Source organism: Rhinatrema bivittatum, chromosome 2 (assembly GCF_901001135.1).
Source record: "Rhinatrema bivittatum chromosome 2, aRhiBiv1.1, whole genome shotgun sequence".
In the NCBI taxonomy this organism is placed as follows: Eukaryota; Metazoa; Chordata; class Amphibia; order Gymnophiona; family Rhinatrematidae; genus Rhinatrema; species Rhinatrema bivittatum.
In genome coordinates, this window is record NC_042616.1 from 17,643,880 (window position 1) to 17,715,968 (window position 72,089).

Sequence of the window (72,089 nt, forward strand, 5' to 3'; positions counted from 1 at the left end):
CCAACTGAAAGAACAATCGGCGGCAGTGCAGTCACTCACAACACAACCAACCTACCAACCGGGTAGGAGGTACTTTCCACAATACAGAAGACAATCCTTCCAACGGAAGCCTTACAGGCAATACCAATCTTATCGAACACCATCTTATCAACCTTATAACAGGCCAAACAACCCACAAACTCAACCTCGTAGAGGACGAGGTCGTTCACAACGACCACAACAACAACAACAACAACAACAAACTTCAAATAAACCTTCACAGTCTTTTTAGCACTTCCTCAGCCACCACCACTCTCGCTGCAGGCGGGGAGAGTAGCCTTGCATTATCAACAATGGACAGCCATCACTACAGATTGTTGGGTCCTCAACATCATACAACAAGGGTACAAAATACCATTTCAGCATCTACCAACACTTCCCCACCCCCCTTCCCGAATATACCAAGACACCACGGGGGAAATGAGGGAGGAATTACAAAAGTTATTACTTCAACAAGCAGTGCAAGTCCTACCACGGAAAATCTGGCACACAGGATTTTATTCCCCATACTTCCTCATTCCAAAAAAATCAGGAGGTTTACGTCCTATCCTAGATCTTCGGCAACTCAACAAACTGATACCCAAGGAAAAATTCAAAATGATATCCCTCAAATCGATCTTACCCTTGATTCATCGCAATGCATGGATGTGCAGCATCGATCTAAAAGACGCTTATACTCATATTCCAATGCACCCCTCGTCCTGGAAGTACCTGTCTTTTCAAGCCCTGAATACCCACTATCAATACCGAGTGCTGCCATTCGGCCTCTCCACGGCACCCAGAGTATTCACCAAATGCATGGCAGTAGTGGTGGCACACCTTCGTCAACAGGGAATCATAATCTTTCCGTACCTGGACGATTGGCTACTGATAGCATCAGACCCCACAATATTACGCAACAATCTCTCACAAACAATCCTTTGCCTCCACAACCTCGGTCTCCTTATCAACTACCAAAAGTCCCGGTTGCAGGCAACCCAGACCATACAGTTTATAGGAGTCATCCTAGATACGGTCAAATACAGAGTCTTTCTTCCCCCAGAAAGAAGGACGGTGATGAAGAACATATTTCACAATCTACAGAAAACGCCAAGACCAACGGCCCGCCAAGTCTTGGTCGCACTGGGACACATGGCAGCGGCAATTCACGCTGTAAAGAATACACGTCTTCAAATGCGACACATCCAATGGCACCTTCGACGTCAATGGAAACAACACTCCCAACCATTATCGTGGAAAATTTTTATGACAACGACAATGATCAACCAACTCCAATGGTGGCTGGGGCGACACACCCTATCGAAGGGAGCGTCGTTCACCCTCCTTCCGCACAACGCGGTACTCACCACGGATGCCTCCAGAAAGGGTTGGGGAGCCCATATGGACACCTTCCAAACACAAGGGCTATGGTCACGAACAGAACAGTCCTTTCAGATCAACCTACTAGAACTGCGAGCGATAAGATACGCACTACGCACCTTCCTTCCATATCTCCAGGGCCGCAGACTCATGGTCTACACAGACAACCAAGTCGCAATGTTCTACATAAACAAACAAGGGGGCACGGGATCTTGGCCGTTATGCAGAGAGGCGATGTGGATCTGGACATGGGCGTGCAAACACTCCATCCACCTCCAGGCCACTTACATTCCAGGGATAGCCAATGTTCAAGCGGACAGGCTCAGCAGAATCTTCCATCCACACGAATGGGAACTTCACCAAGAAGTGGCGGACTCCATCTTTCACCAGTGGGGCCGACCTTCCATAGACCTCTTTGCGACCAAATACAATCGGAAAGTAGAGAAATTCTGCTCAGTTTGGCCCAGTCACCAACGTCAAACACAAGATGCCTTTCTACTTCCATGGTCACAACAGCTCATGTACGCATTTCCACCAATTCCGCTGATCACACGTACGCTGCAAAAATGCATCCTAGATTCAGCGCAACTAATTTTAATAGCACCAGCGTGGCCTCGCCAGCACTGGTACACGCATCTCCTACACATGTCCACGGAAACACCCATTCGCCTACCACTGCGAGTAGATCTGCTATCGCAGGACGAAGGCACACTTCTTCACCCACTTCAGCAATCCCTCCACCTCACAGCATGGAGACTGAACGGATCCTACTTGAAGAACAAGGCATATCATTAATAGTTCAGGATGTGATTCTGGCATCACGTCGACCATCGACAAGGAAGAACTATCATTTCAAATGGAAGAGATACGTTCTCTGGTGCACAGCTGAATGTTTGGAACCTTTGTCATGTCCTCCGGCCAGACTTTTGGACTACCTCCATACCTTGTATACCTCAGGTCTAGCACCTACTTCGGTACGAGTTCATCTAAGTGCCATTGCGGCGAGACACAGGCTCTACAAGGGGCATTCCATTTCCTTACATCCCGCAGTATCAAGATTCTTGAAGGGCCTGAATAATTTGAGGCCCCCGATTACTAAACCACCAATTCCATGGGATCTCAACATTGTATTGGAGCAACTGATGCACTTCCCATTTGAGCCTTTACAAACGGCTCACCCGAAGTACCTCACGTGGAAGGTAGTTTTTCTAGTAGCCATCACCTCGGCAAGACGAGTAAGCGAACTACAAGCCTTGGTGCATTACTCGCCGTACCTACAATTCTACCCACAGAAGGTAGTCCTTCGTCCCCACCCAACCTTTCTCCCTAAGGTGGTGACACCATTCCACCTGAACCAATCTATTGAACTACCTGTTTTCTTCCCTGAACCACATGTTTCAGAACAAGAAAAGAGATTACACACTCTGGACTGTAAACGAGCACTTGAGTTATACACCTTACAAACTCAATCTCCTAATCGTCCTTCCCAATTGTTTCTATCCTTTAATCCAACCGCCCCAGGGAAACCTGTGGCGAAGAGAACCATAGCGAGTTGGCTCGCGCAATGTATACAATTCTGTCACTCCAAGCAACATTACCCGTTACTTTCTAGACCAAGAGCACATCAGACTAGAGCGATGGCAGCGTCCACAGCTTACCTCTCTAACGTGCCTCTCTTAGACATTTGCAAATCAGCTACGTGGGCATCTCTCCACACTTTTGCAGCACATTACTGCCTAGACCAACTCACGTCTCAGGACACAAAACTGGGACAGGCAGTTTTAAACTCTCTACTGCAAAATACCAATTAGCTCGACTGACACACTGGGCATCACAAAAAAAAAAAAAAAAAAAAATTTTAATTACGTGATGCAGAGCTTTGTACTCCCATTACAGCATGGCTAATTCAGCCTGCTATCAACGGGAAAAAGCAAGTTTGCTTACCGTAAACGGTGTTTCCGTAGATAGCAGGATGAATTAGCCATGCTGACCCACCCACCTCCCTGTCAGTCGTCTCTATGTGCTCACGCTTGCTTTATTACAGACTGAGGAGAGTCGTTTTTCCAGCGCGGGAACCCACGCGCAGCCTCAGAGCAGAGCTCTGACTTCTCTTTGGAAGCTCCGCCTCCTGTGCCTGACGGACAGGTCCCATTACAGCATGGCTAATTCATCCTGCTATCTACGGAAACACCGTTTACGGTAAGCAAACTTGCTTTTGTGCAGCGGCTGCAGTTCCCACTTCCTCTTCCTTATGATGTCACTTCCTGCTGGAAGGGGGCGGGGCTCCTTGTACGGAACGTGGTGCTGAGACCGGAAGCTGAAAACCTTGACCGTGCAGGGAGGGAGCCGGGGCTGGAAATCCTGCTCTGGAGAAGGGGCAGGAGAATGGCTGCAGGGCTTTCTGCTCAGCAGGTAGGAGGGGGGCAGGGGATGCAGCCTGGGACTGATCCCATCCCCCACCCCAGGGACCGTGCAGGGAGGGAGCCGGGGCTGGAAATCCTGCTCTGGAGAAGGGGCAGGAGAATGGCTGCAGGGCTTTCTGCTCAGCAGGTAGGAGGGGGACAGGGGATGCAGCCTGGGACTGATCCCATCCCCCCACCCCAGGGACCGTGCAGGGAGGGAGCCGGGGCTGGAAATCCTGCTCTGGAGAAGGGGCAGGAGAATGGCTGCAGGGCTTTCTGCTCAGCAGGTAGGAGGGGGGCAGGGGATGCAGCCTGGGACTGTTCCCATCCCCCACCCCAGGGACCGTGCAGGGAGGGAGCCGGGGCTGGAAATCCTGCTCTGGAGAAGGGGCAGGAGAATGGCTGCAGGGCTTTCTGCTCAGCAGGTAGGAGGGGGGCAGGGGATGCAGCCTGGGACTGATCCCATCCCCCACCCCAGGGACCGTGCAGGGAGGGAGCCGGGGCTGGAAATCCTGCTCTGGAGAAGGGGCAGGAGAATGGCTGCAGGGCTTTCTGCTCAGCAGGTAGGAGACGGGCAGGGGATGCAGCCTGGGACTGTTCCCATCCCCCCAGCCTCTTACTGAATCCATTCTTTGGGCTCCTTATTCTCTGCATCCCTCAGGCTCTTCTTCCTGCTTCTCCCCCTCATACAGCAGCAGCAGCTCCTCCTGCTTAAGGACCCTCTCAGTTTCTGCTTCCTGTGCTTTCTTTACCTTCCCCCTCTGCCTCCTCCTCTCACCTTTGCCTTTTTACACTGAGAGTTTGATGCTCCCAAGGTCTTGTCTGGGTAACTTTTCTAGTTGCCTTTACAAAACTGGAGATAGGAATTTCTCCCCCTGCTCTCCTGTGAAACTTTGGGTTGCTCATAACTCATTATTTGTAGAAAATTTAGCTGGTGGAGGTGCTCTGGGTAGGGTAAATTTTAGCTGGAGAGACTTGATATTCAGTGCTGCCTGGGTAAAGTTAGTCTGATTGGAGAAATCCCTGTCCTGTAGTGACCCAGAATCTCGCAGCCCTCAGGTGCACCCGGATGAGTGAGTCAGACTTGCCCTGGGATGGAGATCTCCTGCAGTACCTATCAGCAGCACAGACAGACAGTACCATCATCCTACAGACGCATGATTTAAGCTGACGTTCTTTACAACCCAGCCTGTCCCCAAGCCCTTCCCCTGCTACCTCACATTCAATCCCCCACCACCAAGCTCCAGCAGCCTCTCTCAGTCAGACTCCATCCTCCACCAGGTTTGATGCTGATCATTTCTCCCCAGTGCCTCTAACCCAGGCTTAGGCTGCTGGCACTGCGCTGGGGATCTTCCTGCCACCACGCAGCCTCCTTCTTGCAAATTCTTTCAGAGCTTTCACCACTGCTGGAAGACGTCTTCCTACATTGTGAGGAGCTGCCGGCTGTTTCCAGTTGGCCCCAGTTGTGCAAATGCACAAAGAAAATTGGATGGATCTGATGGAAAAGTGGTTTGGCCATGGCCCACCAAGACCTGCCCTAGGCTCCACCTCTGTTACCACCAGTACTTTTGTGCACACCGTCTCCTGGGGCCACACTCTGCCCCTCTTCTTCCCACACACATCTGCCCCTCCCACAAGGTTCTCATGCACCCCCATACCCTGGCTCTCATCCCAACAATCCAGATGTGCATTGCTGATTTCAGGGAGAAGGGGGAGGATACTGGATTCCCCTCAACTTCTCATATTCCCCCAGCATTCAACCCCCTCATCTCCAAAACTATTTATCTTCTCCCATGTCCTCTTCTTGTTTCATCAGTATTCACCCCTTTCTTCACCTCATCCCTTTCAGTATTTTCCTCCTCTCCTGCCCCATCTATCTCTTAACAGCTCCCTGATTATGCTCTAGGATGTCTCCTTCCTCTTCCCCACTCTGCCCTCAGTTGAATCCTGAGTCCTGGGATCCCAGCCTGTGGCCTTATCTGTATCTGCTCCAGCTTCTCACTCCTGTTGAATAAGGGGACAGGGCGGGAGGGAGTGAGACTAAAGCACAGGACACAGCAGAGGAGAATTCACATTGCTCTGCTCCTGTGCTGCCTGCAGTGCCTGCTCAGTCTCACCCCTCTCCACTCCCGTGAGCATAGGAGGGGGGAGAAGTTGAGTTTGTATCAGAGTCTGCAGAAAAGAAAACACCTGCTCTGCTCCCTTTTCAGCCCCTCCTCCTTCTGCACTCGGGCCAATCCACACAAGTGGGTTATGCACCTCTACCAGCAGATGGAGATGGAGTAAAACTGACATCAAGGACATATAGCCCTGCCTCGACATCAGCTCTCCAGTATTCTGTCTCCAGCAGATGGTGGACATGCATTTCCCTACTGGGATTGCTTGTAGTAAAAAAGAAAAAGAAGGAAAATTTAAGAGTAAACGAATTTTGACAGCACTGCTTATTCTCATGAGGTGATATCGATAGGTTCCTCCCTCAGTTGAGCGCCTTTGGTCCTACAGCTTTGTCAGGTGTGGACTAAAAAAAAAAAAGGTGAAGCAGTTGAAGGATGTGGGAGACTCGGTGGAAAAGGCCTTTGCCCTCTCTCCTCAAATCTGGAGACCCAGTCGTTCTCTCAGCTAGGGAGGGCTGAGTTCAGGTAAAAACAAAAAAAAGAGCGTGGAAAGAAGGTAGGGAGGTTATATTTCTCTAACTCTTCCTTACCGGGTCTTCCTTTGACGTAGGTGGTTGGCGGCTTTTCCTTTCTTCTCTTTCACTTCTCTGGGGTGTTTAGTTAGATGCGGAGGTGGCGCAGGCATAGTGGGTTGCGCAGCCTTTGCCTAGGTCCCGCTCCCAGGCTTGGACACTATGAGTTAGGTCGTAGGCTATGGCAGTGTTTTTGCACACTTGAGTGTGCATTCTCGCCGCGCGATGATGGAGTAACATTGACGTGCACGTGTGAGCCTACTTGTGCGCACAAGGCCACAGCCTGTCTTTTCGTAACTGAGTCGCATAGTGAGCGTCCTTGAGTGTGTACGGAGCGCTGACTTGATGGCGTACCAAATGCCTGCTTGGGCATGTACTAGATTGCATACAGTGCATTTACTTGAGCGCATACTTCAGTGCGCATATTCTAGGGCGAGTATTTTATTTAGACGCACAAGAAAAACGTGGTGGTAGGTGCCGCTGACAAAGCAGTCTAAGTGCTTGGCGATCTGTGCTGCTTGCCATGTAAGGGCATTAAAGCCGGGGATTTCTGCTAATCTGTGCCTGCACTGTCTGGATGCTTGAGCTGATTTGCCTCCTACTGATTTTGCCAACTATGGTCCATCCCCTCAGACAGGGAGGACTGGAACTGAAGGCGAAACATGGGTGTCCCCTTCTTCAGTTAATCCTCGGACAGGGCATGCTCGGTCAGAGGTTTCAGATTAGGGCCTATGGGGCCTGGCATGGACCCATCCTCCTTTTCCTGGGTAGAAATGTTTTCCAGGGACTACAGACCTTTCTGCAGGGACGTCCAGCAGAGACTGTGATACCTTCGAAATCAGGTTCACGTACTCTAGGTCCCCATTTGTCTGCCACAGTGGTCCCTAGTCATGTTCAAGAGGATGTGGATAAGGATGACTCTGAGGATTGGTTTTCTCCCCTCTAGAGGAAGGGGAAATTCCCCCGGATTAGAGCCATATAAAACTCTCTTCTTCGTTTCTTTCATAGTGATGAGATGCTGAGTCTGTTTTCTCAGAATCTGAAGTCGTTGGTGTGGCTGGGGGTGATTCTTTTTGGTCAATCTATGCGGAATTTCATTTTTCTTCCCCTGCAGGATGCAAGTCAAGAGTTTGACCTTGAATGGAGTGTTCCAGAAGCGAATTTTGAAGGGGGGGCACACTTTGGTGGGTCTGTACCCTATGGTTCCAAGCGGATCACCATTCCGGTGGTAGGAAGGGCAACTCTAAAGGATGCTTAGGATAGTAGAATTAAAACTATCCTTAAGTAGACCTTTGAGGCTATTGTGATGAAATTGCAATTTGCCTCTTGTTCCCTGGTGGTTCGGGCTAGTCTACGTCTCTCTTGGGAGACTGATGTGGAGTCAAATAGCAAAGCGATGATGGAACCGGGAGCTGCTGCCTTAGTTGATGCGGGCTGGGACCTTGTTCGCATTACCGCCAGAAGGGTGGCTTCCATAATAGTAGCTAGGCATCAGCTGTGACTGTGAAATTTGTCGGCAGACACAATTTCTAAGTCTACTCTCATGAAGTTACCCTTTAAGGGTTCTCTTTTTTTGGCAGTGAGTTGGAGAAAATGGCATTTAGATCAGAAGAGTCCTAGGGCCCTCATTTGCCAGAGTATCAAGCAGGCAGCGTAGGTGTATTTCTCTTTATAGGGGAGCAACTTTTCAGAGGTCTCGACCTTTTGGCCCAGAAAGCCTGGGAAGAATGCGGGCTCTGGGAACGGTGCACCTTGATCTTCACAGTGAAGATCTGCAGCCTCACCTGCTGGCACAGAGATAGGTGGACATCTATCTCGCTTATTTCAGAGGTAGGTCCAGATCACGTCGGGCCATTGGGAAGTGATAAGAGAAGGCTATACTTTGGTGTTTCTTTCCTTTCCTCCAGAGGCCTTTATGGTTTCTCCCTGCAAATCCCTACGGAAGAGGGTGGCAGTGGAGACTAACTTAAGGAGGCTGCTGGGCTTGAAGGCTGTAATTCCTGTTCCCAAATTGCTAGAAAACACAAACCACTATCCCATTTATTTTGGGCGTACCACGAAAGGAGGGATCCTTTTGGCCCAAAGGAGTCAATCCACATTTTTTTTGTTCCTTTTTTACATAGTTATGGTTCCATGCAAAGGCAATGCCTAAAAGTTCAAAGTTATTTCTAAACCGATACGATGTGCAAACGGATGTCGGTATATAAAAAAAATTCTAAATAAATAAATAAACTCATTTCTGTATGGAAACTTTGTGCTCTGTATTACTGGCGGTGCAATTGGTAAAATGTTCGTGTCTCTAGATCTGCTGCAGGTATTTCTGCATATTCCCATTCGCAGGGAACATCAATGGTTCTTGAAGTTGCCATTATAGGACTTTATGATCAGTGACAGGCCTTGTTCTTTGGGCTGGCCTTGGCACCCAGATTCTCTAAGGTCACGGTGCTAGCAGCGTCCTTACGCAAAAACGGCATCCTGGTTCACCTCTATCTGGGTGATTGGTTGATTCAGGCCAGAAGCATGGAAGAGAGTCACCTGGCTTCTTGCAAGTTACTCTCTACTACAAAAAGGCTGGGTGGTGAACTTCGCTGAAAGCGGTTTACAGCCATCTCAGACATTACAGTAGCCCGATGTTTGTTGTGATATGAAGCCGGGCAGAGTATTTCTGCCAGAGAGTCGTATTAGAAGTCAATTGCTCGAGTTTAAACCCAGAAAAGGGCCTTTCGTCCAATAGAATGCTTTTTGTTTCTTCAGAATCTGGGTTTGATGGCAGCCACCTTCGAGGTTGTCCCCTGGGTGAGAGAGCACTTGAGGCCTCTTCAAAGCTCGTTGCTTTCTGGTGGAGTCCACAGTCTCAGGACTGCATGGTGAGGCTTCGCTTTCCATCTGAAGGAGGGATATTCCTGTGAAATGCTAGAAGGGTTACTGCTAATCACAGATGCAAGCCTTCAAGGTTGGGGGGCTCACAGTCAGGAGTTGCTGGTGCAAGGACGCTGGAGCGCCGAGGATCATCAGTGGAGCTTGAATAGTTTGCAAGCACGTGCAGTTTGACTGCCATGCTAAATGTCTGTCGAGAGTTTAGAGACTCAGGCGGGCCGGACAATGTGGCAACTGTGGATTTCATTCATTATCAGTCTAGAGCCAAACCTAACAATTGACAGAGGAGATAGATGTTGCTCTGCCATAGAATGAGCACATCTTTTAGATATATTAGCCTGCCACATTACTGGAAAGGGCAATGTAAGGGCCGTCTTGCTCAGGGTTCCAAAGTTCTTCAGTTGAGGAAGGAATCTGAAAGTTGTTGGATCGATGCGCTCATCCAGGCATGGCTGCCGGACAGTTTTCACATCATGGCCACTACTAGGCATGATTGTTTGAAAGATTGCAATAGAAACCCTGCTTCTGATGGAAACGGACTGGGCCCGATGGCTGTGGTGTGCTGATCTGCAGTAGCTGCTTGTGGGCAGGCCACTTAGGGCTACCTCCCGGGAAGGATGTATGGCTTTAGGGACCAGTTCTTCATGACAATCCGGGTCATTTTCTTTTATAGTTTGGCCCTTGAGAGGACTCAAGTTATTGAAGCATGGTTATTCTGCTGCACTGCTTAAACTTTGCATCGGGCTAAAATAAAATAATATGTTTTCCTAGCGTGTAGCAGATGGACTCAGGACCAATGGGTATAGTGTACTCGTGCTAGCAGTTGGAGACGGATCAGATTTCAATCTGACGTCAGCACCTAGTACATATACCCCTGCAGGAAGTGCAGATTCTCAGTATTTTTCCGTCTCCAAAGCAGTTAGGAGCTTTCTTCACGCTCACCGAGCGTTACAACAAAATTAAAGAACAAATCATCCTGAAGACGAGCCCCGCACTCCTGCGGTGATACCCTCGGGTTCCTCCCCCAGTTGAGTTTCCCGAGGTGATTTCCGTGGTCCCACAGAGGTGAGAGCCTCGGTCCGCTGGCCGAATCGCGGCAGGGACCTAGCCCCCGAGCGAGAAGGGCTCGGGCGCGGCACAGAGGCAGCCTCGGTCCGGAGCCGAATCGCGGCGAGGACTTATCCCTCGAGCGAGAGGAGTTCGGGCGCGGCTGAGAGGCAGCGGGTGCATCCCCTCGAGCGCGGCAGTGAAGGTACTTACCCTCTCCCCCCGCAGCCGGAGACCGCCCGGGTCGAAACCGGGAAGCGCCGAAGACAAGGTAAGGCGTACATTTTCCCTTTTTAAATGGTCTCCAAAGATTGAGGAGGAGCAGGGTCTGCCCATGTGGAGACCCTCTAAGGAGGTCATCATATTGCCCATGCGCTCGCCGTTACCATCTTGTATTTCTTCGCCGCCCAATCGAGCGCACAAATTAAGCTAGGCGCCCAGTAATTGGGCGCGTATTGTGGGCGCCGATTTCGGGCGCGTATTGTGGGCTCCGATTTTTGAGTAGGCGCTGATAGTTGGGCGCACATTGTAGGCGCACCTCCTTAGGCGCACACTGCAAGGCGCATACTTACGCCGCAGAGCAAAACCGGCGTGCATATACCAGACGCAATGGAGCACATAAGAGCTTACGTGTCCACAGAAGCGGCACCTCCAATAATAGCCATAAAAGCCCAAGGCCTCTGCCCTGCATGCCACCTCAGAGCCGCACAGAGCGAGGAAGCGGACGCCCTATGCGTGCCCTGGAAGACCCAGGCCAGGGCCAACCCCACCCGGGTCCCAGTACTAGCTCCTCGGGAGGCACCCCGGAGCTAGCTGGCCCTAGTGATTCCATCCCTCAGACGGGGAACCCTAGGGAACCGGCGACCCTCAACTTGGAACCAGCATTAATCTCCTGGGTGGAGTTATTTAAAGGGATTCATGCCTTTGTCAAGATGCAGACTGAACCCTGGGCCGGCTTTCCATATGCTCTGGAAGACCCTCATGCCCCAGGACCCTCGAGGCCTAGGCACAGGCTCCCAGCACCCAGAAGCCCCACCTAGGGGGACACTGATTTCTCCGAGGAAGAAGTCGAACAATGAGACGCTTCTTCTCGAAGGATGAGCTTCCGGACCTGGTATCTCAATGCTTGTAGGAGCTCGCCATCCCGGCCCAAAGCACCCCGGGGGAACCTAGAATGAACCCCCTGCTGGAGGGCCTTCGACAGACATCCGACCATTTTCCCCTCTTACAGGCAGCACAACAGCTAATTGACCTGGAGTGGAATACGCCGGAATCCTCATTCAAAGGGGGTCGAGCCTTATCGGCCATGTACCCCCTGGACCCAGCAACCAAGGAGCTTCTGGCGTGCCCCAAGGTGGACGCCATGGTTTGCGCGGTCACTAAGTGCACCACCATACCAGTGGAAGGAGGAGCGGCCCTCAAGGATGCACACGACAGACGCCTGGCAGCCATCGCAGTCGCTGGAATACCTAGGAGTCCGATTCGACACCAAGGAGGACAAGGTCAGTCTGACCCCCACAAGGAGATCAAAGCTGCGGGACCGACTCCAGACCCTGCTGAGCGCCACCCGGCCCACAGCATGGGATTACCTACAAGTCCTCGGTCTAAATGGCATCCACACTGGAAGTGGTACCATGGGCGCGAGCCCACATGACACCCTTGCAGCACTCTCTCCTATCACGGTGGAGTCCACGATCCCAGAACTACACCGTGCATCTTCCTCTACCGACCAGAGTTCGGATCCAGCTAAGATGGTGGCTGCAGTCCAACCACATTAGCCGGGGATCAACAATATCCTCCCCGACCTGGACCCTGCTCACCACAGATGCCAGCCTACGTGGTTGGGGAGCACACTGCGAAGAGCTAACCGCCCAAGGGCGGTGGAATGAAGTCGAGTTGGGGTGGAACATCAACCGATTAGAGACACGGGCAGTCCGGCTAGCCTGCCTGCGGCTTGCCCACAGACTTCGAAACAAAGCGGTCAGAGTGATGTCGGACAACGCCACCATGGTGGCCTACATCAACAGGCAGGGCGGAACCAGAAGCCAACAGGTATCCTTAGAAATAGCCCCACTGATGTCCTGGGCGGAAGCAAATCTCCAGGACATCTCCGCCGTCCACATCGCCGGGAAGGACAACACCAAGGCAGACTTCCTCAGCAGAGAAAGCCTAAACCCGGGAGAATGGAAGCTGTCAACCATAGCCTTCAAGATGATAGTGGATCGGTGGGGGGCCCCAGACATGGATCTTCTGGCAAACAGATCCAACGCACAAGTACCCAGATACTTCAGTCGCAGGCGAGATCCGCAGTCACAAGGGATCGACGCCCTGGTACAGACCTGGCCACCGGGGACCCTATACGCCTTTCCCCCATGGCCCCTGCTGGGCGCAATCATTCACAAGACTCAGCGACACAGAGGTCTAGTTCTTCTCAGGCCCCGGACTGGCCAAGAAGACCCTGGTACGCAGACTACTGGCAGGGGACCCTCTGCCCCTGCCCCCACACAGGAACCTACTACAACAAGGTCCCATCCTTAACGAGGATCCAGCTCAATTCTCTCTTTCGGTCTGGCCATTGAGAGGGCCCAACTGAGGAAGAGGGGATACTCGGGGGCAGTAATAGATACCCTCCTCTGAGCACGCAAGTTCTCCACATCTCTAACATATATAAGGATCTGGAGAGTTTTTTAGGCCTGGTGCGAAGACCACAACATCAAACCACTCGCCTCTAAAATCCCAATAATCTTAGAATTCCTACAGAATGGACTCCAGAAGGGCCTGTCCCTCAACTCAATCAAGGTACAGGTGGCAGCGCTGTCATGCTACGGCCCCAGGAACAAGGGCGACAGCATTGCCGCGCACCCGGACATATCTAGATTCCTGAAAGGGGTCAAACAGATTCGCCCACCACCAAAGTGGCCAGTGCCCCTGTGGAACCTCAACCTCGTTTTGGAATTCCTAGCGGGACCCGCCTTCAGACCCCTCCGAGGCCTGTCTCTCCGTCTACTAACCCTAGAAATGGTGTTCTTGCTGGCCGTATGCTCGGCCCGCCGCATTTCAGAGCTACAAGCACTGTCCTGCCGTGATCCATTCCTTAGAATCACCCCGGGGACCATCCATCTGCGCACGGTGCCATCCTTCCTACCCAAAGTGGTCTCACACTTCCACCTCAACCAAACCATTTCATTACCAACCATGGAAGGTGTGAAGAAGTCGGAAGAAAGCCGGTCTCTACGCCATCTCGACATCGGCAGACTACTATCCAGATACCTGGAAATGTCAGAAACGGTACGAAAGACGGACCATCTGTTCGTCCTGCACAGCGGGAAGAAGCAAGGGGAAGCGGCCTCACGGGCAACCATCGCCCGCTGGATCAAAGAAGTCATCAAGGCGGCCTACGTAGAAGCGGGAAAACCACCACCTCTACAGGTCAAGGCCCATTCCACCAGAGCCCAGGCGGTTTCCTGGGCAGAAACCAGAATGCTGTCACCTGCCGAGATCTGCAGGGCGGCAACGTGGTCCTCCATCCATACCTTCTCCAGATTCTACCGTCTGGATGTTCAGGCTCGGGAGGACACAGCATTTGCAAGGGCAATCCTTATTGGACCACTGGCAGCCTCCCACCCAGTTCGGGAGTAGCTTTTATACATCCCATTGGTCCTGAGTCCGTCTGCTACACGCTAGGAAATGGAGAAATTACTTACCTGATAATTTTGTTTTCCTTAGTGTAGACAGATGGACTCAGCAGCCAACCCTCGGCTGCCATTACACATGGTCGTTCATCATATCAAGGTAAGCCATGTTTTTACTCCTCATAGGGCATCCATCCTGCCGGGTTTCGACGCCTTCCGGTTGAGGACACTGGCGGTCTCCAGCTTTAGTCGATCAACCAATTCAATCCGATCAGAATAAACACATTAAATTAATCAATCAGTCAGTCACACATATATCCATAATGCTTTGCAAGAAAGAATACTGAGAATCTGCACTTCCTACAGGGGTATATGTACTAGGTGCTGACGTCATATTGAAATCTGATCCGTCTCCATCTGCTAGCACGAGTACACTATACCCATTGGTCCTGAGTCCATCTGTCTACACTAAGGAAAACGAAATTATCAGGTAAGTAATTTCTCCAATATTTCTATATCTCGGGCTTATGTGAGAGTTGGGCGAGTTTTTGAGGCCTTGTGTGAGGAGCGAGGTTCTCAGCCTCTCAAAGTGGAAATTTGATTAATTTTGGAATTTTTCAGGATAGATTGCTTAAAGGCTTATTTATTTATTTTATTTAAAAACTTTTCTATACCGTCGTTTAGTGATGCACCATCACAACGGTTTACATTTAGGCACAAAATAGGTTTGGTTTGCTTTCTAAGTTATCCATGGGGTGCCAATATTTTACGGTTACATAGTTCATAATATACTCTAAATGAGAAGTGTGTTTGAGATACTGTTTATATGATACTGTGGTAATCATATGTGATAACTGTTTTAATTTAAAATTTAATTATGATTAAATCAAAAAAGTAACATTCTGCTTTTTATAGGTGGCTTTCAGCTGGAGGAATTTGTTGTTATTCGGCGACCTCACTGTGAAATGCTTTTTTGAATAGCCAAGTTTTTAAGCTCTTTTTGAAGCGTTTTAGTTCTTTCATAAGTCTAAACTCGAATGGTAATGTTATCCATAATAACGGTCCTGCCAAGGATAGCGCTCTCTCTCTAACTTGGGTCAATTTTGCTGTTTTGACTGAGGGTATGGTTAGTAGTATTCGCTGATCTGAGATTTCTTTGAGGGACATGTAATCGTAGGGCAGTGTTTAGCCAGTCGGCCTTTTCGTCGTTTATTAGTTTATGAACAGTGCAAAGTGTTTTGAATTGGACTCTTTGTTCTTGGCTCTTAACTCCTTGAAGGTTCAAGTGGCAGCACTCACCTGATATAGGAGGTGAGTTCTTGGTGGGTTTTTATCTCCCTGTCTGATGTGTCTTGGTTCATGAAGGACATAAGAACATGCCATACTGGGTCAGACCAAGGGTCCATAAAGCCCAGCATCCTGTTTACAACAGTGGCCAATCCAGGCCATAACAACCTGGCAAGTACCCAAAAACTAAGTCTATTCCATGTTACCGTTGCTAGTAATAGCAGTGGCTATTTTCCAAGTCAACTTAATTAATAGCAGGTAATGGACTTCTCCTCCAAGAACTTATCCAATCCTTTTTTAAACACAGCTATACTAACTGCATTAACCACATCCTCTGGCAACAAATTCCAGAGTTTAATTGTGCGTTGAGTGAAAAAGAACTTTCTCCGATTAGTTTTAAATATGCCACATACTAACTTCATGGAGTGCCCCCTAGTCTTTCTATTATCCGAAAGAGTAAATAACCGATTCACATCTACCCGATCTAGACCTCTCATGATTTTAAACACCTCTATCATATCCCCCCTCAGCCATCTCTTCTCCAAGCTGAAAAGTCCTAACCTCTTTAGTCTTTCCTCATAGGAGAGCTGTTCCATTCCCCTTATCATTTTGGTAGCCCTTCTCTGTACCTTCTCCATCGCAATTATATCTTTTTTGAGATGCGGCGCCCAGAATTGTACACTGTATTAAAGGTGCGGTCTCACCATGGAGTGATACAGAGGCATTATGACATTTTCCATTTTATTCACCATTCCCTTTCTAATAATTCCCAACATTCTGTTTGCTTGCCGCAGCACACTGAACCGACGATTTCAATGTGTTATCCACTAAGACGCCTAGATCTCTTTCTTGGGTTGTAGCACCTAATATAGAACCTAACATTGTGTAACTATACCAAGGGTTATTTTTCCCTATATGCATCACCTTGCACTTATCCACATTAAATTTCATCTGTCATTTTGATGCCCAATTTTCCAGCCCCACAAGATCTTCCAGAAATTTATCACAATTTGCTTGTGATTTAACTACTCTGAACAATTTTGTATCATCTGCAAATTTGATTATCTCACTCATCATATTTCTTTCCAGATCATTTATAAATATATTGAAAAGTAAGGGTCCCAATACAGATCCCTGAGGCACTCCACTGCCCACTCCCTTCCACTGAGAAAATTGTCCATTTAATCCTACTCTCTGTTTCCTGTCTTTTAGCCAGTTTGCAATCCACAAAAGGACATCGCCATCTATCCCATGACTTTTTACTTTTCCTAGAAGCCTCTCATGAGGAACTTTCTCAAACGCCTTCTGAAAATCCATGTATACTACATCTACCAGTTCACCTTTATCCACATGTTTATTAACTCCTTAAAAAAAGTGAAGCAGATTTGTGAGGCAAGACTTGCCTTGGGTAAAGCCATGCTGACTTTGTTCCATTAAACTATGTCTTTCTATATGTTCTGTGATTTTGATGTTTAGAACACTTTCTACTATTTTTCCTGGCACTGAAGTCAGGCTAACCGGTCTGTAGTTTCCCGGATCGCCCCTGGAGCCCTATTTAAATATTGGGGTTACATTTGCTATCCTCCAGTCTTCAGGTACAATGGATGATTTTAATGCTAGGTTACAAATGTTTACTAATAGGTCTCAAATTTCATTTTTTAGTTCCTTCAGAACTCTGGGGTGTATACCATCCGGTCCAAGTGATTTACTACTCTTCAGTTTGTCAATCAGGTCTACCACATCTTCTAGGTTCACCGTGATTTGATTCAGTCCATCTGAATCATTACCCATGAAAACCTTCTCCAGTACGGGTACCTCCCCAACATCCTCTTCAGTAAACACCGAAGCAAATAAATCATTTAATCTTTCCGCGATGGCCTTATCTTCTCTAAGTGCCCCTTTAACCCCTCAAACATCTATCGGTCCAACTGATTCCCTCATAGGCTTTCTGCTTCGGATATATTTTAAAAAGTTTTTACTGTGAGTTTTTGCCTCTACGGCCAACTTCTTTTCAAATTCTCTCTTAGCATGTCTTATCAATGTCTTACATTTAACTTGCCAGCGTTTATGCATTATTCTATCTTCTTTTGTCGGATCCTTCTTCCAATTTTTGAATGAAGATCTTTTGGCTAAAATAGCTTCTTTCACCTCCCCTTTTAACCATGCCGGTAATCGTTTTGCCTTCTTTCCACCTTTCTTAATGTGTGGAATACATCTGGACTGTGCGTCTAGAATGGTATTTTTTAACAATGACCACGCCTCTTGCACACTTTTTACTTTTGTAGCTGCTCCTTTCAGCTTTTTTCTAACACTTTTTCTCATTTTATCAAAGTTTCCCTTTTGAAAGTTTAGCACGAGAGCCGTGGATTTTGCATACTGTTCCTCTTCCAGTCATTAATTCATATTTGATCATATTAGGATCACTATTGCCAAGCGGCCCCACCACAGTTACCTCTCTCACCAAATCCTGTGCTCCACTCAGAATTAGATCTAAAATTGCTCCCTCTCTCGTCGGTTCCTGAACCAATTGCTCAATAAAGCTATCATTTATTCCAACCAGGAACATTTATCTCTGTAGTGTGTCCCGATGATACATTTACCCAGTCAATATTGGGGTAATTGAAGTCTCCCATTATTACTGCATTACCAATTTGGTAAGCTTCCCTAATTTCTCTTAGCATTTCACTGTCCATATCACCATCTTTTTTTTTTTTTTATTTATGATTTTTCACAAATATTCAATCTTACAATTGAATTATATTAACAGAGAAGAAGGTTAAATAACCACCTGGTCATTATTAACTTTTTACATATTGAAAACACAAACAAATTAATAACCTTCAAATCTGAAATTACCAAACTACTAAAATTTAGGAGTCCTGTATATGAGCAGTAATAATAAAGAGAAATAACAAGTAACTACATGTTACTACTATCTCGGATAAAGATAAGTGGAAAAGAACATTTTAGCTATGCCATATATAGGTAATAGATTCTGTTCTTCACCCTGGCTTCGTTGTGCTTCCAAGAATCTCTCCAATTGTTTTGGTTCATAATATACATATCTTTCACCCCCATTGTACATTATGCATTTACAGGGAAATCTCAATTTAATTTGTAACCCAAATGTCCTAGCCTGATTGACTAAAGTCAAAAACCTTTTTCTTCTCAATTGAGTAACTTTAGATAAATCTGGATATATCCACACTTTCTGTCCCAAGTATAGAGAAGTTCTCTTTACTAAGAACATTTTCAAAATGTTATCTCTATCAGACATCTGTTTAAATTTAACCAACAGAGTGCCTCGCTTCTCTACTTGGGAACTGAAAGATGATTCTATTAACGCTGTAACATTGAGTGATGTTTCTACCTCATTTTGTGCTATTAAACTTTCATTTTTCCAACTGATAAAGTAGGCATTATAAATTGAAGGAAAATCTTCTCCTGACATTGATAGTATTTCTGAACAATAGTTTTTAAATTGCTCACAAGGAGAAATCAATTTACACTTCGGAAAATTTACAATTCTCAAGTTAGTATACTTGATAGAGTTCTCTATACCTTCAATTCTCTTTAATAACAGATTTTCACCTTGAATAATTGTTGTTTGTATTGATTTTATCTGCGTTATTTCTTGTTCTATTTTATTCATTTTCTCAGCCTGACTTGTCACTGTTGGATTTATGTTAAGCAAAACAGCTTGCATATCTTTAATGTTAGTATTTAAACTTACAATGTTCTTTTGTAAAACAATTATAGCATGCCAGATTGTATCCATTGTTATATTTGAAGAACTTCCTGAAAACACACCTTGTACTGGATTATCCAAATTATTTATGGGCGATTCTTGTCTAGCACTAGCCTCCATGGGTAAATTTGAATCTTTCCTACTAGTAGGTGTACTAACCCTACTAGGTCCCTCCCCCGAAGTAGGGAGTATAACATCTCCCTGCTCAACATGCAAGATAGTACTTATCCTGAATTTACCCAAAACTATACTTAGAAGAGTTTCCAGCTGAAGAATAGGGAAAAGAACCACAAAGACCCGAGTTTTACAGTTCAAAAACACGGACTTTGAGGAAATGGGTAAGTACCTGGAGGAAGAACTAAAAGGATGGGAGAACGAGAGAGATGTGGAGCAGCAGTGGACCAATCTAAAAGGAGCAATCACCAAGGCAACTGCTCTATATGTTAGAAATCTAAAGAAAAGCAAAAGAAAATTGAAACCTATCTGGTTCTCAAAGGAGGTGGCTGACAAAATTAAAGCTAAAAGAACAGCATTCAAGAAATATAAAAGATCCCAAAGGGAGGAACACAAAGAAGAATATTTGATTCAACTGAGGGAGACAAAGAAATTAATCAAGTTGGCAAAAAGTCAAGCGGAAGAGAGGATTGCCAAGGAGATAAAAAATGGTGACAAAACATTTTTCAGATACATCAGTGAAAAGAGAAAGGTCCAAAGTGGTATAGTGAAATTGAAAGGTGATAATGATCAATGTGTGGAGAGAGACGAAGAAATGGCAGAAATATTAAACGAATACTTCAGCTCTGTGTTCACTAAAGAAGACCCTGGAGAAGGACCATCTCTACACAACAAGAAACTGGAAGGAAATGGAATAGATGAAAATCCTTTTACAGTAGAAAATGTGTGGGAAGAGCTAAAGAACCTGAAAGTGGACAAAGCCATGGGGCCTGATGGGATTCATCCAAGGATATTGAGGGAGCTGAGAGAGGTTCTGGCGGGTCCGCTGTGTGACCTGTTCAATAGATCCCTTGAAACGGGAGTGGTGCCTAGTGATTGGAGAAGAGCGGTGGTTGTCCCTCTTCACAAGAGTGGGAACAGGGAGGAGGCTGGCAACTACAGACCGGTTAGCCTCACTTCGGTGGTGGGAAAAGTAATGGAGTCACTGCTGAAAGAGAGAATAGTGAACTATCTACAGTCTGGAGAATTGATGGACCAGAGGCAACATGGATTCACCAGGGGAAGATCCTGTCTGACAAATCTGATTGACTTTTTTGACTGGGTAACCAAGGAATTGGATCAAGGAAGAGCACTCGATATCATATACTTGGATTTCAGCAAAGCTTTTGATACGGTTCCGCACAGGAGACTGGTGAATAAAACGAGAAGCTTAGGAGTGAGTGCCGAGGTGGTGACCTGGATTGCAAATTGGTTGACGGACAGAAGACAATGTGTGATGGTAAATGGAACCTTCTCTGAAGAGAGAGCGGTTTTAAGTGGTGTACCGCAAGGATCGGTGTTGGGACCGGTCCTGTTCAATATCTTTGTGAGCGACATTGCGGACGGGATAGAAGGTAAGGTTTGTCTTTTTGCAGATGACACTAAGATCTGCAACAGAGTGGACACGCCGGAAGGAGTGGAGAGAATGAGACGGGATCTAAGGAAACTGGAAGAGTGGTCGAAGATATGGCAGCTGAGATTCAATGCCAAGAAGTGCAAAGTCATGCATATGGGGAGTGGAAATCCGAATGAACTGTATTCGATGGGGGGGGAAAGGCTGATGTGCACGGAGCAGGAGAGGGACCTTGGGGTGATAGTGTCTAATGATATGAAGTCTGCGAAACAATGCGACAAGGCGATAGCAAAAGCCAGAAGAATGCTGGGCTGCATAGAGAGAGGAATATCGAGTAAGAAAAGGGAAGTGATTATTCCCTTGTACAGGTCCTTGGTGAGGCCTCACCTGGAGTACTGTGTTCAGTTCTGGAGACCGTATCTACAAAAAGACAAAGACAAGATGGAAGCGGTACAGAGAAGGGCGACCAGGAAGGTGGAGGATCTTCATCGGATGACGTACGAGGAGAGATTGAAGAATCTAAATATGTACACCCTGGAGGAAAGGAGGAGCAGAGGAGATATGATACAGACTTTCAGATACTTGAAAGGTTTTAATGATCCAAAGGCAACGACAAACCTTTACCATAAGAAAAAAATCAGCAGAACCAGGGGTCACGATTTGAAGCTCCAGGGAGGAAGATTCAGAACCAATGTCAGGAAGTATTTCTTCACGGAGAGGGTGGTGGATGCCTGGAATGCCCTTCCGGAGGAAGTGGTGAAGACCAGAACTGTGAAGGACTTCAAAGGGGCGTGGGATAAACACTGTGGATCCATAAAGTCAAGAGGCCGCCAATGAAGAGTGGGTGACTCGCCAGAATGACGGCTACTGCCTGGACACAATACCCTTATTCAATAAACATACATATGGTTACTGTGACTCCAACATCGCTCTAAGCTTCAACAGCAAGAGGAAATGTGGAAAAAAGGATTTGCACTCACAAAGCCGGGAGTAGCTGGCTTGTTACGGCGGTTACTACCCCAAACCAAATGTGCCTGATACTTCACTTTCGATGCACATCCAGCATAGCTCTCTGTTCCAACGGCAGGGGAGAAGAAAAACTGATACTTCACGCATATCCAGCATAGCTCTCTGCTTCAACGGCAGGGGAAAAGAAAAACTGATACTTCACGCATATCCAGCATAGCTTCAACGGCAGGGGAGAAGAAAAAAGGATTCACACTCACAAAGCGGGGAGTAGCTGGCTTGTTACGGCGGTTACTACCCCAAACCAAATGTGCCTGATACTTCACTTTCGATGCATATCCAGCATAGCTCTCTGCTTCAACGGCAGGGGAGAAGAAAAAACTGATACTTCACGCATATCCAGCATAGCTCTCTGCTTCAACGGCAGGGGAGAAAAAAAAACCCAATAAGGGCTGTATAACATAGTCTGGGTTAAAACAAATAAGCATGGGTGTAGCTTGCTTATTGCGGCGGTTACTACCCCTACTACCCCTAACTAATCAAGCTAGATATTTCACTTGGATGCTGCTCCATCACTGCTCTCTACATTAATGGTGGGGGAGGAAGGGAAATAGAACCAAGAGCTAAAAGAAACAGATAAGTATGAGAGAAAAAATGTGTGAAGCTTGCTGGGCAGACTGGATGGGCCGTTTGGTCTTCTTCTGCCGTCATTTCTATGTTTCTATGTTTCTATGAGAGTCCTCCTCACACCGCACTTCAAAGAGTCCCGGCAGCCTTCGCTGGCCTAAGCCGGACCAAGCCGCGCGCCCCTTACGGAGCGCACGGCTTAGGTAGCGCGCAGATGGCGGTGGTGCGCCGTCTGTCGCCCCAACTTATAGCTCCAGGCACTTCCTGCTGATGTCACTCAGGCTCCGCACGTGGGATGTTCCGGGGTCTCTCACCTCCTAGGGAGCACCGAGGTAGGCCTCTCTGAGTGCTGGTACGAGTTGGAAAGTCTCTCCCTCTTTCTCCTCTCCTCGGACTCCCCCCGTCTCACCATCTTGACCAGGTGGACGGTAGTATACTCCTATCACGATAGTCTTCCCCGACACACAAGGGATTTCTACCCATAAAGATTCAATTTTGCCTTTAGTCTCATGCAGTATGTTTATCCTGTTGGACTCTATGCCATCCCGGACAAAAAGCACCACATCGCCTCCTAGGTGCTCCTCTCTGTCATTGCGATATAATTTGTACCCTGGTATAGCACTGTCCCATTAGTTGTCCTCCTTCCACCATGTCTCTGAGATGCCAATTAAAGTCTATGTCATCATTCACTGCTATACATTCTAATTCTCCCATCTTACTTCTTAGACTTCTGGCATTAGCATACAAACATTTCAAAGTTTGTTTTTTGTTTGTATTTTCATTCTGCTTTTTTATTTTATTTTTTTTTATTTAAAACTGTTTTTTATACCGAGGTATAGCTAGCTGCCTTCACTCCGGTTTACATCATCAACAACCATTACATAAAACAGTATGTGAACTCAGAGAACTTTAGCAATACGATTATTCCTTATTACAAATTAACACAAACACAACCTTTCTCTGACAGTAACTGGTCTTAGGGATAAGTTAGAATTTTTTAGCTCAGATGAGTTTTTAGTTACAGGCACTTGGACTACTTTTCTTATTATTGGAACCTCACTGTCGGAATGCCCTAATTCTAATGCATCAGTAGTAACCTTTGAAGATACCTCTCTCCGAACCATGCGCTGCTGAGCGACTGTCGGCTTTCCCCTTTGTTCTAGTTTAAAAGCTGCTATCTCCTTTTTAAAGGTTAGCACCAGCAGTCTGGTTCCACCCTGGTTAAGGTGGAGCCCATCCCTTCGGAAGAGACTCCCCCTTCCCTAAAAGGTTCCCCAGTTCCTAACAAAACTGGATCCCTCTTCCTTGCACCATCGTCTCATCCACTCATTGAGACTCCAGAGCTCTGCCTGCCTCTGGTGATCTGCATGTGGAACAGGGAGCATTTCAGAGAATGCTACCCTGGAGGTTCTGGATTTAAGCTTTCTACCTAAGAGCCTAAATTTGGCTTCCAGAACCTGCCTCCCACATTTTCCTATGTCGTTGGTGCCCACATGTACCACGACAGCCGGCTCCTCCCCAGCAGTCTAAAATCCTATCTAGCTGACGCGTGAGGTCCGTCACCTTTGCACCAGGTAGGCATGTTACCAGGCGATCCTCATGCCCACCAGCCACCCAGCTATCTACATTCCTAATAATCGAATCACCAACTATGATGGCCGACCTAACCCTTCCCTCCTGGGCAGTAGGCCTTGGGGAGATATCCTTGGTGCGAAAGGACAATGCATCACCTGGAGAGCAGGTCCTTGCTACAGGATCCTTTCCTGCTGCACCCGGTTGATGCTCTCCAAACATGAGACCTTCTTCCTCCAAGGCAGCACCAGGGCTGCCAGTCTGAAGTTGGGCTTGGCTCAGGGGCGGATTGAGGGAAAATAGTGGCCCGGGGGATTTTTCTCCATACTGGCCCATGGGTACCCAATTACATATACAATATAATTTACATATATAATTTACATTTATATGTACACACCCCTATATTTCAGCATGGTCCTCCCGTATCAACACAGTACTATTTGCCAAAACTCAAAGAATAACAACCCCACCTATGAAAAAGAATACCACAAATATTACACCAGAATCTAAAATATCAATACACCTCCTATCAGGAAAACAGAACAGGCCAAGCTACTACAGATCCCTACAGAGAAACCACATGCTAAAAGAATGCTTCCTCTCAGTCTTTGCATGCAGAACACAAACTCTCACCAAATACAGAATAAAGCCACATAAAGTATAAATAGAAATGTGCAGACAAAAACTAAACTGTAAAACATATCATGCCAGACTCTATACAGTGCAACAATGAAAAACAAAAATGTCACCATTCCTCATGAAACAATCAATAAAATCAAGATATATAAATCATGAATCATAATTATAAAATCATACTAATAAAATAATTTCAAAACAGCTAATGAATAGAATATCCAATAATTAAAGACTCAAGGAAATTTTGAAACCTTTACCAAACACCAATAAAATATTTCAAACAGTAGACACATCACATACTACCCAATAATTAAAATGGTAATCAAGAAAAATGAACTTAAAAAGCCACCTTTACTTACTCTCTCCAGCAATTCTCCTACTCCTTTCCCTTGCAGGCGACGCCAGAAGCAGCAGTAGCTGCTGAAGCTGTCCTCATGGTCTTCTTCCTTAGGGACCACAACCAATCTCTTCTCTCTCTCTCTCTCTCTCTCTCTCACACACCAGTCATACCCTCAAGACCAGTTTCTGTCTCTCACACACCAGTCATCTCCCCAGCCAGTCTCTCTCTCTCACTCAAACACACACGAACGAGCACACATATACCAGTCATCTCCCTGATCAGTCTCTCTCACACATACACACGTCACCTCTCTGGCCAGTCTCTCTCAATCACACAATGCTCTCGCTCTCTCTTACTTACACAAAGGCTTTCAATCACACACATGCTCTATTTCACTTACACACAAGCTCTCAATTACACACATGTTCTATCTCATAGCCACAAGCCAGCCAAAAACATGCTCCATCTTTCTTGCACACACACAGAAGCACCCTCCCTGTCTCACATACACATTACACTCACAGAAGCACCTTGCTTTCAGACTTGCAGCATTTTTCACTTTTACTAAAAGTGAAAGTGATGATCCCAACCATTAAATAAGAAAACCATATTCCTATCAGAAGGCGAAATGACACCCTTCCTTCAGGTTCTGTCCTCCCAAGGGACAGCCACCCACACAGTACAGCTTCTCTTGTTTTACGCATCCAGGCAATAAAGCAAGTGTCTTTCTTCAAACTATCAGTCGTATGATTATTCATGTGGGAGATATGGAACCGAAAGACATCCTTAGTCAACTTCCCTTTTAAATGGGAAGATTCCAGTCTTAGTCACTTAAAAATATACATTTTCTAAAGGCTTAAAAAAATAGCAAAACCATTTCAGATTGGAACTATTCTAGTCTTCATGCTTAAATTATGCTAAAAAAACAAAACAAAACCTGGCATCAGTATCTTAAATTTGTGATTTTGCTGAGATGAACATTTTAAATAGTTTAATTTTTTTTGCTTTAGTATTTGTCTCTACCCACTTTGCTAAATTTTATTTTCTAGAAGAGGGATGCTTAACATTCAGTAATTTTAATCTTTCATCCAACTTTTCAAAGGTTGCACTACCAGCACAAATTTTTTTTTTTAAACTGGCAGATTCCTCTCTCACATACATACCGTATACACACATACAGAAGCACCATTCCTTTCTCGTACACACACACCGTTCCTTTCTCACATACACACAGAAGCACCCTTCCGATCCAAGGTTGAACAGCTGGTCTCCGGCGGCGGTTAGCAGACCGGTGTTCACTTCTTCGGCCCCCGCCGGCCTCGATTTTAATTTCTTCGAGATCGGCAGGGGCCGAAGAAAAGAAGATGGGCGCCGCCCAGTCAGCCCCTGCTTGAGGCTGGCTGGGAGGCGCCCATCTTCTTTGCTTCGGCCTCCGCCGCCGCTGGCCTCGATTTTAATTTATTCGGCCCCCGCCGGCCTTCATGGGCCGGCTGCCTCCAGCAGAGGCCGAAGAAATTAAAATCAAAGCCGGCGGAGGCCGAAGAAAAGAAGATGGGCGCCGCCTAGCCAGCCCCTGCTTGAGGCTGGCTGGGAGGCGCCCATCTTCTTTTCTTCGGCCGCCACCGGCCTCAATTTTAATTTCTCCAGCGGGGGCTGGCTGGGAGGTTCCCATCTTCATTTCTTCGGCCCGCGCACCGCTGGCTGATCTTCTTTTCTTCGGCCCCTGCCGAGGCTGGGTTGAAGAAGAGCCACACGGTCGAGACAACGTGACCAGGTAGACCGGCCCACCGGGGGATGCCCGATCCCCCGATAGGTCAATCCGCCTCTGGCTTGGCTACTATGTTCCTGAAGGTCTCATCTATATACCTCTCTGTCTGCCTCAGCTCCTCCAGGTCTGCCACTCTAGCCTCCAGAGATCGGACTCATTCTCTGAGAGCCAGGAGCTCTTTGCATCGCATGCACATGTACAATTTCTCACCGTTGGATAAAAAATCATACATGTGACACTCGATGTAAAAGACTGGGAAGCCCCCCTCTTGCTGCTGGGCTGCTGCCTTCATCTCAATTTTGTTCAGTTCCTAGTTAGGTTTTAGGTTGCTATGGGAGTAGGAATGTGTCTAATTAACATCCTTTAACTGTATTAGTGAATTCACTATATGTCTGGTAATGGTCTACAAGGGACTGATCAAACTCTCAGTAAAGTTTTTGGTGTTATTTTTTTTTTTGTGAAAGTGGCACCTGCCTATAAATTAAAGGATGAGCTAGGGGTGGGTGGGCAAGGGGTAGGAGGGTTGGGAAATCCAAACAGTCTAACTTCAGTTAGTCAGCCAGAGTGACTCACTGCTTTCTTGATTATCAAATGTTGGTACCTAATCAAACCTTACCTCAACACCTTTCCAAGGTGAGTAACTGAACTTTTCAAACTTTTTACTTAGATATACACTGCTCCTAGCTTATTTCTAGCTTCTGGCTACTTTTTTTTTTTTTAAATACAAATACTCAGTTCTGCTTAATAGTTGCTTTACAGACTTTTAAAAATAAACACACTAACTGTTGCTTACTAGCTGCCTTACTGACTGACCATTTAAAAATACAAACAGTCTAACTTGTTTATTTGCTGCTTTACTAACTATTAAAAGCACAAACACACTAAATAATATTCCCAAATAGTTAACTTTGCCCCAATACGTTTGAAAAAGACAATGTCCCAAGCAAAAACTTACTGATTCCTTTCAGTCATCAGCAAGATGATCCTCTCCTCTCAGTGGCTACTAGTGTCCTTATGGTAATTAAATCTGATTGTAGATTCCTTTCGAGTTTTACCTTTTCAACTGCAACATAGCTTCTTCATGAAGGTTCTTAACCCTAGAAAAACAGTCTTCAAGGTAATCTGCTCAGGACATCGGGTTTCCGAGCTGCAGGCTTTTTCTTGCCGTGAGCCGTTCCTGCCTGTGCCTCTGGGTGCGGTACAGCTTCGGACTCTGCCTTCTTTTGGCCCAAAGTTGTTTGGAATTTCATTTGACTCTATTTATTTCCCTGCCACACTGGAGAGGAATACAGAGGAGAGTGAATATCGTCTCTTGCATGCTCTGGCTGTCAAGTGGCATCTGATGCAGTCCTTGGAGGTTATTAATATTCTCAGTCAGTCTGGTCAACTGTGCTCCATGGCAGAGGTATACAGGGTGAGCCAGTGGCACGGGCAACTATAGTCTGTTTTTGGATTATGGAAGTCATCAGTTGTCGTCCTTACTCACTCTTCCAGGCATTCTGCGTGGTCGTTTGGGCTCAGGAAGATGCCGGCCTTAGCATGTGCGATGCTGCTGAGTCCCTGGGCAGCATTAATACATCACACTGGTGTGGATTGGCCTGCCTGAGTGAACAGGAAAGAGAAATTCCTACTTATGTGATAAAATTAAAATAAAATAAAAAAATGTCCTTTCCTCTAAGGAAGGCAGGCAGGCTGATCTACAATCCATTCTTGACTGCCATCTTGCTTTCAGTTTGTCTTCTAGGTACGGACGACGCTGAGTATTATATCTGGTACTCGTTTGAGGATTAGTGTCGTGACCAGCTCCTTAGCTTAGTAAATGTTAGCTCTGTGGACTGAGCTCAGTGTTCTCAATTGGTTGGAAGCATAAGTGGTTATGTTTAAGTATAATCAGTTTGTCCACAGTTTGGCTTTTCCAGAGAGGTCGGGACAGGCCTATATATCCTTGTCGTCAACTTTTACTCTGTCTCCACCTGCTGGTAGAGGTACATAACCCATTTGTGTGGATTGACCTGCCTGAATGCAGAAGAAAGGAAATTATCAGGTAAGTATTAATTTCTCCTTTCCTTTTCCCTGCAGAGAAGGAAACTAAACGGCTCTTTGAGATTTGGGGCACGATCCCTATGTGGCCATGGTTTGCAACGCCCCTGAATAGAGAATTCATACATCACAATGGGAGATATGTCACTGCCCAGGACACCAAACTCTTCCTGCCCTGTTAGGATTTAGCACAGTGAGTCCTCCTGATGGAATAGAACCAGATATTCCTGATGTTCTGGATAATGCTCCTATAGCTTCCTTTTTATTATAATGTGATTTATCCACGCAATGACATTTCATATTCTCTGTCTCTGGTACTAGAGAATGTTTTCCAGTTTGATTTGAAAACCCTGGGGGTCTATGGAGGAAACTGATTCTAGGGGCAACACAGAGGGAACAAATTTGGAATTTCATGGGGAAGAGGGGTTCTGGTTTCCTCTTTTCAATGGTTGAATGTGAGAATAAATCCAGCTGAGATCTAAAGCATCCTATGCCCCTCCAGGTGTCATTGAGTGTTTCTAATTTGTGTTTCAGGTGCGGGTGACGTTTGAGGACATCGCTGTCTATTTCTCCCAGGAGGAATGGGGGTTTTTAGATGAAGGGCAGAAGGAGCTTTACAGGGACGTGATGAAGGAGAATTATGAGACCCTCATCTCCCTAGGTAAAAATTGCATTATCTGCATGTTTAGTGGACTCAAGGGCTGATTTACTGAAGGTCGTTTGTGACTTTTCTCCTGACTCCAGCTCCAGCATTGCTCTGTGTCTGAGCTGGCACCTGAGATTGGTTGTTTGGATCTTTTCACGTGAGACTGGCCCCTGTGAGGCAGTCTAGGAATTTATCTCAGATGTCTTACATGAGGCACCTGCTGGGGAGCATTCACAAAGTTTCTCAAGGGACTTGACTGAGCCCTCAGCAGCAGAACCAGGACTACTGATCCCACCTGCCTTGTTACAGAACTGAATGGGCCAAATTTTAAAAGCGTTAATCGCAATAAAATATAAATACGTGGCCACACGTGAGCGACATGAATTTCAAAAGCTTCTAATTACTTGTGCGTACTAAAAAAAGAGGCAGGGCCAGCAGTTAACTGTGTAAATCTGGCGGCCGCTGCTCATGGCGCACTGTTAGCTGCGTATATTTCCTGCTGCTTCTGATGAGGAGTAAGTCTGCAGAAATCACTTTTTAGGACTAACACGATAGGGTGAGGGGTCTTGCTCAATTGGGGGGAGTGCAGGATGAAGACCTAGAAGGGTCTGGATGCCCCTAAGATAGACTGGGCAAACTGGTTCGCTAATGGGTAAAACTGGGAATGGCTTTAACCTGAGCAGGTTTTAAAATCCTCTTCCCTGTAAGCATTAAAGCCAACAAATTCTTAAGGAAGAAATGTGCTTTACATCTGCTCGAGTACACATGCTGGGCATATTTTACATCATACACAGGTACTTGTGCAGGTGATTTAAAACTCCAGCGTATCTTTGCTCACTCGCCCCCAGGTGCACGTACGGTCGCGTGCATTCTTGTTTTACAATTAGCTGAATATGAACAGCAGGATAAAAGAGGTCTGAGCTTGCTTCATGACTGTCATTACCCCGTGACATACTTAGCCATGCACTGATATAATAGGGAGGTTTCAGCTTGTCTGTACACTTCTAGCTGTCTCATGGCCATTTTTCCCTTCTCCCCTACCTACGGATCCATTCTCCTTCCTCTTCTGACGCTGACCCTACCCAATCTCATTCCCCACTTCTGTCCATTGGGAACATCAGGTGCACTGTCAGCCTCCCATATTCTCCACCTCCTCGGCCATTCTGTCTTCTGTCTTGTCCATTGCTTTACAAAGATTTCTTCCTCTCATTAAGCCATCACCTCTCACCCTAAGAGAATCTCACTGTCTTTCCTGTCATCACATCTGCCCTTCTCTGGATATCAATCTCAGTCCTGTCCCTCCATGGTAACTCTCATCCTTCCCGTCCAAGCTTATCCTACCCCCACTCTCCTCCCTCTTCTCTCCCTCTCAGGTTTTATCTATGGAGTATCCGCTCTGTTTCCTGCAAGCTTGCCTTTGTGCCTGACCTCTTATCTCTCATTCTGTCCATCTTCTTTCGCTTCTGTGTTTATCCCACTGTTATTTTAATATTCTGTTACAGTTTTCATCTCCACCACTTCCATGAGGTAATTCCAGGCATCCACCACACTTTCTGTGAAGAAACAACAGCTCTTGATATTATTCCTAGTCCCCCCTTGGCACTTTATATCATGACCTTTGCTCTACAACTTATTTTGCATTCAAAAGAAGTTTACTTCTTGAGCATTATTACCTTTCAGGTATGTACATGTCTCTATCATATCTCCCCCTTTCTCCTCTCCTCTAGGTTGTACATATTTAGGAGCTCATCTCATAAGGCTTTTGGTGCAAACCCCATTGTTAGATGTTTTTCATGGTCCCCAGTGGTATCACTGTGTGACACTGCCAGAGCAGTGATTATAGGATCAGAAACCTAGATCCATTTGCATGGTCACTAATGCATGATTAATGTCCTCTTCTATCAACAGCAAGTGATGAGGTCACACAGCACATAAAGGAGGAGAATGGAGAAGAACATCCTATGGAAGAAGGACTGATCCCAACAGAATCAGGAAATGTCTTTTTGAATGTTTCGCAGGGGACTGAGGGGAGCAACACAAGGAATAGTCAGCAAGGGTCAGAGGAGAGGCAGATAGACCCTGCAGGATACTCACGGGATGGAGTCACTGCATGTGAGATGGAGGTCAAAGTCATCCCTGAGCACCCGAGACCCATGACCACAGAGAGACCATTCCAGAGTAATAACAGTGGTCAAAAGACTTCTGACCTTCACCAGAGGGAGGGGAAAGGGAAGAAATCCTTTCTCTGTGACTCCTGTGGTAAAAGCTTTCATAAGGAATCCCATTTAATATTGCACCAGCATTCCCACCCTCTCCAACCTCCGTTTCTATGCAGTAAATGTGGGAAAATCTTCAAGCAGAAGAAAAATCTAAAAGTGCACCTCACCAGACATGCACTGGGGCAATCCTTCCCCTCCAATGAGTGGAGGAAAAGTTTAATTAGTAAGTTTAAGCTAAACTTACCTCCCAAAATGCACATTAGAGCAAAACCCTTCTTTTGCACTAAAGGTAGAAAATGTTTTGTTAGGAAGAAAAACCTCACACCCCCCCAGCAACTCCACACTGGAAACAAACGATTTACCTGCACGGAGTGTGTGAGAAGTTTCAGTCGTAAGGACAAGCTGTTGGTGCACCAGCGCATCCACACAGGGGAGAGACTATTCTCATGTAGTGAATGCAATAAAAGCTTCCCTGTGCAGAGTGCCCTCAGAAAACACCTGAGAATCCACACAGGTGAGGGATTATTCTCATGTAGTGAGTGTAATAAAAGATACACTGTCAAGCAGGCCCTCACAAGTCATATAAGAATCCACACAGGGGAGAAACCATTCTCATGTAGTGAATGTGATAAAAGATTCACTGAGAAGCGTGCCCTCACAAGACACATGAGAATCCACACAGGGGAGCGACCATTCTCATGTAGTGAATGTAATAAAAGATTCACTGAGAAGGGTGCCCTCACAAGACACATGAGAATCCACACAGGGGAGCGACCATTCTCATGTAGTGAATGTAATAAAAGATTCACTGAGAAGCGTGCCCTCACAAGTCACATGAGTATTCACACAGGGGAGAGGCCATTCTCATGTAGTGAATGTAATAAAAGATTCACTGAGAAGGGTGCCCTCAGAAAACACATGAGAATCCACACAGGTGAGCGACTATTCTCATGTACTGAATGTAGTAAAAGCTTCACTGTGAAGTATTCCCTCAGAAAACACATGAGAATCCACACAGGTGAGAGACTATTCTCATGTACTGAATGTAGTAAAAGCTTCACTGTGAAGTATTCCCTCACAAGTCACATGAGAATCCACACAGGTGAGGGACTATTCTCCTGTAGTGAATGTAATAAAAGCTTCACTGAGAAGGGTACCCTTACAAGTCACATGAGAATCCACACAGGGGAGCGACCATTCTCATGTAATGAATGTAATAAAAGCTTCACTGAGAAGGGTGCCCTCACAAGACACATGAGAATCCACACAGGGGAGCGGCTTTTCTCATAGAAAAGATAGAAATATAGAAATGATGGTAGAAAAAGACCAAACAGCCCTTTCAATCTGCCCAGCAAGCTCTCACACTTATTTTCCCTTACTTATCTGTTTCACCAACTGCCAACTTGAGGGCCCTTGGTAACTGCTTGATTCCAATTTCCTGCCCCTCTCTGCCATTGATGCAGAGAGTAATGTTGGAGTTGCATCAGTACCGTTGATGCAGAGAGTAATGCGGGAGTTGCATCAGTACCGTTGATGTGGAGAGTAATGAGAGTAATGCTGGAGTTGCATCAATACCGTTGATGCAGAGAGTAATGTTGGAATTGCAACAGTACTGTTGATGCAGAGAGTAATGTTGGATTTGCATCAGTACATTCTCATGTACTGAATGTAGTAAAAGCTTCTCAAGGAAGGGTGCTCTCATAAAACCCATGAAAACTCACACATAAGACAGGCCATTCTCATGTATTAAATATGGAAGGTCCTTTATTAGGAAGCAACATTTCTCAAAAGACCAGAAAATCCATTTGCCCCACTACAAAGCATTTACATCACCTGAGTGTAGGTAAAGCTTTCATGCTAAACATACACTTAGGGAAAGATTTTCAAAGCAGCACGTGGCCATCCATGTGCATGTGATTCCTAGCACGCGCATATGGATGTACCAATTTTAAAACGTGCACATTAATGGTGTAAGTTGAACTAAGGTCTGCAAATAAAGCCTTGTTAGTAATATGTAATATACGATCAGCACACTTGAGTGAGTTTAGAGATCATTCCTTATCAAGGGGGCATTAGCAGTGAATTGGAGAGACTAAGATCAGACTCAGCCAGGGCCACTTTCACCCAGCAGTCTCCTCCATCTCTCCTGCCCCATTAATCTGATGCTGCTGCAGCATTACTCCATGTTGGCTGCTGGGAGGCAGTCGCATGTTACCTCCTCATTCTGGCCATGCTGACCAATGCACGCACATCTCTACCTTCTTCCAGCCCTCGCAGGACCATGCAAGAGCAGCATGAGGCTACTTCCACCTTCTGACCCCTGCAGGCTGGTGCCAGTGTGAGGTTAAGGGCTTTGTGCTATGGCAGAGCTGGTACCAGAGTATTAAATACCCTAAGTGAACCTTCAGCCTTGTACCCCTTTCTCCCAAAATAACTTCAGGTTCATAGACCCTCCCCTGAGATAATTACATTCATCATTCATTATGAAACCCAGCACCACCATCTCAGTACAATCCTGTAACAATGGGTACTTTTAAATATGAAACTTTGCTTTATAAATATAAACATAATACAAATATGTGTCAGAAATCCTGTCAGCATCTGATGAAGGGCTCAGCTGAGATTTTATTTTTGGACGGGGGTTAGACAAAGGTTGCCAACTTTTTCACAGACCAGGATTACACACTTGTGTACTGGGTGCCTCCCCTTATTTGCATGCATTTACATATATTTACCCCTCAGCCCCTGAATCTGCCTCCTCTTTCACTCTTCTGTCTGTTCCTTGTGCCACCACTGTCTCTTCCCTCTCCTCTGCTCTGTTTTATCTCTCTCCCTTATCTGTCCTCTCTGCCCTTCTCTCTCCCTCTTCTGTCTCCTCTGTCTATTATCCTCGTCCAGGCCCTGCTCCCTCCTCTATGTTTCTCTCCCTCCTACATCCCACATGCCCACGCTTTCCCTCTCCCCTCCATTCGTTGTCACTGCTCTGTTTCTCCCCTGTTATGGGATTATTTTGCTTGAATCGCACTCTTGATGAACTCAGAGCTACAAACAAATGCTCTACTCCTAGGTCTCCCGAAGAACAGCCTTGCCCCCCCCCCTGCAGTTGCTGCAAAATGCAGCTGCACGCGTATTAACAGGCACCCGTAGAAAAGAACATATTACACCCATTCTGAAGCAACTTCACTGGCTCCCCATCACTGCCAGAATTCAATTCAAAACCCTTACCCTTATCCACAAAGCCATACACGATCCTGACATGCATTGGTTCCCTGACAGCTTACACTTCCGTGCCTCTTCCAGACCCACCAGAACGCCCTACACCGCAAACATTCACACTCCCTCTCCCAAACTCTTCCATCTCACAGCCACTAAACAACGTGCACTATCCCTAGCCGGACCCTCTTTATGGAAGGCCATGCCCACCCACCTACGCCTTGAGAAATGCCCTAAAACATTCAGACAGAATCTCAAGACCTGGCTGTTCACAGGAGCCCACGCATGAGCCGCACTTCCCTTCTCTGCTACTCTCCTACGCCTATTCTTTCGCCACCCCGACTGAATTCCCCCCCTCATTCTCTCCTCCCAGTATACTATTATACTTTTTCTTGTATTTAAGCATGATTTTTTGTGTGTAAATATTTGTACAGTTTAAATTAGTTTCCCTTACCCCTCCACCCCCCTCCACATCCCCTCCCTCAATATCTCCCCAGTTTCTTTGTAAAACCTCCTCCCTCCACCCCGTCCCCCCCCCCTTTGCCCCCCCCCCCCCTCCTCTAGTTCTTTTATCAGTTGCATTGTAAAGCCCTGTTGGCCAATTTATTGTTCTATGGAAACCGATGTGATGTTTTCTTAATGAATGTCAGTATATAAAAAACTTTAAATAAATAAATAAACAAACAAACAAACAAACAAAAGATAAGGTGACCTCTGACACAATCCACTTTCACGGTGTCTCTTACTACGTGACTGTCCAGTAACGCAGCAAAGCAATAGATAAAAGGACTGACCCAAGCAAGCAGGAGAAGAGCGATGGACTGAGGCGCTGCCAGCCTGCACTTCTCTGCACTGGACTGTTTACCTAAGACATATAAACAGAAACCCTTCAACTGACACTCAATTTCTTCTCGAGCTAGGGATCAGTCTTCACACTGCAAATGTACTAAAACCCCACCGCTCTAATTACTCCACCTTTTGGCGACTCACTCCTTACATGACCTTCATAATAGGCATCATTGTGCGGCAACTCGTACCATTTTTCACTCTGCCTTATTTTTAATCATCGGTCAGTCCGTGTTTTTTAAGTTTTTTGTGCTTGAAAATTAAAGTGCTCTGTGCTTTTACAACTATTTCAACGAACTTCTATTATATTCAACGTTAGATAATTAAAATCACTTAGCTTGTAGATCCAGTTTATAATGACTAATGTTGCCCAAATTTCTGCACATCCGATAGTCTATAGCAACGTGATCCATCTCCACATTGCCATACTGTGTCCGTGCCCGACACTGTACAATGGGGTAGATTTTCAGAGCCCTGCTCGCCTAAATCCGCCCAAAACCGGGCGGATTTAGGCGAGCAGGGCCCTGTGCGCCGGGAAGCCTATTTTACATAGGCCTCCCGGCGCGCGCAGAGCCCCGGGACTCGCGTAAGTCCCGGGGTTCTCGGAGGGGGGCGTGTCTGGGGCGTGTCGGGGGGTGGGCCCGGTCGTCGCGGCGTTCCGGGGGCGTGTCGGCAGCGTTTTGGGGGCGGGTACGGGGCGTGGCTACGGCCCGGGGGCGTGGCCGCGCCCTCCGTACCCGCCCCCAGGTCGCGGCCCGGCGCGCAGCAGGCCCGCTGGCGCGCGGGGATTTACGTCTCCCTCCGGGAGGCGTAAATCCCCCGACAAAGGTAAGGGGGGGGTGTAGACAGGGCCGGGCGGGTGGGTTAGGTAGGGGAAGGGAGGGGAAGGTGAGGGGAGGGCAAAGGAAAGTTCCCTCCAAGGCCGCTCCGATTTCGGAGCGGCCTTGGAGGGAACGGGGGGAGGCAGCGCGGCTCGGCGCGCGCAGGCTATACAAAATCGATAGCCTTGCGCGCGCCGATCCAGGATTTTAGTAGATACGCGCGACTACGCGCGTATCTACTAAAATCCAGCGTACTTTTGTTTGCGCCTGGAGCGCAAACAAAAGTAGGCTGTTCGCGCTCGTCTGAAAATCTACCCCAATGTTTCGGACGTGGTCGTCCTTCCTCAAGGGCGATGTTCTGCGCCATGAAAAAACATTCATTAAAACCTGAATAGCCATATTACTCATCGTGTTTCTGTCCTAACTTGCACAGCTACTTACTCAGTTTTCCACCATTATAACTCTCAGCGTTTTTCGCAACCTTCTCTTCCGGTTTTCCACTTCCCGCCTCCATTTTTAAACCCCCTTACGTATGTGACGTGAGTGCCACGTCACTCTAATTTACAATGTGTACCACTCTATCATACTATTCAAACCCATCGGACTCACAGTATGCATCCAAAAAATCCATTGCTGCTCCTTTAAATTCAGCAAAACATTAGGATCGCCTCCACGTTTCTGCAGTGTGACTACTTCTAAAACTCGCCATGTCAGCTGTTGAAAACAATGCTGTTTCTCTTGGCAATGGGCCACCATTGGAGCCAACGTTTTACCTGTGGCTATGCAGCTGCGATGTTCAATAAGACGCACTCGTATTTGCCGTTTTGTCCGACCTATATAATACAGGTTACAGGGGCAAACAATGATGTATATCACATTAGATGTATCACAAGTAGAGTGTTGTCGTGCTTTATGCACTTTGCCATGTTTATCGATCCAAGATTCACCCTCAATCACCTGACTGCATAGGGAACAATGTTTACATGGCCAATGCCCGATATTTTCATTTATGCTGCTCATACTTCTTGTAGTCAAGAAAGAGTGTGTGACTAAATCCCCCACATTCTTTCCTCTACTGTACGCTATAATCGGAGGTTCTTTAAAAATATCATGAATCTTCAAAACCGACCAATGGTGATGTATCAACTTTGTAATGTTACGTGACAAATTTGAGTAGGGAACAGTACACACTATCCTTGACTCTTCGCTTTCTGTTGGTTTGTCAAGGAGCAACCATTGGCGCTCAGCATTATACGCTCTCTTGTAAGCCTTCTTTATATATCTCACCGGATAGCCCCGTGCAAGCAGTCGTGTTTTAAGAACATCTGCTTGACGGACAAACTCGGCTCTTGTGCTGCAAATTCTCCGTATCCGGAGAAAACTGCCCTATCGGCAGATTATTTCGTAACTGTTGGGTATGAAAGCTGGTATAATGTAAGAGGGTATTCCTCTCGCATTCCTTACGGTATAACGTGGTGGTACAACATCCATTCACCAATTTAATGGCGATATCTAAAAAATTTATGTCTGTTTGGTGGTAAGTGCTGGTAAATTGTAGATGCTCATCTAAGGTATTAATCCACTGCAGAAACTGCTGTAATTCTTGTGTACCCGCATGCCAAATGAAGAATACATCGTCTATATAACGCGTCCAATCTGAGACTGGACTGAACTGTGTTTTTGAGTACAATTTTTCTTCTTCGAATTGTCGTACATACAAATTGGCCAGACTTGGGGCCATTGTCGCCCCCATTGCCGTGCCGCTAATTTGCTTGTACCAGTTGTTCAAAAAAGTAAAAAAAAGGTGAAGTAATTAGAGCGGTGGGGTTTTAGTACATTTGCACTAAGACATATGTCAGGCCATATTATTATTATTCCTATTATCTAATGTATATTCTGATTGATTACCTTCTCTGATTATTGCAGTAAGCCCTTTAGTGTTATTTGTACCAATCCCCTTTGTCTAATTATTCCTATTAGCTAATAATAAATCCCTACCTGGCACTCAGGTGTTCTAACTCAATGTGTGTGTGTGAGAGAGAGAGAGGAGTATTAAGGTAAGCCTTGTCAGTTACTGGTGCAAGCCCTGTCAGTCACTAATATAAGGCGAGTGATCCTAGTCTCAGTCTAAATCTAGAACACCCTTCCCTCTCATTCCCACCCCCACTGCCTCTCTGTTTCCCCTGTGGATTAAGCAGCTCTCTGCTCTCACATCCCAGCACACTGGAGTTGACAGTGAGGACTTTTACTGCTGGGCTGCCAGAGATGCAGAATTTAGAGCAGCTGGGAGCTACTGCCAGTGAGGAGGGGAAAACTGAGCAATAGGTGAGGGGGCCTCAGGAAGGTTGCAGAGAGTTGTTGTCTTAATATAATTCCTCTTTTCTTCATTCCCCCCTGCCATTGAAGCAGTGAGCTGCGCTGTATATGTATTCAAAGTGAAGTATCAGGTTTAATTGGTTAGGGGTAGTAACCGCCGCAACAAGCAAGCTACTCCCACGCTTATTTGTGAATGCAAATCCTTTGTCCCACATTTCCTCTTGCCGTTGAAGCATAGAGCAATGTTGGAGTCGCATTAACCATGTGTATGTTTATTGAATAAGGTATTAATCACCAGGAAGTAGCGCCATTCCTGCAAGCCACCCTCATGCCTCTTCTCTTCATTCACATCCTCGAGACTTTATGGATCCACAGTGTTTATCCTACGCCCCTTTGAAATCCTTCACAGTTTTAGTCTTCACCACTTCTTCTGGAAGGGCATTCCAGGCATCTATCATCCTGTCCGTGAAGAAATACTTCCTGGAGTTTTAAATCGTGACCTCTGGTTCTGCTGATTTTTTTGTAATGGAAAAGGATTGTTGTTGACTTTGGATCATTAAAAACCTTTCAAGTATCTGAAAGTCTGTATCATATCACCTCTGCTCCTCCTTTCCTCCAGGGTGTACATATTTAGATTCTTCAATCTTTCTTCATAAGTCATTCAATGAAGACCTTCCACCTTTTTAGTCGCCCTTCTCTGGACCGCCTCCATCCTGTCTCTGTCCATTCGGAGATACGGTCTCCAGAACTGAGCACAGTACTCCAGGTGAGGCCTCACCAAGGACCTGTACAAGGGGATAATCACTTCTCTTTTCTTATTCAATATTCCTCTCTCTATGCAGCCCAGCATTCTTCTAGCTTTAGCTATCGCCTTGTCACATTGTTTCGCTGACTTCAGATTGTTAGACACTATCACCCCAAGATCTCTCTCCTGCTCCATGCACATCAGCCCTTCACCCCCATCGAATACATTTCTTTCAGATTTCCACACCCCATATGCATGACTCTGTACTTCTTGGCATTGAATCTCAGCTGCCATATCTTCGACCAGTCTTCCAGCTTTTTTAAATCCCATTTCATTCTCTCCACTCCTTCCATCGTGTCCACTCTGTTACAGATCTTAGTATCATCTGCAAATAGACAAACCTTACCTTCTATCCCGTCCGCAATGTCGCTCACGAAGATATTGAACAGGACCGGTCCCAACACCGACCCTTGCGGCACTCCGCTCATCACCGCTCTCTCTTTAAAGTAAGTTACATTTACCATCACACATTGTCTTCTGTCCTTCAACCAATTTTCTATCCAGGCCACCAACTTGGCACTCACTCCCAAGCTTCTCGTTTTATTCACAAGCCTCCTGTGTGGGACCGTATCAAAAGCTGTGCTAAAATCCAAGTAGATGACATCGAGCGCTCTTCCTTGATCCAATTCCTTAGTCACCCAATCAAAAAAGTCTATCAGATTCGTCTGACAGGACCTTCCCTTGGTGAAACCATGCTGCCTCTGGTCCAGCAATTCTGCTGCTTGTAGATAGTTCACTATTCTTTCCTTCAGCTGCGACTCCAATACTTTTCCCACCACCGAGGCGAGGCTAACCGGCCTGTAGTTTCCAGCCTCCTATCTGCTCCCACTCTTGTGAAGAGGGACCACCGCCGCTCTTCTCCAATCACTTGGCACCACTCCTGTTTCCAAGGATCTATTGAACGGGTCACACAGCGGACCTGCCAGCACTTCTCTGAGCTCTTTCAGTATCCTGGGATGAACCTCATCAGGTCCCATGGCTTTGTCTACTGTTATTGTTTGTAAGGTTTTGGGTGGATCCTTGAACACTGTGGCTGCTGACCATGCCCACGGAGGAAGTCCCTTAAGGGGCCACAGGTCAGGCTGAGCTTTGGGACACACAACACAGAGTTAAATCTTTTATTAGACAGAGTTTCAGAAGCCACCAGAGATGGCAGTAGTGAGTAGAGATGAAGCCCAGCTAGGCTTAGAGTTCCTCAGGATACTGGAACAGCGATTCCCTCTATGGCTGCGCTGTAGTGGAAAACTGAGATAGTGAGTACCGTGGAGCATACACAGAGTTCGGGTATAGAACCTCGTTGGTAAAGTTACTCACAGAGCGGTTTCTCCCGGAAGGTAACACAGAAGCTGGAACAGAGGCAGGCCCTCGAGGAGCGAGTAGCTGGTTCCAGGGAACAGCTCTGAGGAAATAAAGTTGGTAACTCACTGAAGATGTAGGCAGCAGTTTCTTCCAAGCAGAAGCGATAGGTTCAGGCAGCGAGTCAGGGAACATGGGCCCTCAGGAGTGAGTACCGGTTCCTGATAGCGACCTGAAAGAAATGAGAGAAGCCCCCGAGGAGCGGGTACCCCGTTAGGATAAAGTCCAAAAGTTGGAGAGGCAGAGTAGCTAGGAACGAAGAGCAAATCCCATCTGTAAGGAGTTTCCAACCAGAAGCAATCTTGAACCATTGCTAACTCAATTAGCTAGCAAACAGTGTAGGTTTTTGTATCCGGGATGCATGACGTCATCACAGGGGGACGTCCCTGAGGTTCGTGCCAAAGAGAGAATAAGAATAAGAAGCAGGCCGCGCAGCGCGCGTGCCCTAAGGTACCTGGGCTACATGGAGGGATGCAGCGCCCAAGCCGGACCGGGGATGCCGGAGAGGACTGCAGGCAGACGCCGCGGCAGCCAGACATCCATCAACTGCGGGAGGAGTCGCAGAAAAGGTAAGGTGGATGGAGTGGAGATGTCGGGCAGCGACAGTTATAACAGTCCACTTTCAGTTTTCCTAATGCTTCCCATATATTCTCTTCCGTAAACGAAGTTTCATCCATTCCACTCCCCTCCAGTTTCTTTTTAACTAGCGTCGGTCCTTCTCCGGGGTCTTCTTTATTGAACACCGAACTGAAGTATTCGTTTAATATTTCTGCCATTTCTTCATCTTTCTCCACCCATTGATCCTTTTCATCTTTCAATTTCATGACACCACTTTGGACTTTTCTCCTTTCACTGATGTATCTGAAAAATGTTTTGTCACCTCGCTTTACCTCTTTGGCAATCCTTTCTTCCGCTTGACTTTTCACTTTCTTGATTCATTTCTTCGTCTTCCTCAGTTTTACTAGATATTTTTCCTTGTGATCCTCCTTTTGGAATCTTTTATATTTCTTAAACGCTGTTCTTTTTTTTATTTTTCAGCCACCTCCTTTGTGAACCAGATAGGTTTCATTCTTTTCTTGCTTTTCTTTACTTTTCTAAAATATATATTAGTCGCTTCAGTAATTGCTCCTTTTAGTTTGGCCCACTGTTGTTCCACATCTCTCGTTTTCTTCCATCCTTCTAGTTCTTCCTCCAGGTACTATCCCATTTCAACAAAGTCCGTGTTTTTGAAACACAAAACCCTGGTCTTTCTGTGACTTCTCCGTATCGTATTAGTGATATGAAACCATACCGTTTGATGATCACTGGTGCTGAGGTGGGCACCCACCCAGACATTAGAGACATTATCTCCATTAGTGAGCACTAAATTGAGTATAGCTCCCTCCCTCATAGGCTCCATTACCATTTGTTTGAACAGAGTCACTTGCAGGGCATCCACTATCTCTCTACTACTGTTAGATTCCGCAGAAGAGATTCTCCAGTTTACATCCGGTAGATTAAAATCTCCAACAATCACTTCTCCCTTCTTACTTATCTTTTGGATGTCGTCAATCAGATCTCTGTCTAGTACTTCCATTTGATTTGGAGGCCTGTAAACCATGCCAATAAATTGGATGTCCCATCATCTTTTTTTAGGACGGCCCATAAAGCTTCTTCTTTGCCCCATCTTCCCAGCAGCTCGTCAAAAACAATGCTTGGATATTGTTTTTGACATAAAGAGCCACTCCTCCCCCTTTTCTGTCCTTTCTTATTAAGTTTGTTTATTTATTTATTTATTTAACGCTTTTCTATACCTGCATTCATGATGCGTATCATATCATACTGGTTTACATGGAACAAGGGGTGAACATTAACTTAACTTAACTTAACATTGAACAAGAGGCAAAGTGCCTCTTGTTCAATGTTATATCTTGGTATGGAGGTTATATCTTGGTATGGAAGTTATATCTTGGTATGGAGGTATCCCAATCATGTGAATCCGTGAACCACGTCTCCGTGACAGCAACAATGTCCAAGCCCACCTCCACCATTAGGGCTGGCAGGTCTGGGATTTTATTGCCCAAACTACGAGATTTTGTGTACAAAGCTTTCCAGCTGTTCTGGTACAGGTTAATTATTTTCTTGGACTCTCTGTGTGACTTATTTAGCTGACTTTTGTTATCCACTTTCCCTTTTTTTATTGCATTTGTATTTGTATTTGGGGGGTGACATTCTAATGTCCTACTGTCACTGACTGTTTGAATAGCATTTCTGCTGGCCGGACATCCTGGGAGGCTTTTAACTGTAGTGTTTCCCTCGCTGAGAGTTCCCAGATTAGTGCCTCTGATGACAGTCACCCAGCATAGTGAGCTTTTTCTTTTGGTTACTCATTGTATGATGGAATTTCTGTGTGCATTGGGTTTCTTCTTTCTTTTCGGATAACACTTCAATCTCTTTCTCAAAAACTTCTTCAGTATTTAATACAGAGAAGGCATTTTGTACTTGTCACTTGATACAGCGCGTGTCTCCGCATCACAGGTCTAATTCTACCAGAGCCCACTGTAATCCCGTTGTTTTTTGAGTTCCTTAATGCCCTGTGTGAGTGGGGGGGGAGGGGGGTAGACTTGTGGGCTGCACAGCTGTTAAGAACCAGTGTCTGTGGGTCAGAGGTCTTATCCTACCTGAGCCCACTGTAAACCCCTTTTTCCTTGACTTTTGGTTTTTCTGTGGTAATGGGGAATTAATTCCTGAATAATGCAAAATGGGTGAAACTTTCTTTATTGCATCTAATTCAGCTTTAACTTCAGCCAGCTCCTTTTTCAAGGAAGAGAGTTCTGAGATCACCCACTCCTCGGAGCTAGCTGTAGGAGGACGACTGTCCCAGTTTTACGAGGAGTGGGCAAGGATCACGACCGACCAGTGGGTTCTCCGGGTGATCCGTGTAGGCTACGCCTTAGAATTTTCACATCCTCCCAGGGATGCCTTCCTGGTGTCGCGCTGTTCTTCCCGAAACAAGCGTGCCGTGGCGGAAGACACTCTACGCCGGCTGTTAAGCCTACAGGCCATTGCTCCAGTTCCAGGGTAGGAACAGGGAGCCAGTCAGTACTCCGTGTACTTTGTGGTGCCAAAGAAAGAAGGAACCTTTCACCCCATCTTGGACCTCCAGCAAGTGAATCGGAGTCTGAAGTTACCGCGCTTTTGAATGGAAGCCCTGCGCACAGTGATTGCGGTGGTGCGCAAGGGAGAGTTCCTCGCGTCCCTGGACCTAACAGAGGCTTACCTCCATATCCCAATTCGGAGCGATCATCAGCGGTTTCTGCGGTTTTCGATCTTTGGCCAGCATTTTCAGTTTCGTGCACTCCTTTTCAGTCTTGCATCAGCGCCCCGCACCTTCACCAAGGTTATGATAGTCGTGGCAGCAGCCTTCAGGCAGGAAGGGGTGTTGGTGCACTCGTACCTAGATGACTGGCTCCTCCAGGCAAAGTCGGAGGAAGATTGTCGATGTTCTAGTCTTCATGTGATTCACAAGCTGCAGTCATTGGGCTGGGTGATCAACCTTCCCAAGAATCCTGTTTCCAACAGAGGCCTGGTTTGGCCTCTGTTGGAAACAGGATGCTGGGCTTGATGGACCCTTGGTCTGATCCAGCATGGCAATTTCTTATGTTCTTATGAGTCACTTGATTCCCTGCCGGGTCCTGGAATATTTATTTATTTTTATTTAAACATTTTTATATACCGGCATTAGTTGTGGACATCATGCCGGTTTACATCAAAACTGGTAAAGTATGGAAGTTACATATTAACAGGGAATTAGAAACTGGGAGGAGGGTAAATAATTAAATAGGATAGACGAGAAATAACAGTAACATTAACATTAACATGGTTCCTCGATGTGAACGAGGAGAGAGGATAACAACATATCTGGGGGGTGTTTCTAGCGGAGGACCGGAGGCACAAATTACAACAGCAGGTGACCAGGTTTCGATGGCTGTGGACTCCAATGGCCTGGGACTATCTGCAGGTTCTGCGATCTATGGGTTAGACGCTAGAGCTCGTCCCATGGGCCTTTGCTCACATGAGACTGTTGCAGCGGGCTCTCCTGTCCCAGTGGAGTCCAGTGACGGAGCCCTTGGTTCGCGGATCTGATACGACTAGCCACAGACGGTCCCTTACAGCTGGTGCATTTGCCGGATCTGTTGAGTCAGGTACCTATCTTTTCGGATTGGGAGGATTACTTCTCTCTCGTGGCTTGGCTTTTGAGAGGCGACGCCTACAGCTGAAGGAGTATTCAGAGGTGGTGATTGCCACTCTGCTGCAGGCCAGTTGGCCTTCCACTTCCATGGCTTATGTGCAAGTATGGAGGGTGTTTGAGTCCTGGTGTGCGCAACAAGGAGTTGAGCTGGAGTCGGCATCCATTCCCCACATTCTGGCTTTTTTGCAGCAGGGACTTTCCAAGGGCCTGGCGTACAACTCCATCCAGGTTCAAGTTTCAGCTCTGGGGTGCTTCAGGGGATGAATAGACGGCAAATCCCTACCTTGCCACTCGGATGTGGTTTGCTTCCTTAAAGGGGTAAAGCATTTGAGGCCGCCGGTTCGGAACCTGAACCTCGTCCTGCGGGCTTTATGCATACCACCCTTTGAGCCGGTAGGGCAGGCTTCGGTCAAGGACCTGACACTGAAGACATTTTTTTTAGTGGTGATCTGTTTGGCGCAGCGCATTTCGGAATTGCAGGCCTTGTCCTGCAGGGACCCGTTTTTATGAATTTCAGTGGATAGGGTGTCCTTGCGCATGGTGCCGTCCTTTCTGCCGAAGGTGGTGTTGGCGTTTCATGTTAATTAGTCGGTAGAGCTCCCTGGCTTCCCGGACTGCTCTCGCAACTCAGCGATGGGTAGAGATCTGCATTTACTGGTTGGATGTTCGCTGAATCCTCCTGCGCTATTCGAAGGTCACCATTCCTTTTCGGAAGTCAGATCATTTGTTTGTCCTGTTTGGTGGTCCTAAGCAGGGGGTAAGGCATCCAAGGCCACGCTGTCTCGGTGGCTGAAGGAGACCATTGGTTCGGCGTACATTAGCAATGGATTGGCCACTCCGTTCCGGATGGTTTGAAAGCTCATTTCACTTGGGCACAGGTGTCGTCGTGGGCGGAGTGCCAGCTGGTTTCTCCTCAAGAGATCTGTAGAGCCGCGGTCTGGTCCTCTCTGCATACCTTTTCCAAGCATTACCGCTTGGACATAAGGGCGCTGTCGGAATCCAATTTTGGGGAACGGGATCTAAGAGTGGGTCTTTCAGGATCCCTCCCACAGTAGGAAGGCTTTGGTACATCCCACTGGTCTGGACTGATCTGGGTATGTTCAGGAAAGGAAAATTGGATCTTACCTGCTAATTTTCGTTCCTGTAATACCACAGATCAGGCCAGAGGCCTGCCCAAACGTGACTGCAGAAAGATGGGCTGACCTTTTGGTTAGCTACTGTATTGAAGAATTCTGAAGGAAATAGTTTTGATGCAATACTAATGAAGATCCGGGGTAGGGTTTCCTACTTTAGGGGAATCCAACCCTCCTGCTTTTTTTTTTTATGTTCGCCTTGTTCGGGGTGAATAGTTGTTTGTTGGTTTGTAGTTAGTTCCAGTGGTCTTTTGCTTGGGGATCGATCAATACTGAGGAGCTGCAGGTGGAACTAGTGATATTTATAGCAGTGTCTCAAAGTTTTTTTTCTCTGCCTCCATTGGCTGGTGGAAGTGCATAACCCACTGGTCTGGACTGATCTGTGGAATTACAGGAATGAAAATTAGCTGGTAAGATCCAATTTTCCTATGTCACAGGCACATGAATTTTAGTGTTTAGTCAGTTCTTACCAGACACTGTAGAGGTCCATATAAAGCTGGATTGTCCGTTAAATACAGTGGTAGCACTGAGAGGAGAGGATCACCTTGCTGGGGGCTGGAAAGAATCAGTAAGTACTACTTGGAGACATTTTTAAAACTTAAAAGTATTGGGGGGAACCAGGGGTGGATTGGCGTATCGGAGGATCGGGCATCCCCCGGTGGGCCGGTCGCTCCAGTCATGTGGTCTGCCATGCGCGGCTGTGACAGAGCCGTGCTCCGCAGACCTCACGATGTGTCCTGAGCCAGTCTGGGCGGCGAATACCAGGGCCGGTCATCCTCGGAAATCCGCCGCTGGGGGGAACTAAACTGTTGGGGTATATTATTTAGTATACTTGTGTGTTTTGTTTTAAATAGGAAGTCAGAAAGTCAGGCAACAAAAAGAAGTTTGTGTGTTTTATTTTAAATAGGTAGAAAGTCAGGCAATAAACAGTCCTCCGGTCCCTGAGCCTCTGTTTCGGTTCCGGCTCTTGCCCTCTCTGAGCTCTTCCCTGACCTCAGACCGGCCCTGACCACCACCTACTGCTGCCTGCCTCTGACCTCAGACCAGACTTGACCACCGCTTACTGCTGCCTGCCTCTGAGTTTGGACCAGACCTGACCACCACCTACCGCTGCCTGCCTCTGACCTCAGACTGGAACTGATCAATCCTCCTTTGGCCTCCCTCCTGTCTTGCCTGACCCGGGCCGGTCCATCTTCGGTTCCGGCCCCAGACCTCTCGGACCGGGCTTGGCCTGCCTCTCGTTCACCCTGGACCCAAGACTCTGTGGCATCTGTCTCTTCTGGCCGCTCTCTCGGGACCAGCCATGCAGAGGCCCAACTAAGACCAGCCGGCCCCGGCAACCAAGAGCTCAACCTGCGGGGAACAAGGGCTGCTGGTGGCGAAGCTCCTGCAGGCCTCTGTTTCCCCTCTGGCTTCACCTCCCGATGGTGGGGACATGTGGGGCTCATCCCCATAGGTAACGCTAACACCACCTCGGGCCAAGGGTCCACATTCCCTAACAGTGCCCCTCTCTTTCCCCTGTGGATTAAGCAGCTCTGTATTCTCACCTCCCAGCACACAGTGGAGCTGACAGACAGGTGGAACTTAGAGTAAGAAAAACCTTTCTTTGGGTTCTTAAAGATCTCTATAAGAAGATAAGAGCATAAGAAATTGCCATACTGGGTCAGACCAAAGGTACTTCAAGCTCAACATCCTGTTTCCAACCGTGGCCAATCCAGGCTGCAAGTACCTGGCAAGTACCCAAACACTAAGTAGATCCCATGCTACTGATGCCAGTAATAGCAGAGGCTATTTCTTAAGTCAACTTCATTATTAGCAGTTAATGGACTTCTCCTCCAAGAACTTATCCAAACCTTTTTTAAACAGCTACACCAACTGCCTTAACCACATCCCCTGGCCTCAAATTTCAGAGCTTAATTGTGCGTTCAGTGAAAAGAATGTTCTCCAATTAGTTTTAAATGTGCTACTTGCTAACTTCATGTAGTGGCCCCTAGTCCTTTTATTATCCGAAAGAATAAATAACTGATTCACATTTACCTGTTCTAGACCTCTCATGATTTTAAAGACCTCTATCATATCTCCCCCTCCCCCTCATTCAGAGTGAGTACTCTAACATCTCATCTCCAAGCTGAACAACCCTAACCTCTTTAGCCTTTCTTCATAGGGGAGCTGTTCCATCCCCTTTATCATTTTGGAAACCCTTCTCTGTACCTTCTCCAGTGCAACTATATCTTTTTTGAGATGCAGTGACCAGAATTGTACACAGTACTCACAGTGCGGTCTCACCATGGACTAATACAGATACATTATGACATTTTCCATTTTATTCACTATTCTGTTTGCCTTTTTGACTTTTGCAGGACACTGAGCCAACGATTTCAATGTAGTATCCATTATGACGTCCAGATTTTTTCCTGGTTGGTAGCTCCTAATATGAAACCTAACATCGTGTAACTACAGCATGGGTTATTTTTCCTTATTTGCATCATCTTGCACTTGTCCACATAATATTTCATCTGCCATTTGGATGCCCAATCATCCAGTCTTGCAAAGTCCATTTGGATGTCCAATCATCCAGTCTTGCAAAGTCCTCCTGCAATTTATCACAATCCGCTTGTGATTTAACTACCCTAAATAATTTTGTATCATCTGCAAATTTTATTACCTCACTCACCACCAATGTTCCCTCTAAGCTGCGCAATCGCGCGGCCGCGCATAAGTTAAATTCCTGCCGCGCACATGTTTTTATCTGCCGCGCAAAAAAAAAAAAGTTTAAATTTATGGATTTCAATGGCAAAATTGTAACAAGTTTCAGTAAGAATAGACGTTTTCGTATAGTGCTACAAAATTTAAATTTTCTTATCGACAGCTCATTAGTCATACTTTCGTTCATTTCTGTTTCCTGTTTTCTGTTTCCGGTTGATTGTGTGGTGTGGTGAACGGCGTTCACGAGAAAGGGTACAGGCAGACAGAAGATAGCGGAAATATATGTCGAAACGTGAATTCAAAGACGGAAGAAACGATAAACGTTTGACTAAGAAAGCGAGATTGAACTTTAAAGTCGAATGGCTCAAAGAATATGTAGAAGCCGATATGCCGGAGTGCGTCATCAAACAGCGAACGATTCTTGGAAATATTTTTAAGTTCAACTCGGAGAACTCTGTTGTCTGCGACATCTGCAAACATGCGAATGCTCATTGTGCTTTCGCCCAAGGAAATCAGTGGGACGAATGGAAACTGGATTATTTAAAGCGACATTTACTCCATAAAGTTCACATTCAGTCTGTCGATTTGCTAAGAAGTCAGCGTCGGGGAACACTTCGGGCATTGCTGAAGGAAACTACTGAAGAAAAGAAGACAAAAACTGAAATTTCTGAAAGAAAGTCTGCTTCCAGTGAGGAGGTAAAAATTCTAATTGATAATGTCCTCCTTGCCATAAAATTGAATTCTTTGATGCTATCTGTTCAGGAAATTCACAATCACATTAGAAAATATGTAAAAATACCGGAATCTTGGAGAAGTAAAAATTATGCGTTTGAATTTCTAGAGTGCATAAACTCAGTAATACAAAGAGATATGATAAATGATTGGCGCCAGTCGACATTCCACACTCTCATAATTGATGAGAGTACAGACATCACCGTGACAAAAATGTTAATTCTTTATGTAAAATTTCGAAAAGAAGATGAAGCTGCTTACTGTACTTATTTTGCTGGAATTCTGAAGCTGACAGAATGTAACAGTGCAGCTAATGTGACAGCCATTACCAATTTCTACCAAGAGAACAGTCTTGACTTGAGCAAAATGGTAATGTTCACATCAGACGGGGCTTCTGTGATGCTCGGGAAATATAATGGTGTTGCTGCAATACTTCGACGATCTAACAAACATTTGTTTGAGCAACATTGTGTGGCACACAGAGAGGATTTAGGACTTGATGATGCTTGGAAGCATAACGCTGTGTTGAAAGATATAGAAACTCTAATTCGAACAGTTTACACGATTTTTAGTTGGTCATCTGTGAAGAAATCCAGGTTTGAGGAACTTTGTCAGGCATCAGAACATGATGCAGTTGCATTCAGGCCCCTTAATGAAGTCAGGTGGTTGTCTCGACATTTTGCAGTGAATGCCTTAGTCAAGAACTACGATATGCTGATTCAATATTGCAGAGAACGGATAAAAGAAGACGATGACCCAATACACAAATACTGCTTAGACAAGTTGACAAAACCTGAGTATCATGTTACCATCTTTACTTTAAATGATGTATTAGGAGAGTTGGCAGAGTTGTGTAGACGTCTTCAGAGGAGCAATCTAACAACTGTAGAGGCGTTCCAGATGACAAAAGCCAAAATAATGAAACTTCGATCACAGTATCTTGGTGACACCATTCATTTCTCAGGGGAAGTTTGTAATGTTATAGCAACGTATCCTTCTGTCAACACCACTGCTGTCATCCATTTCATAGAATGTGTCTGTGATCACTTTAGCAGTAGATTTCCTGAAGATGAACTTGGCGAATGGTCAGTCTTTGATAAAGATTCCTTTGCATCTGTTGAAAATGTTAAGAATTTTTTATTTGGTTCTGACAAAATTGAAATACTGGCAGCTAGATACTGCACCTTGCTAAACAAGCCAGAAGTTGTTCTTAAGAAGAATTTAGTTGCTCAGTATGTGGACTTTAAATTCATCATGAGTGAAAAATTGGCACAAGGTGCACTGAAGAATTTTGACGACATGATTGTTTATATTAGGCAGCAGGATGGGTTTTCTGACTTAGGCCAATTGCTTGACATTTGTGGAACTTTCCAGGCGTCTAGCACAGATTGTGAGAGGTTTCAGTCTCATGAATCAGATTAAAACAAAGACCAGAAATCGGCTAGAAGTCAAGCATCTGGACAACCTCATTAGGATAAAACTATATTTAATGTCAGGACAAGCAGTTAATTTGGAGGATGTGTATTCATTTTGGAAGAACTGCAAAGGACGACGAAATACTTCTACGGTTGATGGAGTGTAATGTTTTCTCTTTCAGTTTCTGCAAATGTTCACATTTGAATCATATGTTGAGAAATTTTGCACAATAAAATTGACATGTGAAAGTTTTGCACATTAGTTTCAATTTTTGCACACATGCCACCAAACCTTAGAGGGAACATTGCTCACCATATTCCTTTCCAGATCATTTATAAATATATTGAAAAGCACCAGTCCAAGTACAGATCCCTGAGGCATTCCACTGTTTACACTTTTCCACTGAGAAAATTGACCATTTAATCCTACTCTCTGTTTCCTGTTTTATAAACAGTTTGTAATCCACAAAAGGACATCACCTCCTATCCCATGACTTTTTAGTTTTCTTAGAAGCCTCTCATAAGCCTCTCATATCCCCCCCTTCACCACCTCTCCCCCTCCCTGTACGCCCACCTCCCTATCCCCCATTCTACTCATAACCAAATCATTATGTACATATTGTATATAGGCTATTTGCCATTTCTCTATACTCACATTTAATTTAATTATATTCAGCTGTTGCAGTGTTTCTTATACTAAATGTTTAAGTAATTGTTATCTTGTTACAATGTAAAATAGGGCAGTTCTCGCCCTATTCAACCTGTTATCTGGAAACCGATGTGATATCTCGATCGAATGTCGGTATACAAAATAAATAAATAAATAAATAAGGAACTTTGTCAAATGCCTTCTGAAAATCCAAAAACACTACATCTCCCAGTTAACCATTATCCACATATTTATTAACCCCTTAAAAAAATGAAGCAGATTTGTGAGGCAAGACTTCCCTTGGGTAAATCTATGCTGTTTGTGTTCCATTAAAACATGTCTTTCTATATGCTCTGTGATTTTGATCTTTAGAATAGTTTCCACTATTTTTTCCAGCACTGAAGTCAGGCTCGCCAGTCTATAGGTTCCCGGATCACCTCTGGAGCCCTTTTTAAATATTGGGGTTACATTGGCCACAGAACAGTCTTCAAGGAAAAATGGATAATTTTAATGATAGGTTACAAATTTTAAGTAATAGATCTGAAATTTCATTTCTTAATTCCTTCAGAACCCTGAGGTGCATTCCTTCCGGTCCAGGTGATGTCGTACTCTTTAGTTTGTCAATCTGGCCTACTTCACCTTACAGGTTCACAGTGATTTGGTTTAGTTGATCTGACTCATCACCCTTGAAAACCATCTCTGAAATTGGTATCTCCCCAACATACTCATTAGTAAAAACAGAAGCAAAGAATTAATTTAGTCTTTCTGGAATGGTCTTATCTTCCCTAACAGCCACTGTTACGTCCGTCGGTCTTCGATGGCTTCGCCCCGCTTGTTGCACCCCTGTCTCGTCTCCTCCCGCTTACCTGGGCAAGATGGCTACCGCAGTGTCGTCAAGCTGACCTCACTGGCATCCCCGGAATGGCTATGGTGCAGCTGTACGCCATTGCTCCTTCCAGGTACCTGCTAGAGTGCGTGTGTGCACGCAACCCACGTCTAAGTATGCCCAGTGGCATGAAGCTCGAGGGCGTTCCCTCAGTTGACGTCACACCCACCCGGGTATATCTACTTCTCAAGATTGCTAGCTCGTTGAGTTGGCAAAGACTCGAATGGCTTGACTGTTCCTGTCTGCACCACTCTGCTGCTCCCTGCTGCCTACAGGAAGCTCTCCTGCCCTTCGGGGTTTAACTACTAACTTGGTACCCGCTCCTCGGGAGCCCTCTGTTCTATTTCAGGTGCCATTCAGGGAACAGGTACTCACTCCTCGAGGGCCTGCTCTCCCTGCCTCAGTGCCCGTACCTTTCTACAACTACCTGGTGGAATCGCATCCATTACAGCTAACACCTAGTGAGTACTCTAACATCTCATTTGTCTCATCCACAGTAATGCCGTGCTGGGTAACCTGCTGAGGAACCTCCTGACATCATCCAGGAGAGAAGGGCTCCCTCTGCCGAGGTCCCTCAGACTACAACTCACCACTGCCACCTGGTGGCTCCATCAAGCTGTTTAATAAAACACTTCAAAACTTCGGTGTTTAGTATATCAGAGTCTAGCCTAGTGCTGTGGCTCCTCACGGGGCTCCTCCCCGTGGGGGTGGTCACCTCCACAGAACCCAAGGATCCACTAAAACACACGTAATAACAACATCTAATGGTCCAACCAACTCCTTCGCAGGTTTCCTGCTTCAGATATATTTTTTAAAGATTTTATTATGAGTTTTTGCCTCTACTGCCAACTTCATTTAAAATTCTTTCTTAATCTGTGTTATCAATGTTTTACACTTAACTTGACAATGCTTATGCTTTTTCCTATTTTCTTCAGATGGATACTTCTTCTAATTGTTGAAGGAATTTTTTTGGCTAAAATAGCTTCTTTCACCTCACCTTTTATCCATGCTGGTAATGATTTTCCCTCCCTTCCACCTTTCTTAATGCATGGACTATATCTGGACTGCGCTTCTAAGATGGTATTTTTAAGCAATGTCCACATCTTTTGCACACTTTTAACCTTTACAGCTGCACCTTTAATTTTTTTTCTATTTTCCTCATTTATCAAAGTTTCCCTTTTGAAAATTGTGTTAGACCTGTAGATTCACATATTGACCACTTTCCAGTCATTAGTTCAAATTTGATCCTGTTATTGTCATTATTGCCAAGTGGAAAAGGCTGATAACAGCTATAACTGTCCCCAGGATTGGCCATGCAGCATTTTGTTTTGCTGTGCACAAGTAGGGCATGAGTCAGGCCTTGATGTCTTGCTTTATAGGGGGCCACCAGTAGTGTTGCTGAAGCAATTCAAGGGTTTGTGCCCGCAGAGCATGACCTAGTTCTAGGTAAAGTAAAAAGTCATGGGATAGGTGGCGATGTCCTTTTAAGGATTACAAATTGGCTAAAAGTCAGGAAACAGAGAGTAGGATTAAATGGACAATTTTCTCAGTGGAAGGGAGTGGGCAGGGGAGTGCCTCAGGGATCTGTATTGGGACCCTTACTTTTCAATATATTTATAAATGATCTGGAAAGAAATATGACAAGTGAGATAATCAAATTTGCAGATGATACAAAATTGTTCAGAGTAGTTAAATCACAAGCAGATTGTGATAAATTGCAGGAAGACCTTCTGAGACTGGAAAATTGGGCACCCAAATGGCAGATGAAATTTAATGTGGATAGGTGCAAGGTGATGCATATAGGGAAAAATAACCCATGCTATAGTTATACAATGTTAGGTTCCATATTAGGAGCTACCACCCAAGAAAGAGATCCAGGTATCATAGTGGATAACACATTGAAATCATCGGTTCAGTGTGCTGCGGCAGTCAAAAAAGCAAACAGAATGGTGGGAATTATTAGAAAGGGAATGGAGAATAAAATGGAAAATGTCATAATGCCTCTGTATCGCTCCATGGTGAGACCGCATCTTGAATACTGTGTACAATTCTGGTCGCTGCATCTCAAAAAAGATATAGTTGCGATGGAGAATGTACAGAGAAGGGCGACCAAAATGATAAGGGGAATGGAACAGCTCCCCTATGAGGAAAGTCTAAAGAGGTTAGGACTTTTCAGCTTGGAGAAGAGATGGCTGAGGGTGGATATGATAGAGGTGTTTAAAATCATGAGAGGTCTAGAACGGGTAGATGTATATCGATTATTTACTCTTTCAGGTAATAGAAAGACTAGGGGGCACTCCATGAAGTTACCATGGGGCACATTTAAAACTAATCGGAGAAATATCTTTTTCACTCAATGCACAATTGAACTCTGGAATTTGTTGCCAGAAGATGTGGTTAGTGCAGTTAGTGTAGCTGTGTTTAAAAAATGATTGGATAAGTTCTTGGAGGAGAAGTCCATTACCTGCTATTAATTAAGTTGACTTAGAAAATAGTCACTGCTATTACTAGCAACAGTATCATGGAATAGATTTAGTTTTTGGGTACCTGCCAAGTTCTTATGGCCTGGATTGGCCACTGTTGGAAACAGGATGCTGGGCTTGATGGACCCTTGGTGTGACCCAGTATGGCATGTTCTTATCTTCTTATGTTAACATGGGAGTCATGGGCCCATTTCAACACTTTCTCACGTAGTCTGGAAAATACAACCATCTTCCTTGTAGGGACAATGGCCATGATAGCCAGGAGTATCTCAATGGAATTTATGATGTGTCTGGGAGGTTCTGGGACATCCTTGATGTGAAAGAAGCGAGAGAGGGCACCTGCCTGTTGATTCTTGAGTGCTGGACCATACTCCAGTTTGAAGTTGAAGCAAGCGAAGAACAAAGACCAGCGGTCCTGCCTTGAATTTAGCTGCTGAGCTTGATGTAAATGTTCAAGGTTTTTGTGATCCATGTATATTGTAACACAGTGTTGGGCTCCTTCGAGTGGGTAGCTATTTTGACAGCCAAAAGCTCTCAATCTCCGCTGCTGTAATTCCGCTCCATAGAGGAGAACTTCTTCGAGAAGAAGGAACATGAAAGGAGTACCCTTCTGGAGTGTGTTGATCAGGACTGCCCCCATGACTAGAGTAGAGGCATGAACTTCTAAGATGAAAGGTCGCTCAGGATCTGGATTATGTAGGCAGGGCCCGATTACAAAAGTGTTCTTCAAATCCTGAAATGCATCTAAAGATTCAGATGGCCAGTCTTTGGTGTTGGCGCCCTTGCGGGTAAGGGGGGGGGCCCACCACTAAAGATTAGTTTGGAATAAACTGATGATAATAATTAGCAAATCCAAGCAGTCTCTGTAGAGCCTGAAGCCCCACCGGATGGGGCCTGTCCTTGATGGCATTTATCTTGTCAGAATCCATACACAATCTGTCACGAAAGACAATGTATCCCAGGAAAGGGAGTTCCTCTTGTTCAAAGAGAAATTTTTCCATATTGGCATATAAATTGTTCTCTTGCAGGCCTTGCAGGATGCTGCGGATATCTCAGCAGTGAGCATTCAGTTTTATGAAAAGATCAGTTTGTCATCTAAATATATGACTATACAGGTGTATTCCATCAAGTCCTCCTGACTTGATGGAATCCCCAGTCTCAGGAGTACTTTGCCGGAGGAGGTGAGTTGGAAGTTGCTGTGGTGGTTATTTAGGGAGTATCTCAAAAATAGTATGGATTTGGTCTGGTTGTTGGTCACAATAGATGTGAGTCTCCAGGGCTGGGGAGTGCACTGTCAGGGGTTGGTGGTGCAAGGCCAGTGGACTTCCAAAGAGGCGTCTTGGTCCATCCACTAGCTAGAGGCCTGAGTGATCTGGTTAGCCTTCCTGCAGTTCGTGGATTGGTTGGAAGGAAAGGTGGTGAGAGTTATGTCAGACATAAATCACCAATGGGGGACTTGAAGTTGGCAAGTCTCTCTAGAAATGGATACCCTTCTTTCGTGGGCAGAGCTTCATTTGCAGGCATGCCTCTGTGGCTCTAGCCACAGAGGCATTCACGGAGCGGGATGCCAGTGGCCAGTAGTTGGTGTTCCACCTTCACGGAGCGGAAGGATGGAGGGCTGCTATTTCCAAAAAAATAAATAAATAAAACAAAAAAATAAAAACAGGGGTGGGTAAGAGTATGGGGCAAGGGAGTGGCCTGCTTGTTACAGCGGTTGCTACCCCTAATTGAGCTGGATGTCACTTGGATGCAGATACAGAGCTGCTCTCTAAATTGGGTGGAGGGGAATTAGGGCTGGAGGGTACTGGAAGCCAATAGTAACAGGTGGGAGAGAGAAAAAGGGAAAAAAAAATGGATAAAGTGCGTAGCTTGCTGGGCAGACTTGATGGGCCGTTTGGTCTTCTTCTGCCATCATTTCTATGTTTCTATAGAATAGGTCATGAAATATCTTGTTGACCATTTTTCTGGAATATTGCTGGAGCGTTGCAAAGCCCAAAGGGCATAACTAGATACCAGTGGTGTCCGTCACAAGTGTTAAATGCAGTTTTCCACTCGTCATCAGCCTTGATACAAATAAGGTTGTATGCACCTCTGAGGTCCAGCCTTTTGAAAATCTTAGTGTTTAAATGCAGTCGAAGAGCTCTGTGATTAGTAGGGATGTGAATCGTGTGCCCGATCGTTTTAACGATCGGGTTCGGCTGGGGGGGGAGGGAAATCTGATCATTAGAGATGTGAATTGGGATCTGTTCCGATTCCAATTTACATCACTAATTTTTTTTAGTGAGGCCCGCGCCGATAAAAAAAAACCCACCCCGACCCTTTAAAATTACCCCCTTAGCCTCCCCCACTCTCCTGACCCCTCCAAAACTTTTTACACATACCTGGTGGTCCAGGGGGGCCGAGGGGAGCGATCTCCCGTTCCCAGGCCATCAGCTGGCTAAAAAAAAAATGGCGCCGATGGCCCTTTGCCCTTACCATGTGACAGGGTATCCGTGCCATTGGCCGGCCCCTGTCACATGGTAGGAGCACTGGATGGCCGGCGCCATCCAGTGCTCCTACCATGTGACAGGAGCCGGCCAATGGCACGGATACCCTGTCACATGGTAAGGGCAAAGGGCCATCGGCGCCATCTTTATGAGTGGCAGCTGATGGCCGGCGAGCGGGAGATCGCTCCCCGCACCCCCCCCCCCGGACCACCAGGTAATTTAAAAAGGTTTTTGGGGGGTCGGGAGGGTGGGGGAGGCTAAGGGGGTCAGTTTAAAGGGTCGGGTGGGGTTTTTTTTATCGGGCCATCGGTGCCATTTATATTAGTGACAGCCAAAATGGCGCCGATGGACCGAGAGCGGGAGATCGCACCGGGACACCCCCCCCCCACTGGACCACCTAGTAATTTAACATTTTGGGGGGGTTTGGGAGGGTGGGGGAGGGTAAGGGATTGGTTTTAAAGGGTCGGGTGGGTTTTTTTTATCGGGCCATCGGCGCCATTTATATTAGTAGCAGCCAAAATGGCACCGATGGCCCGAGAGCGGGAGATCGCACAGGGACACCCCCCCCCCACTGGACCACCTGGTAATTTAACATTTTGGGGGGGTTCGGGAGGGTAAGGGATTAGTTTTAAAGGGTCGGGTGGGTTTAGGGGTTGTTTTGGTGTGCTGGTTTTCCCGCCCTCCCCCCAAATAATTCCCGTGCCCGATTTAACGATTTTTGACGATAAATCGGGGGAATTTCTGTTGTATCGCAACTCTAATGATTTTTCACGATTTAAAAATTATCTGATGATTTTTTTAAATCGTCAAAAAACGATTCACATCCCTAGTGATTAGTAGTAGTGGATAACAAGTCCTTCTTTGTGATGGTGTTCAGTCTGCGGTAGTCTATTCATGGACTGAGGGAGCCATCGTTCTTCACAATGAAGAAGAACCTTTCCCCATCCAGAGAAGATGAAGGCAGGATAAATACATTTTTCAAGTTTTCTTGGATAGAATCAGACATAGCCTGAGTCTCAGGAAGTGGCAAAGGGTAAATAAGTCCATAAAGGGGCTCGGCCTTTGGGAGGAGCTCATTCCCACAGTTGTACATGTGGTGAGGTGGTAGAATCTCAGCCTTTTTCTTTGAAAAGATGTCTTCATATTCCACATACTGATGAGGAAACCCCAGAAGAGTTATAGGCTGAGGAGGTTCCCCATGCTCCAGCCATGAATCCATACACTCACAGTCCCACTGGGTGAGTTGTAGGGTAGCTCAGTCAAAGTGTGGATGATGCTGTTGGAGTCACGGTATCCAAAGATAATGGGGTGAATGGCCCTGGGAAATCAAATGCAGGCTACCTCTTTTCAGATGCAGGAGGCCAGTACGTAAGGACCCAAAAACCAAAACGGAAGTCGGTCTAGGGTAGCCACAGATGTGAAAAAACAAAAGCAAGACCAATGCCTTGGAAAGAAAATTTATTAAATACAATAACGCCCGACTCCGGCCGAGTTTCGCCTTTTCGGCTGCATCATGCGCTTATAATTGCATACTCTACAAATATGACACCATTCACATTTGTATAAAGGTGTGAGTCTCAGCTGCTTAGAATGATTACAATGTTAATTTGACAAACACATAAAATTGTTTCCTGTTGGTTAATCAAGGTTATTCTGCAGCTTTACAGTCATTGGTCCTCTTCTGGATCCCTACTGGTAGGGGGGATAGTGATCTTATGGATTTTTTAAATTTATTCTGCCTAATTCACTATCATCTGCTCAGAAGTCAGAAGGAGCTTTCTAATTGGCCTCTGATCCACACAGTTCGATAAGAGGGGAGAGAAGGATATTCCCGGACACAAAACTGACTTAAATCATGGAAATAATCTGGCGCTTCTGCTATCAGAAATGTCATCTTATGCACTCCCCTGATGCAGCCGAAAAGGCGATACTCGGCCTGAGTCTGGCATTATTTAATTTAATAAATTTTCTTTCCAAGGCATCGGTCTGGCCAGTCCGTAAGATCACCGGTACCATGATCAGGGTAACTTGAGTTGGAAGAGGGACTCCATAGTTGGAAGAGATTATCAAGGGGGAGGTCTTCTGGACCATGGAAATGATGAGTTGGTCAATAAGTTCCATCACAATTAATTTCCTTCCTGAGCCCGAATCCACAAAAACATGTGTGGAGTAACGTGTGGAACCCAACTCCAGGGTCATGGAAAGTAGTAGTTGGGGAGTTGGAACAGTAAGGCCTAAAGTCATCTCCCCACAGGATCCTAGGCATTGAGATGTCCTAACCTGAATGGGCATTGAGCCAACAGATGGCCCCAGCCAGCGCAGTATAAATAAAGGCTCTGCTGCTGGCAATGCAGCCTTTCTCTGGGACCAAACAGCTACGGCCCAATTGTATGGGCTTTTTGGAAAGAGTAGAGGTCGAGGGAGCAGGGGTCAGAGGTAACAGTGGGTGTTGGAAAAGGGGTGCCAATGTGATGTTCCTTCGAGGTGGCGGATCTCTTGTGTCCTCTGCTGAAGATGGTTAATTTTCCCAGTTAACACAATGGGCTCTTCCAAGAAGGTGGGAAGATCCTGAGCAGCAAACTCATCCTTGATTTTTGAGGAGATGCCCTCGAGAAAGAGAGTGCATGATGAGTATCCTCTCGCCAGTTGAGTTCTATGGCCACCGTCTAGAATTCTATGGTGTACTCAGTCAGGGTTCTAGAGCCTTGGCGGTGGTGAAGGAACTCAGCAACCATGGCAGCCTCCTCAAAATGGTTCTGAACAATTTGGTGAATTGTTGCAAGTTGTGCAAAAGGGATTCCCATGCTGCCAGAGGGTAGAGGCTCATGCTTGGGCTGTACCGTTCAACATTGAAAGAATATATGTAGCCTTTGTCTGGTAATCAGGGAACAATGGTGCTTGCAGAGAAAAGTGCATATGGACTGAATCAAAAATCTATCTAGAGGCAGACTATTGTCAGTGGCAGGCAGAGATCAACCGTATCCAGGGGCAGACAGTGGTAGGTGACAGGCAGAGGTCAAAGGTATCCAAGATCAGTTCAAGGTCAAACCAGGTATCCATCTGAAGGGAATGGCAGGATGGATAGTCAAGGCAGGAAGGCAAGGCAAAGAACAAGTGGGCAACAAGGAAGAAACTGAAGAGAAGGATGCTGGAACTGAAGAACTTAAGAAAAGGACAATGAACACAAGGCACTGGAACAAATGCAAGCTGCTGGAGCAACACGTACTACTTCAGAGTAGATGGATCTGCTGCTGAGGCACTGAAGGGATATCAGCAAAGGCCTTTTATAGGCCTGTGAGTGATATCGTCAAGACCCGTCTCCAGGCTTTTCCCACCGTGGGCCCTTTAAATAGGGTGATGTCGGGCACGCTTGTGCCTTAGGGGGAGCAGGGCAGCTGGAATGGTGACATTCTGCCACCTGGAGCATTGCTGGCATCTTTCTGCATCAGAGCACAGTAACCAAGGGAAGACCAAGCGAAGTCATGCAGAGTCAGAAATGAATGGGATAGGCCCGGCCAGGAGGTTCATGGGAGCAGCCTGCAGACTGTCAAGTGCAACAGAATCTGCATCCGAAGTAGATAGCAGTTGTGGCAAATTCATCATAAACAAGAATAATTCTATCCCAGAATTATAGATCTTAAAGAGAAAGCAAATTAGATCTCAAAGCAATAATCATTCAGATAGCTTCATCCATATCTGGAGCTTCTAATCCCAGAGGCAAACACCCCAAAGGAGATTCTTGTATCACTTTCTCCATTTCTAGCACAAATGCTTGTGCTTCCAAGACTGAAATGAGGCCCTTTACTCCTCCTTTGTAATGAACACACAGCCAGGCAGGATAAAGTAGTACACAATGCAGCTTCAGATCATGCAGGCAGAACACAAGGAGGAAAATTCCTGATGCAACATAGAAAGCTTGGGTGAGTAGTCTTGGTTTATCAGTACCTTTTGCTGCTATGGATGGCTCGCAAGATTGCTGTCCTATGTGCAAAGTGGAAGATGTGGGTGATCACCACTCATGGTTTAACAGTGGCCTCCTTCTGATCCACTTCAGTGTGGATATGGCCAGATTGGGTAGCATAGTACCCCAAGCTTAGCAGGCTCACATCCTGCCTTGTTCACGTCACATGATTTCCTAAAACTTTCAAAATATATACGAAGTAGGAAGCCTGTGAGGGAGTCGGTTGGACCATTAGATGATCGACGGGTTAAAGGGGCACATACAATAGGTAAGAAAAGATCATTGTGAAAATACTAAATTATTTCTTTATTTTGGTGTTTACTGAAGAGAATATTGGGGAGATATCCATTCTGGAAGCTGTATTCAAGGTTGATGATTAGGAAGAACTGAAATAAATCAGTTGAAAGATATAATGCGGACTGAGAAACTGAAGAGTAGCAAATCACCCAGAACAGTTGGAATACACCCCAGAGTTCCAAAAGAAATAAAAAAATGAAATTGTAATCTATTACTGTTAATTTGTAACCTATCATTGAGATTGTCCATTGTGCACAAAGATTAGAAGGTGGCCAGTGTAACCCCAATCTTTACAAAAGGATCCAGGGGTGTTTGGGGAAACTCTAGACCTGTGAGTCTGAATTCTGTGCTGGTAAAAATCATGGAACGTTTTCTAAAGAACAAAATCACAGAACATATAGAAAAACATGGTTTAATGGGACACAGCAAGCATGGTGAGCTGATGGATGTAGTGTATATGGATTGATAAGTGCCAGTGAGAGAAAACTGTAAAGTCATGGGATACGAGGCAATGTCCTGTTATGGACTGCAAACTGTGTAAAAGACAGGAAACGGGGAGGACATAGGTGAATAGTGAAGAGCCCCAGGGATCTGTTCTGTGACCATTCCTTTTTAATATATTTATAAATGACCTGGAAATGGGAACAATGAGTGTGAAGTGATGAAATCTGCAGACAACACTCAATTATTTCAAGTTGTAAAATACAAGCAGATTGTGAAAAATTGTAGGAGGACCTTGTGAGACTGGAAGGCATCCAACTGTTATAGAGGAAATAAAATAAACACACTTTTCCCTTTCAGGAAGAGATTACTGTGAACAGCAAAAGCAGTTATTTATTCCATATCAAGATATGGATGCATACACAGTCACTGGACAGGTCATGAGACAGGTCAGTGGTTCGGTAGGCACGAGAGTTTCAGGAAATGGGAGACATTTTTATAACCCCCTTTTTCCTGGTTACACCCTGCGATTAGTAAGTAGCACATTCAAAACAGGAGAAAATTATTTTTCACCTAATGCACAATTGAGCTGTGGAATTCATTGCCAGAGAATGTGGTTAAGAAAATTAGCATAGCGAGGTTTAAAAAAGGTTTAGACAAGCTCCTGGAGAAGAAGTCCAGAAACTGTTATTAACCAAGTATACGCTGAGGTAGATCTTCAAAACATACGCACGCGCGAACAAAAGTGAAGGAGTTCAATTTTATGGACGACCGTTGAATGAGACAACTGAAAACCTCTGATTAACCACGCCAGCAGTGAAACGCACAGCCATATTGAACGTACTAACATTTGGAACGCAATGGCACGCATTACGTAGTGACGTAGTTACGTACTGATATTCAGTGGAACGCACCTCCATTTTGTAATAACAATAATTTGTATTGTATTAATACGATAGATGCTATAAAATGTCTAACCTATCCTGTCAATTAAATGACGAAACAATGACTTGATTATAAGCTACACCTACTTGAAAGAATGTATAAAAGTTTACTCCCCAAGGGGAGGGGCATGCAGTTGTACTAAGCCATTGTCTTAGCTGCATCTTGCTGGCAATAAAGTCTATCTTTACGGATCAGTTGTCTGGGCCTTCTTTCTGACTTTTAGAGACGGTTACATTTGGCGAGCCAGCCAGGAGGTACCGGGGACGCTATTTTAGCCCCCCAGTTGGTCCGGTAGTTTGGTGGCGGAGCGATCCCCCAGACTTACCTGGTGAGTGGCCACCGCTGAGTTCAGCGATCAGGTTTCTGAGGGGACCATTCCGCAGGAAACCTCTCGAGACCTCTGGGCTGGTGATTCGGGAAGAAGGCTTTCTTCGCGATCGAGAGAACTTTTCAGGCAAGTATATTTATATTCTCAAAAGAATGAGAATTAGTGGGAACAGGAATTATAGATAAGGTAACAGCTAAATTACTCGCCGATCCTTTAAGAAGGATCGAGGGGGCCCTGATCAAGCCCCGCGCAGTGGCTAGTAGGGATCCCGCTCCAAAGACCACGCGATTGGGAAAATTTTGGGAATAGGTTTCTTGTGTGAAAGAGAGCGAATGGCCTCGCAGTTCTAGGCCGGGCGACCGCGTTCTAGTCGAGGCGAGTGTGATCCTTTTGTGTCTGGTGGATACGGACCCCTTACCTATCCGCTATCCCTTCCCTTCTTTGTCTGTGCCTCTGTTCTAAAATGGGTGGGGGAGGTTCTACTCCATTAAAAGCCATGACGGAGCACTTCAGCGAAGTGTTCAGTAGACATGCATGCACAAAGCCTGGCATGATTCAGCGTTGTGCACATAGATGGCCGAGTCTATGTGTTAATTGGCCCCCGAAAGGAACTTTTGATTTTCCAACGGCTTCAAGGGTTCGAAATATAGTCACAAAAGAGGGCCAGCCGGGGTATCCCGAAGATATACCATATATTAATGCCTGGATTGCAGTTATTTTGGATCCACCGTCATGGGCAAAAAAGTTAGTGGAGGGAGCCGCCCTCGTAATGGTGGCGCACATACAAAAGACGAGTAGCCGGAAGTCCCCAAACCGGAAGAGAAAGGAGAAGTCGGCCATTTTGAACTTGGACGACGAAACGTCATCGGCGGCGGCCATATTTGTAGTACAAAAAGAGAATGCAACTACAGAAAAAAAAGTTAAACCACTGCTCGTAGCGGAGCCCATATTAGCTGATGAACCGGAAAATTTAGCGCCGCCGCCATACATCCCGATCTACCCGCCATTGCATAATTTGCCACCGACTCCCGCTTATGAATCAACCGACCCCTTTCCTAGCACATCACATGAAATAAAGAAAGAATTAGAAGCGGCGAAACCTGAGGACAAGGCAGGACCTTCCGTTTCAGCCGGCACTCGTAGTAAAACGCAAGCTGCAAGCTTACATCTGCCAATCAGAGAAACCGCAACCGTTGTACCTGTGCCCCCAACAGAAGAAAATGCTTTCCAAACTACGCAAACCATAAGATTATTTACCTACGTCCCTTTTTCATCTAGTGATCTTTTCAACTGGAAACAACTTGGCCCCTCATATGCTGAGAAGCCGGATCAGATGATTGACTTTCTAAACGGAATCTTTACCGCTCATAACCCTAATTGGGCTGACATCCGTCATCTAGCCTCCTTCCTTTTTACCACTGAACAACGGCGCCAAATACAGCAGAACACAGAAGACGCAGCTAGAGGAGGAGCCGGGTCCGACGGCGACCCGGAAGGAGCAGTAAGGGAATTTGCCCCACTCGTAGATCCCCACTGGGACTACCAAACATTGAATGGACGAGAGCGCATAGCTGCCTACCAGCGGGCTTTCCTAGACGCCTTAAGAAGGGGAAAAAGAAAGGTTATGAACATGACCAAGATACAAGACGTAGTGCAGAGAAAAGATGAGACTCCAGGAGACTTCCTAGAACGGTTGATGGATGCATATCGCAGATACAGTCCATTTGATCCCGAAGACCAGAAGAATCATTCTATAATAGTAATGAGTTTTGTAGGACAGTCATGCCCCGACATACGCCGGAAGCTCCAGAAAACAGAGGGATTTGAAGGAATGAATATCAGCCAGCTCAAAGTCATGGCAGATAAAGTCTATGGAAATCGAGAACTGGAAGAAGAAAAGAAGGATAAAAAAGAAAGTGGCAGAAGGATGAGAGAAAGTGTTAACTTGTTAGCCGCAGCCATGGAAGAGTCCAATTTTGGAGAAAATACCAGGTAGTACCAAGGATACCCTGGGTATAGAGGAAGAGGCAGACCGCCGTTTAGGGCATCGCTTAGAGGAAGATCATTTAGAGGTGGGTCGTTCAGAGGAGGAAGAGTGCCTCTAGGAGTTAATCAGTGCGCGTATTGTAAACAAGAAGGACATTGGAAGGCTGACTGCCCGGAGATTCCGCGACAGAAAGGGGAAGGAGAAGGATCCAAACCTTCCAAATCACAAGAAACTGAGTGGCAAATGGCACTAGGTGAGCTGTCAGATGAGTCTAGTGATGATATCGGACGAGACTCATGACTAGACCGGGAAAATCTTCCCTCTGACCCATTAGTAGAAATAAAGGTTGGAGCAAAAACTTTTAAAGGACTACTGGATTCTGGAGCACAATGATCAGTCATGACTACTGCAATAACCACTCCCACATCTCAAAGTATCTCTATTGTAGGGGCCTCTGGAAAGCCGCTAGCAGCCCTTATTCTTCAGAACCGACAGGTTCGAGTGGGAGGACAATTAGTATCCCACCGATTCCTTTACGTCCCTGGATGTCCAGTCCCATTAATTGGCAGAGACCTTTTTTGCAAGTTAAGAGCAAATTTACAGTTTGAGTCAAGTGGTGAGATTAAGGCTTCTTTTGCTGACAACCCAGTTTCTCTAATTTGCCCTCTCCAAGAAGAATGGAGATTACATCTTCCTGTCATTGAACAAATCATTGAACATCGATATGAAGAAGACACCCCCCTCAATGCAAAACGAAGGCAACTGATGGACAGTGTACCTCAAGTATGGTCTGAGAACAATCCGGGAGGACTAGCTACCGAAGCTACTCCCGTATGGATTGAACTAAAAGAGAATGCACAGGTCATCATTCAAACTCAATACCCCATTCCATACATGGCCAGACAAGGAATACAAATACACCTGCAAAGATTATTCGACTTGGGCATTCTGCAACGAATTCGATCTGCTTGGAACACTCCCTTATTACCAGTCAAGAAACCAGGAACTAATGATTACCGACCAGTACAAGATCTGAGAAAAGTAAATAATCAGGTGGCGGACCTGGTAGCCCTTGTGCCTAATCCGTATTCAATCCTGGCTCAAGTCACTCCAAAGTCCAAATGGTACAGTGTCATTGATCTCAAAGATGCTTTCTTCTCCGTTCCTGTAGCGGAGGACTGTCAGAAAATTTTCGCCTTCACGTGGGAGAATGCCCATACTGGAATAAAACAGCAGTACACATGGACTCGTTTGCCTCAAGGATTCAAGCATTCACCCACTCTGTTCGGAGAACAGCTGGCCAAAGACTTAAAAATGTACCAAGAAATGCATGGGCCAGTAATACAATATGTAGATGATCTATTGCTATTCAGAGACACTTACCTTGAGTGTGCAGAAGCAACTCTCCGTTTATTACAGACTTTGTACTTAAAGGGGTACTGTGCAAGCAAAAAGAAAGCGCAGATCTGTGAATTGAAAGTAGAATATCTGGGCTTTCGAATTCGTGAAGGCACTCGTTGCCTTGGACTCTCTCGTACAAGTTCTATCAGAGATCAACCTGTACCTACCTGCAAGAAAGAACTTCGTGCATTTCTAGGAGCTGCAGGATACTGCAGACTTTGGATTGCCAACTATGCTATTATAGCCCAACCATTGTACGACAAACTGCGAGGAAAAGAATCAGAATCTCACCCCTTTCAGTGGAAGGGACATGAACTATCACATCTACAACAATTAAAAGAAGCCTTGATCTCGCCTCCTGCTCTAGGATTACCTGATGTAATGAAACCATTTCATCTGTTCATAGATGAGAAAAAAGGCATGGCCATTGGGGTATTGACTCAAAGTTTTGGATCATGGGAACGACCTGTTGCATACCTGTCAAAAGGAATGGACAACGTTGCTAAAGGATGGCCTGGTTGCCTTCGAAGCATTGCTGCTGCATGCTTACTGATACCCGAAGCTGTTAAGCTAACGTTTGGACAAACTTTGCTAGTAACAACCCCACATACCATCCAAGGATTACTTGAAACTCATGGCCCAAAATGGATGACAAATTCACGCCTTGTCAAGTATCAAGCTTTGTTATGCGAAACACCTGAAATCCAAATACAAGACAGTAAGAACCTGAACCCAGCTACTCTAATGCCAGCCCCTGAATCAATCACCCACAACTGTGACGAAGTCATGGCTACAGTACACTCCAGTCGACCTGACTTGAGAGATCAACCTTGGCAAGGCGTGTGGACTCTATTCACTGATGGCAGTAGCCAAGTTATAAATGGAATGCGAGTGGCCGGGTATGCTGTAGTCTCCGAAGATGAAATTATTGAGTCTGGACCCCTGTCTCCAGGAGCATCTGCACAAAAAGCTGAATTAATTGCCCTTACTCGAGCCCTACAGTTAGCAGAAGGACAAATCGTGAACATTTATACAGACTCCAAATATGCCTTCCTGACCATTCAAGTACATGGAGCCTTGTACAAAGAAAGAGGATTTCTAACTGCCGAAGGAAAACAATTGACAAATGCGCCAGAAATACATGAACTACTAAACGCAGTTTGGTTACCATATAAAGTAGCTGTAATGCACTGTAAAGCCCATACTGGGAAATCTGATCCTATTGCTCGAGGGAATCGGAAAGCCGATTCTGCTGCAAAGGCAGCAGCTCAGGACTTATATCAAGCCGAAACAACAATATGCCCTCTCTTGCAGTTTCCAAATGAAATACCCACCTACTCAACCGAAGAAAATGAATGGGCACAGTATGAAAATTTTCACCAGCAAAATGGCTGGTGGATCATACCAGACGGAAGAATTTGGATACCCGAAACTATCGCTTGGACAATAGTCAGAGAAGCACATAATCATACACACCTTGGGCGCGATTCATTGGCAAAATTGCTGGCAAAAACATACTACATCAACCGGATCACTCAACTGACTAAACATGCAATCAATCAGTGCGTCACATGTGCCAAAAACAATCCTCGAAATGGACCTGGTCCTGCCCCTGGGCATGTCCTTCGAGGAACCATACCATTTCAAGTCTGTCAAATAGATTTCACTCACATGACTCCTTCGAAAGGCTACAAAGCTATGTTGGTAGCAGTCTGCACTTACACCGGATGGATCGAAGCTATACCCACATGGACGGAAACCGCCAAGGAGGTAGTTTCCCTACTCCTCAATCAGATTTTACCACGATATGGACTACCAAGACAGATCAATTCGGATAATGGTCCAGCTTTCACCAGTGAAGTTACTCAGCAACTCAGTAAAATTCTGGGCCTCAAGTGGCACCTGCATTGCACTTGGAGGCCACAAAGCAGTGGAACAGTTGAACGAGCTAACAGAACTTTGAAGAGTCAACTAGCCAAATTATGTCAGGAAACAAAAACCAAATGGCCCGACATCTTACCATTAGCACTGCTTCACATCAGATGCATTCCACGACAATCGGGACTAACTCCTTACGAAATGATGTATGCCAGACCACCACCGCTGCCCTCATTCCTTGAGTCATTACAGATCCAAGGGGAAATGGCACTCAGCAAACAGCTAAAAGGATTATATGATACCGTGGAAGCAATTCGCAAGTATACTTGTGAAACAGAGCCACTAATCTTGATCACCCCAACACATCAATTCCATGTGGAAGACTCTGTGTGGGTCAAAGAATGGGATGAGTCTTACTTTCTTAAACCTCGATGGAAAGGACCATTCACCGTACTGCTAACTACACCTACCGCTGTAAAGGTCTCAGGATGTCCCACCTGGATCCACTGGACCCGCATCAAACCTGCCACTAATACTTGGCAAGTCTCCAGGACTGGAGAAAATACATTGAGATTCACCAGAAATGCACCAAGATCTAACGCTGAGTAAATAAGATTAATGCAATCCTAAGAACATTAATAACCTGTTTATTTCTTTCCTCCTCTACAGACATCATAGCACATGATTTCAGCACTCTGGAAGTGGGCCATCGGTGCTCTCCTAGTTACCGCCTTGACTATTATATGCCCTTCCAACAGTGATTGGAAATGGTTCATCAATACCATCTACGTCATCGTCTCTGCTCAGCTATGGCTCATTCACATCATCATAAGAGAGTCCTATGGTTCTTAATGATATTCCTATGCGCAATAACAAGATCTTCCCACTCTCCATTAAGCCAGAATTGTACCGAATGTATCAAACAGGTACGCACCACAAGTGAAGATGGATATCAGCTGGTCTTCACGATCATACATCAATCCCAGCCACCACCATCATGTGCAGAGAAACCTGCCTGTTCTTTAAACACCACTCAAGGACATCAGTCCTTTCATCGATGCGTCCTAAGCAACAAAATCATCTGCCATTCACCTACCACGCCCAAGTACTACAATGTAACGCTTACCACCGGACTGCCAAAAGCTTATACTTCTGATATCGTACCAGATGGAAAAGGAATACTATACTACATCAATTCAACAAAAGTCCTGATGGGAGGCCTGCCCAGTGTCATACTCACCTTCGATGCATGTGTAGCCATTGGCAGACATCCAAGCGCTGTACACTGTGGATCTCAAGCATGGAAAGAAGCCTACACTTTCAATCACAAATATCTTTGTCCCTACGATCGATCTAACAATCCCTCCAATTGGCTGCCATGTGCCGGAGATAAAAAACTTTCAGGTTGGAACTTGGTGTGTGACTACACTGGAGGAGGATACCCAGGCTGCCCAGGAGTGGGCAGGTTAAAGAAAGGAACTGGGAACATCGTCACTTTAGAATGGCCAATCAGGACTGAAGGATCCCCTTGGCAAGATACTTGGGGCTTTGGGATTGATGGAACAGGAGGAGATCCCATTACGTACCTCACTATCACTCAGCGACGAGATAAACCACGCCCCATCCTCCACCAAACCACTGTGGTGGGATATCAATCTTTCTTTGATGAAATCTCCCAGCTCGACGAGGAACTCAAGAAACATGCCATCTCTCATCAAGCCAAAAACATGTTTGTAAATCTGGCTGAGAATATAGCCCTATCCCTGAAGGTGAAAAATTGCTTCGTCTGTGGTGGTACCAACATTGGAGAACAATGGCCGTGGGAGGCTAAAGAGGTCTTCCAGTCTGACCTAAATGCTATGAACACTACCACAACATACAACCGAAAGCACAATCCATATGAATGGGCTCTTCAGACCGACGTTATCGGAAGACAATGTTTATCACGGCAACTCTCCAAATTATATACAGTGCCAGTTGGAAATTCACCATGCACAGGAGTCCTTACTGTTACAACGGACAATCATACATGGTGGCAAACAGAGAATCAGACCATACCCACCCCATTCTGGACTGAGTCCAGTTTGAATGCTACCTGGAAAGCAGCTGGACAACAAACGACTCAATTCATAGCCCCTGATGGATATTACTTTGTATGTGGACGACGGGCCTATGAACAATTACCTTCTAAGTGGTATGGCACCTGTTTCCTAGCAACAATACGTCCTAGTTTCTTCCTGTTACCAGTCACAGCAGGTGAGACTCTAGGTGTGCCTGTATATAGCCCCATGAAACCCAGCAGACGACGAAGAGAGCATAGAGTTTCAATTGGAGATTGGTCTGATCAGGAATGGCTACCAGAACGTATTATAGAATACTATAGACCAGCTACCTGGGCAGAGGATGGTTCATATGGATACAGAACACCAGTCTACATGATAAATCGTATCATCCGACTCCAAGCAGTTCTTGAATTCCTTACTAATGATTCGGCACTGGCTCTTAATATCTTGGCCAAGCAAAACACCAAACTAATCACCGCTGTATACCAGAACCGATTAGCCCTGGACTATCTCCTCGCTCAGGAGGGTGGGGTGTGTGGGAAATTTAACCTCTCCAATTGTTGTTTACAGATCGATGATAAAAGCAAGGTCATCGAGGAAATCACAGATCGTATGGTGCGACTAGCTCATGTTCCTGTGCAGACCTGGTCCAGGGCCCTTGACTGGACAGCCTCACTGCCTACTTGGCTTTCATCTATTCCAGGACTCAAGGATCTCTTATTTCCTTTGTTGTTTTTCCTACTCTCTTGCGCTCGCCTTCCTTTATGTTTCCCTCTCTTACTCAGGAGTTTGTCTACCATGATGGAGAAGATCGCTGATCGAAGAGCAGCAGCTCAAATCATGATGCTGAACCAGTATGCCTCTATCTCATCATTTCCTTCCTATGATTCGTTGGACTCAGAAGATGAATCCTCTGTGTACTATGACACTAACCTTTAATGCAACTAACACATGGGGCCACCATGTTTGTTAGGGTTAAGTCCGGCTACAAAGGGGGGGGGGGTGATCCAATATGGACCCCTCGTCTCAAACCCGGTGAAGAAACCAACGACCTAGCAAATATTTTAGGGCCCACACCAAGTGAATGTGACACTAATTATTGTTTGTCTTTTCAGCTACCTCACAGATGAAAGTGATACTTCCGCCTTCTACCGAAGTTGAAGTATCAAAGGGGGGAATGAAGGAGTTCAATTTTATGGACGACCGTTGAATGAGACAACTGAAAACCTCTGATTAACCACGCCAGCAGTGA

The 72,089-nt window shown here is 45.8% G+C and overlaps 1 protein-coding gene across 1 annotated transcript; it reads left to right on the forward strand.

Annotated features, from left to right (window-relative positions):
• The first annotated feature begins 29,199 nt into the window (after positions 1 to 29,199).
• On the forward strand, positions 29,200 to 38,663 carry LOC115086311 (gastrula zinc finger protein XlCGF26.1-like). Its single transcript, XM_029592743.1, has 3 exons — positions 29,200 to 29,254; positions 31,148 to 32,651; positions 38,558 to 38,663. The coding sequence occupies exons 1-3, from the start codon at positions 29,221 to 29,223 to the stop codon at positions 38,661 to 38,663; spliced, it is 1,644 nt and encodes a 547-aa protein (XP_029448603.1). The 5' UTR covers positions 29,200 to 29,220.
• Positions 38,664 to 72,089: the final 33,426 nt, after the last annotated feature.

Bases quoted from the DNA above. Each gene is read 5' to 3' on its own strand.
- LOC115086311 (XM_029592743.1), top strand. From the start codon at position 29,221: ATGAAGGAGAATTATGAGACCCTCATCTCCCTAG. The intron at 29,255-31,147 runs GTAAAAATTGCA...TTCTATCAACAG, and splicing joins TGAGACCCTCATCTCCCTAG to CAAGTGATGAGGTCACACAG. The intron at 32,652-38,557 runs ACCATTCTCATG...CTCACATCCCAG, and splicing joins AGAATCCACACAGGGGAGCG to CACACTGGAGTTGACAGTGA.